A 54,994-nucleotide genomic window follows, 5' to 3' on the forward strand; every position below is an offset into this window, starting at 1 on the left:
TCCTTTCCCCGCCTCTAAATGGGATTTGTTTTGATATAGGGACGGATGCATCAACGGGTGCCATCAATAGCACCAACGCAGCCCTGTGATTTTGTGAATTTATAGCGTTAGACAATATTATCAACTATATATATTTTAATAATGTAAAATTGATATTAAAATCATACCTTAAAGTAACGTATGGTTAGGATCGATAAGAATTCCTCCGAACAATATCAAAAGAAGGCTCGATAGTCTCTTTTGATAATTTGAGAAACGCTTAATACCAGAGTGAAGAACTTACTGATTGTTTGTCCCGAACGCTGAAATCTCTCACATAAAATCTCTATTTGTGTTTTTGTGACCAACCATATATAAAAAAATCCCAACTTGTTCATCAACCTTTACATATCGAGTATCTTCCAGCCAGCCTCTTGCCTTCATTAGATCACATAGGTTAAGAAAACATGTCTCTCTAACCCGAATGTTTCATATCCATCGGAATGTCCATAAACAATTTCCCTACCCATTCGGCTCCCGATAATTTACTATCCCTAATAGGCTCTTTCGTATGCAAAGACATGTCCAAATTAGCAAGAGTTAACCATGCTGTTATTATGTCAATATCAAAGTCATCCAAATACCATTCGTATTCAAATCGGCCGTGACCTCTTCATTAGACACACTATTTGATTCATCTTCCATAGTACCTATGCCATTACACAAATATAAGAAAATCAATATAGATATATGTAAAATTAAAAATAAAAAATAATGGAAACCAATAACGTAAGTAATAGAGTGAAAAGTCAAACCAAATATAAAAATTCAGCACAATCCATCATATCCAAACCACAAACATAGACAAAAAGTCGCAACAAAATAACAACCAAAAACATAAAAACAATCCGATAAAACAATCAACTACGACATTTCCCTAACATCCACTAAAGACGTTGGAGAAGTGTATATCTCAATTCAGTTGGGGTTTTGATAAAAGCCTCCCTCCACGTGGCATTATCGCAGCTCGCCAACCGCTTTCGCTATAGAGATCTGGGGTCCAACATCGGCATGGCAAGTAGGGTATCAATCACCACGATATGGAGAATGGGTCCAGAGGTGGTGATGTCACTTGTGAGTTGACAAATGTAACCACTCATGATTGATTAACCCTACTTTTGATCATCTCTTGCAAGGCTTTTGCAGGTGCTAGCAACGTGAAATGATTGACTCTTCTTTCTCCTCTTAGTATTTGGGGTTTTATCCATCCTATGTTTGTCATGAACTGAGTAGGAGTTTTGTCGACATAACATCTTCCTCATTAACATGCTGTGCAACCAAAGTCCTCTCGGTCCATTGTCCGCATCATCACCACCAATATTAAGTTCATCCGACATCACCATATCTTCGACATTTCCCGATGAATAGTTCCAAGAGCATATGTATCGCCAAATATAATACACAAGTCAGAATATTGAGGCAACCCATCCTTCTTGAATTTCACCCACTCAATATTATCCTGCAATTTTCACAATGATGACATATATCACAATACAATTAAACATATTTGATGTACATATATAGTGCTATGAAAATGGTCAAAGGTTAAATCATACCTTGATATGAGATTCCCATATGCTCGATCATCAACAACAACTTTTTTGTTCACATTGTCCTACCTAAATCCGGATTGTAAAAGAAGCTTCTTGAAACTAGCATATCGTTTTTCAATTTGTTCACCTTATTCTTCAACTGTATGCAAGATATTGAAGTTCTCGCTCGTTTGCTGAATTCCTATCCATGTTATTCCACCCTACTTTTTGTTGAAAGTAGAAGAGGTGCATTTCCTTTTTGACCTCTTCTACTAACAAACTGACGAACAAGTTCGTTAAAGGCTCAAAGTCCACTTTGCGATGAATGCCTCTTTTTGGGATGCCATATAACCTTCACTAGTTGAACATCATATGAGTTCAAGACAATTAAAAGAAAGTGCAACATGCTGCTGTCTTTTCTCATCACCATCTTTTAGACTAAAGAAAGCCACCAATCAAAATGTCTTTATAGCTCTAAACATTGATAGCTATTCAGGCATAAACATTGGGTAGCTATTCAGTGCAATGTTTAAATTCTCAAATGTTTCATTCCATTATTGTATATTTTTTTTCAAGACAATTTGCTCCTCAAAACAAAGAACCAAAGCAAGATTAGTAAACACAAATCAAGCTGAAACTACTGCAGAATTGACAGATTTCAAATGTGTTTTTCAGCAAGCAAACGACATCCATTATGGGCGCTTATTTGACATATCAAATCAAAGCTCTAGAAGTGTATTTTTTATGTCTAGAAGGGCTCGAGATCAAAAAATTCATCTAGCACTTCGTTTCAGCCAAAACAGTAAGTCCATCACAAAGATACGAAATTGCGGAGTAATACAAATCAAACTCAGAGTTTGATCAGAAAATTGCCACAAAAAAAGTTTGATGAAGTACATACCCAAAGCTTCACACAAGCATCAATGACAACTAGAATCGTGCATATAAAATAATAAACCACTTATCCTCATTCTACTCTCCGTTGCAAAGATTTGAGCACTTAATTTTGGTTGAAATCCAAATTAAAATAGGATTTAAGAAGTGTTATGTTTGAATTAGGATTTGAGATGCCTCTAGTCCAAATTATGGTTTTATTTGGGAAAAAACATACACACAACATCATTTGCCTTATTGATGTTGATGGGGGCATGTTCGGGGAGTTAAGTCGATCAGGGAAATTAATTAAATATTACTATATCAAATGTCCAGCATCTTAAATTGGAATTGACAATTAAATGATTGTTTTCTTTTATAAAGTAGCATTTAAGTGATTTATCAAATCGACAACAAAAAGAATAATCTTACGAAAAAATTATTAAATCAAAATAAGGACTGTACGAAAATTATGGGACTTCCTGATGTGTCCTTCCCCCTCCTAACATGCTCAGTATATGCCTAATCATCGAATCCAATCGGTCACTGGCCATTTGCAAATGGACATCGTTAGCCCCCAAGGGGAAAACGTTTAAAATAACAGAGAAAAGGGGCCTCGACAAGGAGCAGTCTTATCAGAGAGAACATTCCATAGACTCCCCACCCAAGTCTGTTCCCACGTGGCGTGTTCCCATTCGGGGTGGCAATTTCTGGTGGACCCCCTCCCCCTCCCTCTCCTTTCACGTGCTCGCGGCCTCTTAACAAAAATTTAAAAAATAAAAAAGAAAAACTGACGTCTGACAAAATATCTCCAGCTGCTTCCCCCGTCCTGAAGCGCCACCTCCACCCCTCACGTCCGCCGTCCGATCAGTCCGACTCCTCGAAAGGTAATCCGAATCGAGGGCCAGCCGTCCCCCCTCCAGATCAATCAACGTGCACCCCAGACGCACCGTAGGACGGGCCCCACTTGTGGCTGAGATTTCTTAGGACTTCCGTTTGGCGCCGTTTCAGAGGACACACTGAACTTCGCACACTCGCTTCTCGAAAAATCGCTTTATTTTCATTTCCATTTTCCTTAAATTCGTCATGAAAATTACTACGTTCCAGAGAGAGAGATATTGCGAATGCGAGAGAGCGAGCTCGACCGACTGATCGGAGATCGTCGCCGCCGCTGGTGATCCCTCCTCCTCCTCCGCCGCCGCCGCCGTCGCCGCCGCCGCCGCCAGGGAAGGACGATGGAGATGGCGCTGCGAGCTCCGAGTCCGGTGAGCAGCGGCCCCGCGCTCGGCGCGGCGGCGCGGCGGCGCCTGAGGATCGAGCCTCGCGTCGCCAGCGCTCCTTCGCGGGTCAGTTGCCTTCGCTTCCCGCCCTGTGTTCCGGTTGATTGTCGGTTCTTCGCGTTGTCTCCGCCGTAACGAGCTTGTCCGTACGAGTCGTTGAGTGAACTTTTGCTCTTGGCCGGAGCGTTCGAACGGCTGCGTTTATCTTGATGCCGTTTTGGATTGGCTCGCTAGAATCCGTTCTGTTCTGTTTGGTGATTCTCATTCTGAGCGTTGGCCTTCGATGAGCTTGTCCGTACGAGATGCTGCTTTGCTTGTAGATTCCGTATCGTGTTCCGTGGAATTCTTCGCTGACCGAAATTTGCTCTTGGCCTGAGTTCGAGGTCGCATCCCGGAGCGTTTGAACGACTTGTTTATCTCGATGCTGTTTGGACTGGCTCACTGAAATTTGTTCTGTGTAGTGATTCTCATTCTGAGCGTTAGTCTTCGACGAGCTTCTCCGTACGAGTTGCTGCTTTGCTTGTAGATTCCGTATTGGGATCCGTGGAGTTCTTCATCGAGTGAAATTTTGCTCTTGGCTTGAGTTCGAGGTTGTGCTCGGAGGATTTGGATACTGATAATAGGATTGCTTCTGTAGGAATCGAATGTGATATGCAAGTAGCTCAATCTTATTGGTTGGCAGAAGAAAAGCTCAGTTTTGGTTTTTTTTTTTTTTTTTTGCATCAATTTCCTTTTAGATTTTTTTTTTTTTTAAATATATGACCTATGATATAATCTTATTGGTTCAAACAACTAGTCTATCTTGATGCTGCTTGGATTAGCTCACTGAAATGGCCAATGTAAACTTGTTTTACATCAGTTTACTCCATGGCAGACTGGAAATCTTTCCTATGGAGTTCCCTTTCGAATCACTGCTGCGAGTGCAGGTGAACTTGATCTTCCAATGCTGCGTCCTACCTCAATAAGTTCTACCCATCCCTACCTATGAATGTTCTAAGATATTTTAATCTTGTAATAGATTTTTCGAGAAGGAGAAACCGGAGAACGTCGAGTGCGAGGCCCAGAGGATCTTCTCCGAAGGGATTCATGCCCAAAGTCCCTGTTGGAACCAGCACACAGAATAAGGATGTGGGAAAAGATGGACAGAAGAAAGGTACTGGTAGTCCAACTTCTGAGCATTCCGCACTCGAGTTAAAATCTGATTTTGATGAGGAGCAAGATCTTGAACTAATCCAGAGAAATGAGATTGATGAAGAAAGAGATTCTGATTTTGTTGATTACCTCGAGGATACAACAACAGCAAGCATTGATTCAGCTGCTTTGACTGACGAACAAGATAGATTTGTGGAGAATGGCAGTATGGTCAGGAATAGCGAGGAGGCAGTGGAATCACCACATAAAGAAGTAGCTTCAATGAGGGATATCAACAATGTGGCTGATGTTGGGGATGAAAAAGGAGATGCTTTAAAGAGCAATGAACAGGATGATGACACAATAAAAGTTAAAAGTTTTGAGTTGGATGAGGAGAGAATCGATGAGGATTCTCTTAAGCTGGAGATGGAGACAAGTCTTCGAAAACAAGAAGCTGAAGCTGCTCTAAAGTTGGAGATGGAGGCAAATCTTCGAAAACGAGAAGCGGAAGCTGCTCTAAAGTTGGAGATGGAGGCAAATCTTCGAAAACAAGAAATTGAGAGGCTTGCCATGGAGAGCTTTGCTAGAGGCAACAAGTTATTTTTTTACCCTCCGGTTGTGAAGCCTGATTTAGATGTGGAAATCTTTCTTAATAGGAGCTTGTCGACCCTAAGTAATGAGCCAGATGTTCTGATTATGGGAGCTTTCAATGACTGGCGATGGAAATCATTTACCGTCAGGCTGAGCAAGACCCATCTCAGTGGTGATTGGTGGTCTTCCCTGATTCATATTCCCAAAGAAGCATATAAGATGGACTTTGTGTTCTTTAATGGGCAAAATGTCTATGACAACAATGATAAGAAAGATTTTAGCATTTCCATGGAAGATGCAATGGATCCCATCGCTTTTGAAGATTTTTTGCTGGAGGAAAAACGTAGGGAACTCGAGAAACTTGCAAAAGAAGAAGCTGAAAGAGAGAGAAAAGTGGAAGAGCAGAGACGAATAGAGGCGGAGAGGGCTGCTAGTGAAGCAGATAGGGCACAGGCAAGAGTGGAGGTAGGAAAAAGACAGGAGGCATTGCAACAGTTGATAAAAAAGACTGCAAAGTCAGTGGATAATGTTTGGTACATAGAGCCTAGCGAGTTTAAAGGAGATGATATGGTGAGATTATATTATAACAGAAGCTCAGGTCCTCTTGCTCATGCTAATGAACTGTGGATCCATGGGGGGCATAACAATTGGAAGGATGGATTGACTATTGCTGAAAGGCTTGACAAATCTGAGAGAAAGGATGGTGATTGGTGGTATGCCAAAGGTATGTGTTTATAGTTGTCATATCTTATTTTTGGAGACTGTTGCCGACATGATAAAAATCACAATTGTAGAACTTTGTGTTCTAGGAGACTTTATTATCTGAATGTTGCCTAAAGCACTTTGCAGATGGTTCTTTGTCAATCTCTCATACTCTTCTTACTTGCATTGAGGATATCCTTTTTCTTCAGAAATATATCAACACATATTTAAATTGGAGACCGAATGTACAAGCTAGTGATGTGGTAATGCGGCATTTCTTTTCCTTTTTCTTCGCCATAGATGAGTCATTGCAAAAGCATGAGTGCTTCAAACAGTTTTTCAGTTAGAATTGGGAGTAGAGAAGTTAATGTGAATGCCCACTTGGTAGGCCGTCAGAGATTGATATTGCTACTAGTCCTTCTTCTTCCTTATTTTTTCCTCTCCTTATCTATTAAGTTATCAATGCCTTACAGTAGTGAATGATATACCACTCTTCAAATATTAGTGTTAGTGCATTTTGATCTGAGAGTTGAAACTACAAAATATTAGCACAGCAGGCAGGCTTTAAAATAGGTCTTTGGTCTCACATTTCATCATATGGGAGATATCAGATGCCTTGTTTGTTTCATAGTCAGAATGCACATGGTGTTTTGCAAAGGACCAGAGGCTTGTCGTGAAGTCTCTGTAGATTTTTAGTCAACATACTGGTCGTTGATTCACTTTTCAAATAGTTTGTGCGTGCCATTTGAAGGGTTAGGCTTTACCACTGGATAATGGAGCATTTGATGTTTCAACACAGAGAAGCTGGAATGTCTCTTTATTAGAAACACGTACTTCTGAGGTTATCACTTGTGCCCTGAGGACTATCACATAAATATAGAAGGCTTCTACAAAACCACACTAATTAAGAGTAACGCTAACGGCAATTCCAACTTTTGTTTTCACATTATGAAATTCATCGACAATTGACAAGTATAGACAATTCCATGCAACCGATTCAATCTAGAAAATTAATATGCTTGGTCAGCAGGCATAAATTGCCGTCTACCTACATGTCACTGCTGAACAATGACGCAATTTCATTTTACTGACCAACTATTCTATTTATTTTTCAGTGGTGGTACCTGATCAAGCGGTAGTGTTGGATTGGGTTTTAACTGATGGGCCGCCACACAATGCTGTTGTGTATGATAATAACAATCGGCAAGATTTTCATGCTATTGTTCCAAATAGTATACCTGAAGAGTTGTACTGGGTTGAGGAGGAACACCAAATATATAGGAAACTTCAGGAAGAAAGGAGGTTGAGAGAGGAAGCTATACGTGCCAAGGTCAGTTTATTTTATTTCTCCAGACAATTTGAAGGTTTCTTTATAGTGGATACCTATATCACCTACTCAATAGTCATTTTAAGAATAGTTTTCCTTTTTATCAAAGGAGCCAGTTAGGGTCTGCATGAGAACGTTTCTGTTTCTCATGATTTCTGTTCTTTTGTTCCCCGGAACAAAAAAAGAACAGAAACCTGTTTGGTAACGCCACATTGTTTTTTTGTTTCTGGGAACAAAAACTTAGCCCAGGAATGGTTTGGGAACAGAAACAAGAAGCAAAAAAAAAAAGTTGTTTTTATTCCCGGGAACAATTTCTAGAAATAAGCTGATTTTTTTTTTAATTTTCTTTTATTTCATTTTCTTGCCGCGACCACCATCAACCGCTCGGAGCCACCGCCCACCGCCGTCGCCTCCCGCCGGCCTCCGGTCTCCGGTCGCCGCCGCCGGTCGCCGCTGCCGGCCCGCCAACCAACATCGCCGCACGACCGCCGGCTACCGACCGTCGTGTGGCGACGTTGGTTGGCGGGCCGGCAGCGGTGGCGGGAGGCGGCGGCGGCAATCCGTCGACAAGATTAAAAATGAATAAATACAAAAAAGAAATTGTTGCGTTACCAAACAGGTTTCTATTCTTTTTCCATTTCAAGAGTAGAAATTTTGTGTCGTTATCAAACGGGTTCTTTTACTCAGAAATTGTTCCCCGGAGCAGAAATAGAAAAGAACCATTTCTGAAAAAGAACTCTTCCCGGGAACAGAAGCGTTGTCATGCGCAGCCTTATCCTTTCCCAAATTTAAGCAAATCTTCACTGTATATGTCATTCTTTTCCCTCAATGATTTTCAATGATAAGGTAGAAGTTATGGACTTCGATAAGGTAGAAATTTTGGAATCTACCGTTTTCCCATTAGTCTACTAATATTCTAGAAGTTTTGGAATATACCGTTTTCCCATTAATCTACTAATATTCTTTCACTTTCACTTCAAAACCCAAGCTGTATGTTACATCGATATTTATTTTTGCACAACCCCGGAGACATATCCAATTTTAGCTCGTTATTTATAGCTCCACTTTCTTGTCACAGGCTGAAAAAACAGCACTTATGAAGGCTGAAACAAAGAAACGAACTTTGAAGACGTTTTTGTTGTCACAAAAGCACATAGTCTACACTGAACCCCTGGATATGAAAGCAGGAGATACCGTGACAGTGTTTTATAACCCTGCCAACACAGTCTTGCATGGAAAGTCAGAAATTTGGTTCAGATGTTCCTTTAACCGCTGGACCCACCGGAAAGGGCCATTGCCACCACAGAGAATGGTACCTGTAGAAAATGGTTCTCATGTAAAAGCCACTGGTGAGTCTTAGAGTCAAAATGGTCTATATGTGGGTGCCTGTACAGCTTCTCTAGAAATAAAGAACTTGTCTGTAATATTCAGCCTGTTTCATTGTTTTTGGATTTATTAATTTTCATTACTTAACTTCTCAAATAAAGCTGAAAGAGAAACAATGAAATATGACAATGTGTAGGAACTCTTAAGATATTGTTTAAGCTCATCGTGACTCCAAGATGCTTATCTCTTGGAGAGAAAATTTTCTCAAGTAATTATATCCTTATGCTGCTTAATAACAAATTGACTGACCTACACTAAGCACTCTTATCATCAAGAGTTAAGATCATTATTACATGCAAGTTAATTAGCATGTTGACTTGCTTTGCAGTGAAAATTCCTTTGGATGCTTACGTGATAGACTTCGTGTTCTCTGAGAGAGAAGATGGAGGGATTTTCGACAACAAATTTGGCATGGACTACCACATACCTGTGTTTGGAGGATTAATAAGGGAACCACCAATGCATATAGTACACATTGCAGTTGAAATGGCCCCAATTGCCAAGGTAATGTCTATGTTGTGATTCCAGGTACTATAGTCTGTCTACTTCACACTCCTTTATTGGGCCGTTTTTTCTTGGGGCTACTGTTGACCATTGGTTACTCCTGGAAAATACTTCCAACAACTTCAATTTCTCATTTTGTTCAGTGTGGACTTGAGATTTAATGCTAAAGAGAGTGTAAAAGTGCAAAGACATCCATGTAACCAACTCCAGTTATATGGAGACGAATAAGTGGTTATTTTTGTTGGTAGTCGTTATCCTGTTCTTGGGGCATGATTATCATATAGTACCTGAGAGTGCCAATGTATCAGACTTGTAATGAACATGGATTTGATGTTTTTGCAAATGTTATTATTCTTATGAAAAAATCGTTAAAAGCTGAAGTAGGTTTTTGCCTACTGTATTGCCCATTTGTCCAGCACCATGGATGTACATTCGCAGAAGTAGAAATATTCCATCAGCATGGCCCATCTAAGAACCCCTCCAAAGTCTGTAATGTGCTGCACCATGGGTATTGGAATGAACTTGAGTGGTTCTTGTTTGGCATTCCTTAATAATCAAGGATGGCATATAATAGTGAGCTTGATGAAATTTGCCATCATGTTGTAAAAGATTGTTTTTGCTCCTTTTTGATAGTTCGCCTAGCTTTTAAGCTAAATTAGAGGTTCAAATATCATCAGTCCAAAACTTTTTATCCTTAAAAAAAGTTCTGGTTAGCACCTCATTGGCCTTCTTCCTTTTGGATCTCCACTCATTTCTTTGTGACCCCACTCCTGTCTTTTTCTCATATTTGCTGCATGTGGAAAGAACAAGCACAAGTTTTGCAGCTCTGACAGAATGTCACCAGCAGTATATACTTCTCCAATATATTGAGGAGTAGTGAAATTGTGGTGATTGAAGTAGTTGGCCATGTTAAATTTCCATCTTTCAACTCCAAGCAATATTGTATGATGAAGAATCATCTTCAATAAGGAAAGATTGGAAGTTGAAACCGAACAAACTTGGTGGTTGTAATTTTTGGATTCTTAAAGCAGATATGATTTCTTCTAGATATAACTAGATATGTAAACCTGCATGTTGAATTGTCATATGATTTGCAGCAGTACTCTGATAATGTGCAGATGCACTTGCATTGCATCTCAAGGACCAGAAGAAAAATCAATTTCCACCCGTTAATTTCCTACTGCTCACATTACCTTTCTTTACCTATATTGTGAAATTCCATTACAACTATGGCCTTCTTTTGGATTCAATAACGTGCTGTTCATTTTGTGACACAATTCCTTTTATAATGTGATGCAGGTGGGAGGCCTTGGTGATGTTGTGACTAGTCTATCCCGTGCTGTTCAAGAATTAAATCACAATGTTGACATTGTTTTTCCAAAGTATGATTGTTTGAACCTTAGCAATGTAAGCTTCAATTCTGATGCTTTTGCCTTTTAATTTATGTTGATTGTGCTGCGAGCCTTAGTGTTAGTCTTTGTGACTATTGCCTTAATTAACCTTTTATAACTTGAATTAGTGATTTGTCCAACTACCCGGCCTAAACAGACCTAGCATTAGCAAGTTGGAATTGGAATTGGAGTGGCATCACATGGTTGATTCTAGACCAAGCATATAAGGCAGTCCATTGTTCTTGTTGCTTGGGAGTATGAAAACTGCTTAGAGTTGGCATTTTAAAATATTAAGTTGTTCTTGATGTGCCTGTACCTCCATAGGTGAAGGAAGACCTATATCTTTACAACGTTCAGGGTTCCTCTATGGTGGATGGTGCTCCATGTAATCTTACTTCATATCGTTATTGGATGCTTTAGCTTACAACTTAGTGTGACAGATGACATAGATGGTCGGCTGATTTGGTTTTTCCTTTTCATTTCTGTGTGGAATCTTGAGGCCTTAAAATACTTTGATCTCGAGGCCTTAAAATGTGTTGTATTATATAAGCTCTCTTGCACACGACCTCTGTTGGCAGTTTGTGTAGTAATCTTGTCTGTTGAATCATTATATAGTAAATTGCACTATTTTTACTGGCTAAAGTTTCATCATCAGTTTGCATATCTTTTGAATTTCTTATGCTTTCTTTAATAATTCTACAGAAGTTTTGGCCCTTTTACTGTACTCTAATTACTTCTTGTATGCATCCTTTGATTAGGTCAAGGACTTCCAGTTTCACAGGAGTTATGGCTGGGGTGGGACTGAAATAAAAGTTTGGCATGGAAAGGTGGAAGGTCTTTCAGTGTACTTTTTGGAGCCACAAAACGGGTAAATATTTTTTCTGTAGTAACTCTTTGCTTCTTATGGGACTTATACTCTCCATTACATGGGTCCATCTGACTGGATGGGTTGTCTATTACAAGCTTACTTTTTGGGGAATGTCTAATCTGAGCTGTGTACTCCTATATGAAACACCGTCTATGAAAGCTCTATGAAGGGACTTTTTTGTGGAAATGGCAGTCTAAATATTGTTTCATATTAGATAAAGCTGAAGGGGACAGAAAATGAATGTGCCAGCTTTAATGTGGCATGTACTGGAAAGTTTACTATCTACTTGGTTTATCTTAAATATTCAGTTCTACCTTGGGTCTGGAAGTTACTTTGTATGGCTAATAAAAGGAGGAATAATTACTTGATTTATGGTAGGGTGGATCATAAATTCTGCTAATATTTATTATTTCAGCATAGGAGTATAGATGGATTGTGCTCTGCGTTCTGGGGGTGCCATGGAACTGATAACCATTAGAACATACATCTTAGAATACATGCATGGTGATGACTACTAGTGACTAAAGAGGAATGAATCATATTTGCTATGGAACTGCTGTTGTTCATTATAGTTTTAAATTTGTGATACTCAGATCTGACAGTCAATACTGATGCTCCTGGATATTGTAAGCTAAAGAGTTCCTTGGACACCTGCGAGTTGTCCTTTTTCCATCCTTGCGTTGTTAGAAAATTATTTCATCTCATGTTTAATGTAAATTGGATATTTTAAGGATATTGAATACACACAAAGACAACCTGCATGGGAACTTCTTTCGGTTTCCTCTGATTTAGTTGAATATTAGACTAAAATTAAATAATCATTTTTCCGTAAATGTTAAAGACGGTTGTTGCTAATCTGGACATAAAAAAATTTCTTGATGAAATTGTTAGTGACAAATATAGCGCAATCATGTTCACAAGGTTTGCTATGTCATTGTTATCTGTGCACTTTTTCTATTGAATTATGTTGTTTATGATAAAATCCATTTGGAAAAGGGCTTGAACCTGCCTTTTCCTTGCAGATTTTTCTCGAGAGGCTGCGTATATGGCTGTAACAATGATGGCGAAAGATTTGGTTTCTTTTGCCATGCTGCGTTAGAGTTTCTACACCAAAGTGGCTTCCATCCTGTAAGAGCAATTGATTGCTATTGATCCTTGGGGTTATAATTTTCAAAGAAATGAGGGATTTCGACATCCAGATTGCTGTATAAGTAATTTTGATTGATAATCATATGAATTGACTTTCTATATATTTCAACATCTACGCACATGAATACTTCAATTTATAGTTGGTGATATTAGGGTTTATGGATATTCCCTTTGGCAGATTCCACTTCTTGTAATGATTAAATTTCCTTGTTGTTTCTTTGTCAGTTGCAAGATGTCTTTTAAGCTTATATTCTTAATGAAAATGTACCCTTTTTCCTCCTCGATATGGATTAATTTTTTCTGTTGCTTGACCTTTGGTAGGATATCATCCACTGCCACGATTGGTCTAGTGCACCTGTCTCATGGTTGTTTAAGGACCACTATAAGCAGTATGGTCTCAGTAAAGCTCGGATTGTCTTCACTATCCACAACCTTGAATTTGGAGCACAGCTCATTGGGAAAGCTATGGCTTATGCGGACAAGGCTACAACTGTTAGTAATTCACATTCATTCAACTTTTCATTTGATCTGATCCATAATTTAGAATATCTCTCATGTTTGGACTTTTAGGGATAATCAGATTTTGGTTTTATTTACCATGATTCCCTTCAAAAAGAGGATCGGCATTTCTCTTGTTGAGGATAAATTCAAGCGGGTTGATAAATTGCTCTTTTCAAAAGATGGATGTAATGTCTAGCTGAAGTTATAGGGATGTGGGCATAGTTCCTTCGGCTTTCTTTCTTGATTTTGTAAGTCTTTTCATCTGTGCGACTTTCTAAATGGATTGGTAACCTCCTGACCTTTCTGAAGATATCCTTTCTTTCGTTATCAAAAAGTGGTTATGCAATTAGTGATGGAGGAAGTGATAATGCTGGTATTATCAGATTGCTAATTGCACAATCTTAGGTTTGCATCGTTCTTTTGGTTGCAGGTCTCAAACACTTATTCAAAAGAGATTTCTGGAAATCCTGTCATCGCTCCTCATCTATTCAAGTTTCATGGCATATTGAATGGAATCGATCCAGATATATGGGACCCATACAATGACAAATTCATTCCTGTAAGTGTTTTATACTTTGTTCTTTCCTTTCTCCTGCTATTTTTTCAGACAATGAATCAAATCATTTAACTCAGCTCAGGCTGCTCTGAGACTTCACTCCCTTGACCATGAAAATTCATATTTTAACATCAGTCAGCAGGGAGGAGCACCATATGATGGTATAGTGTGTATAATAGCATAGATCAATTATTGCACTAAGCAATGCCGATTTTGCTGGATCATCCTAAGCTGTACTTCTCTGTTTGGGACAAGATCCCTCAATGACATTCTTTCTAGACAGAGATCTATTAAAGGATGCTGTTGTATTTTTAATTGAAGAAATTGAAGATTTTTTGTAATTGTGATCTTATATAGCTGGAGTTGTCTTGATATATATATGTCGATACTGAAAAATGACTTTTAAGCTGGTTCACTTATGAACTCCCTCGATTGTAAAGATGTTCCAGATGGGTACTATATGTGATTGTCTTATACTGAGCATGCATGTTTCAGATATCATACACTCCAGAAAATGTTGTTGAGGGAAAAAGAGCTGCTAAGGAAGCTTTACAGCAAAGACTTGGCTTGAAAAAGGCTGATCTTCCTCTTGTTGGAATTATTACACGCCTAACCCATCAGAAAGGAATTCATCTAATCAAGCATGCAATCTGGCATACATTGGAGCGAAATGGACAGGTTGTCATTGCTTCTCTTTGTTGTCCTTGTGTAATAAATATGATACACATGATTTGTTGGTCTCAAATTTCTGTCGTTAGGCTGCTGTTGAAGCAACACATGGAGCATTTATGATTTGATGACCCAAAATGGTCTCTTCTGATTGATTTCTCCTTCAAATCTTTATTCCTCCTCTCCTCTATGTTTAAATCTACTTGCAGTTGTCATGAACTGATTGAGTAGTTAATCTACCTAGAAAAGGGTAAGTTGTATGTTTGAGAAAGGAAATGTGCGGCTGATGACTTTATTATTGTTGAAGTATGCAAGAAGCATACATTAATCAACTTAATGCGTGTTACTATCCTAACTAATTAATTTGACTTTTCGATGCTAATAAGAGAGTAGGAAATGCTATACTCCTCAGATAATTGATCGTGCACATGATTACAGGTCGTACTGCTTGGTTCAGCTCCTGATCCTCGTATACAGAATGACTTTGTGAATTTGGCCAATCAATTGCATTCTTCTCATGGTGATCGTGCTCGCCTTTGTTTGACTTACGATGAACCTCTTTCTCACTTGGTTTGTTGTTCTCACCATCTCAATTCTTTTGCATTTGTCTCCCCTCAAACCAACATAACACTTGCAAGCTGGCTTTGCCATTTTTATAGATATATGCCGGGGCGGATTTCATTTTGGTGCCATCAATTTTTGAGCCATGTGGATTGACTCAACTTACAGCAATGCGTTATGGTTCTATACCTGTGGTTCGCAAAACTGGAGGTATCTTATTGCTTTATTGTATCATTCTTGCACATACCATCTAAAAGAAATTCCATTTTTACAATTTTTGAAACATTTGGACATCAGGAAAGTGTTTCAGCTTTTTATTGTGGAGTGTCTTCTTAGCGTTGCTCATCTAAATATTTTTCCTAATTCTCTGGTGTTTTCTTTTTGACCTGCATTCTATGATGACAAGTGCATTTTGACAAAGATAGGCAGTGCCAGACATAAATAAACTGTTATTATACTTTGGCTAAAAAAAGAAGAGAAAGGGAGTGAGAAAGGGAAGAGGGGGGGAGACTACGTATGGACATAGAGCATTCATATACTACAATTTACCTAGTGTACTTTACATATCAACACAGGCTCTCCAGCAGTAAATCAATTTTAAGTCCCTTTTAGGTTGCATTCGCATATTATTTTAATCATTCTGTCTTGACGTTTATTAATTTATGGTTGCCTCTTGCACTTTCATTTCTGAATTTCCATTTTGCGCTGAAATTTTCTGATTGCATGCTGAGTGTGAGGTTTGCATAGATGGAGATGGGCACATATTGGCCTGGAAAGGGAGTTTCACTTTCAATTTCAGCTGGAGCATTACATTTATGATTTCTTTTTGTAGGGCTTTATGATACAGTATTCGATGTCGATCATGATAAAGATAGAGCACAAGCACAAGGTCTGGAGCCAAATGGATTCAGTTTTGATGGAGCTGATTCTGCTGGGGTCGATTATGCTTTAAATAGGTGAGTAGATTTAAAGCTTACATCGAGTCTATGTTGCCATATTCCACTGCGGTAGTGCGAACAGGCATGGCATGTGTTTTGGGTTGCCTCAAGGCTCACATGATTAAATGCCTGTGTCTGTAACTCCTTGTGTCCGGAAGTATTTCATATAGAATTATCAATTGCTTCTCAGGGCATTATCTGGTTGGTATGATGGTCGGGATTGGTTCAACTCACTGTGTAAGACAGTGATGGAACAAGATTGGTCTTGGAACCGACCAGCCCTCGACTACATGGAGCTTTATCATGCAGCACGCAAGTTAGGATGAAAATTCAGCCGTGGAGATTATTGAATTCAAGTGCCATCACATCACACGTACAGGCGCCGTGCATTGTATATTTGCTTTAGTTTTTTGGCGTGTCAGCTTAGAGCTTGAAATGATGCATCTATCTTTTCTTTTCTTTTTCCTTTCTTTTTGTAGCACTAGCAATACGAGGGTAGATCAGCTTTAATAAAGATCTTTAATTATCATTGTACAGAAGCAATCACTTGACAATTGCTTACTCATGTTACAGAAAAGGCAAATAAGAGAGATGAGTGGTGGAATTAGAAAATCCGATCTTCGAGACCGAAATGATAAGCACACTTACGCCGCGCATTGCGCAGTGGTAGTCCATTTCCTTTGATTCGAGAAAATTCCCGATGTCTGCAACTCGCGAAGGGTCCCCCTTTTGACCCCGAAACTCTCCATTGCTTTGAGTGCATCAGTACTCTTCGGCCACTGAAGTTGGATCTCATTTGGTCCGCGTTGGACTGAACATCGAACACGACCGAAAACGACGGAAAACGATGGCGTACTGACTGATTGGAGCGTTGGGCGGTGGGGCTCCGGACTCAGATTGGATGAGCAAATTCAATGGAGATCGGCTTGTTTCTCGAGACCCCACTCGTCCGCTCGGAATGGATTGGAGAATGACAAAGGTGTGAGGGGCTGCTGGTATTTGCTAAATCTCCGTAGATTCTCTTCGGATGGTGGAGGATGCATTCTTTGCGCACCATGATTTCCATCCTGTGTTCCCACTATGTTCCTCATAGTGATGACATGATTGTACTAAAACAATTTCCCCGTCCCCAACTACGTTCCCATCGCCTAAAGTGACATGAGAAGAGCTTTCGATGTTTCTCCCCTTAATGCATATGGATTCCGCGCGATATTTTTGGTAACTTCTTGTCCCCATATCTATCTTCCTGAAGTTTGGTACGGTCAAAGATGCGCCTTTTTTTTCTCGTTTTCTGATGTTTGGTGCAGTGGAGGGAATAAAAAATTGCTAGGGAAATGAATATATAATTGATTTGCGATGGCTAACTTGAAGTGAATACATGCCTTAAGTGCGCTTGCATTAAAAGGTCAATTTAACCACAATTGGATGCAAAAGTAAGCAGACAATGCCAACGAACGTGAAGCAAAAGATGGGTTGAATTTCAGCCGACTATAGTTTAAATATTTCGATTAGTGATGTACGTGTACGCAAGTGCTTGCATCGTATGGCCGAAAGGAGAGGAAAAAAGGGGGAAGATTGAGAGAAGGTAGGAAAGTGCTTGCTCCACATCTTATGTGCGGATAATGTAAACAAGTAGGTACATATTCCATTATGCCAAAGAAGCTGCCGTTTGTTTTCCCTTTTGCGTTTGTGAAAGGATGTCGATCAAATTAGGTCATGCGGTCGAAATACTTTCACACGGGTGAAGCAGCCTTTAGGAGAGAAAGAAAAGAGAAAGGGGGTAGAAGAACACATGAGATTCTTGGGATTCCAGTTTGCCAAACTCGACATGCTGAGTTGGTTCGGAATATTAAATTATCAAACTTCTATAATGAAGTAAAGATGATGATTTTCCCATGTCATATAAAATCGTGTTGCACGAGAATTGAGCATCGCCCATATTTTAGTGGACACACCACACTGCTGGACTAATAATGACATGTTAAGTCGTACTGGTCTATATAAACAATTTGGTAAATCGATTATACTAGACACTCAATAAATATATGTTACATTATTTATCATATTGATTTAGTAATAAAAATAATACGCAGTACCATTATTCAAAATGAAAAGGGAACATAGGACGTCGCATTGGTCATGACATAAATCATTGCTGAGCCTAATTGAGATGATAGGACACGCAGATGTAGATTTAAACCGAATATAGAAAATACATGAGTAGCCCAGCCGCCTTAGTTTGAAATTTTATGTAGACCCTAGCTTTTTATGGCAATGTTATCTTCTAAAGGTATAATTGATCATTGACCCTCCAAAGAATGTCGATGGCAACGAAAGTGCCAGATGTGCTTACAAAAGTTTTTTTAAGACTTAAATCACAAAATAATGGAGCAAGCTACAATTGCGCATCAAATGAAGCGGGGCCCCTGGATGGGATGATTGACTTCTCTAAAGAAAATAGAAAATTGCCACATCATATAGTAAAAAATTAATAAGATCACTAGGTATATAGGTAGTCAAATTTGTGGCGTTATATGGCCACCTTCAAAATAAAGTAGAAGGGCAGAAAGAGTTACCACTTTCGATGATCCTCTAGGGTGTCATTACTCGAGTTCCACAATTAAAGTCAAAATATACAATTTGAGCCATAACTTCTATTAGTTTGTGACCATCACATCTATACTCTAGACAAATCGTGTTATCCTCGAGATTGACAAATAAATGAGGATTCGAACTCGTGATAATTCATGTGAAAATAAGTGTCTATTCGTGATTGGTTTGGAAAGGATTTTTCTAATAAATTGGCAGCATTATTATCTCTCCTAGAGTTTGCCAACTCAGGCTTAGTGACAGTGTGCAGCCGCATATATCCTCGCACCAGTAAAAGGGTAATCTTCACTCCAGCACCATCTCCTAGGCTTTTTCCCCTTGGCTAGAGGGACAAAAAAAAGAGTTTTCTTCCGTCTCAAACTTCACGACTTTACAAAGCAATGCTGTCATGTCATCACCTCACTCGCCGAAGCATATTCTGCTCTGCTTCTATTCTTTTTTCCCATGCCCCAGCTGAGTTATTGCCGAATGAGCTGTATTATTGCTGCGAGGAGGTTTAGAGGATAAGGGTTACCGAAACCAGTGAAAAAGGAGGGGCTCTTTGATCAGACCAGTCCTTCATCTCCACATGTTCCAGTCACATCTCAGCCTCTTTTCAGATGGCCATAAACTATGTTTGTTTGTGGTGCTATTTTAAGTGAAGGACCGGTCTGCCAAATGCATAAGAAACCTCGGTTCATTAGTATAAAGCACTGACTTAATCATTCTCATCTCATCTCATCTGCCCTTGTGCTCCTCGAGTTACAAGCACACAGCCAGTAGAGATTTTCGTAAGTTGCTGCTCTTTGTTTTTTATCATGGATCGATGTGCTTTGGTTGCTGACACCCATTTTGTTTGTCACTGTATTTGTTGACGGTGATGTGACCATTTTTTCACCTTTTGAGTAATTTCTTGCCATGAAGCAAAGAGCATTGGACTATATGGAGTTACGTTTCTATAATAAGTTCAAAGGGTCTCTGAGATAGGTCACTGAGATATTCATAGAAACCTCATCTCTCTCTCTCTCTCTCTCTCTCCTGCAAGTCCAGCTAGGAGGAAGAAGATGCATTGCATTTGAACATAAGTTAGTTTTTGTCAGTTTTCAGCTTCTTCTATCTCTCCTTCTTTTTGGGGTGTGTAACAGTCCTTATCAACTTTGTCACTGGTGCAGTGGTGCTTTCATGGCCTTGACATATTAGCCTCTGAGTCTTAGTCTGAATTTGATAATTTCTTGGAGGTATTAAGACTAGCGAGAGAGAGAGAGAGAGCAGTTTTTCTTGGTCCCGGTTTGTCAATGCAATTTTACCCTTTTGGGACGCCACTCCAAAAGCTCTGTTCTCTGTTCCATTTGGAGCTTATTGACCCTGAGGCAAGGACGATTCCTGATTTTATTCTCTCACCCTCCTCCTGATTCCCAAGAAAAAATAAAAGCAGAGCCCATTTTTTCTCCCCTTTAAATTCCATTCACTGGAAAACCATGGTCGGATTCTATCTTTTTCCTGGTTTTCCAAACAGTTTCCCTAGCTGATCAAAAGCGAGAACAAATTCCAACTCCTCATTTTAAAACAGGCTTTTGTCATTTTTCATCCTGGCCATGATTGAGCTATAGAAAATCCCCTCTATATATTTGTGCCAAGACCAGCAACTCTCTCCAGCTAAACACACAAGACCTGCTCATTCTCTCTTCTGGGTCACTGGCTTTAGGTACTGAACAAAGCGTCGAGGCGCTTTTCGAGAGATCGAGAGTCCTGGAAAGCAAGCATTTTTGTATCAATGGGCGATTACTGGTCGTGGGCTAAGAACGAGCAGAGAGTGATGATGAGCAACAATGGAGATTTCGAAGAGGGAGACGTGTGGTCGGTCGCGAGCAAGGGGAGGGAAGACTCGACCCCTGCCGCTGCCGCCGCGAGGAACTCCATCCACAAGAGCCTCGCCGGTTCCTCGTCCGCATGGCAGTATTCCACAGCTCCCAAAACGATCCCAAGAAGACCCGCCAGTCAAGAAACCGGGAAGCTGCGCCAGCGGTCGTCAGCCCCGGTCAACATCCCCGACTGGTCGAAGATTTATGGCAACAAGAGGGGCGACGGATTGGATGGCGAGCACGAGCACGGCCATGGCGGGTACAGCAATGATGGCGACGACGGCGGCGACGATGAGGACGACGACGACGATGGCGGCGACGGCGACATGGTCCCGCCGCACGAATGGGTGGCGAAGAGGCTGGCGAGGACCAGGATTTCTCCGTTCTCCGTCTGCGAAGGTGTTGGCAGGACTTTGAAAGGGAGGGAGCTTAGCAGAGTGAGGAATGCGATCCTGACGAAAACTGGCTTCCTGGAGTGAACTGCTCCCTTCCCTTCGTTTTTTCTTTTCCCTCTCCTCGGACTTTTTAATTTTTGTTCGACGTCGGCGGTGGCAAAAGCGCGACCCTTATGTCTTACGATGATATATTAGCCTAGGGACAGATCATCGGACTCTTTCGAACATTTATCGCATGTGATGTCTCCACATCACTCGCGAGAAGATCGCTAATTTTGTCCTAGATTGAATGCAGAATCCTAGTCCTTTTTCTTTTCCCCTCTCTTTTAGCTCTCACTCCAAGTCATCTTTTAGGGAGTCCACAACTTACAAATGTGCCTCCAAAGAACCACTGGCCGTTGCAGCGTGGATGGTAGAGCCTTTACTCTCCCCGATGGAGGCCAAGGTTCGAAGCCCCTGCAAAACAGGGAGACTGAAGCGCTGTATGGTGATTTACGCGTGTCGCCGGGTAGTGATTTCCTTGCTATCGACACCTGGGGGTTTACGTGAACGGCTGCCGGCCACAGTAGCGATTCCTCCAGCATCGAAAAAAAAAAAATGTGCCTCCAAAGAAAGGACACTTAACTTCAATGGGGAAGTCAAGGCTATCCTAAGGATTTGTCTTTACTTTCTCTCTACACAAAAGGTGCAAGAGAATAAAGAAAGGGTTGGCAGAATTTGTGATTTCTTTCGCTGAATTTGATGAAGTTCAATTTGTGATTCAATGAATCTGAGTGTAGTTGCTGTCTAGAAGGTGCAAGAGAATGAACAGAGACTGAGATGCAGTGTTGGTTCATTGGCCCCTCCTCTCTCTCTCTCTCTCTTCTTGCCTTTTCGAGCTGATTTCAGGCGGCTCGTTCATGTCCATATCTGTTATTGTGACCACCGAGGAGAGGATCTGTTGAAGAAAAGTCTTCTTGCAAATAAAATTTAGGAACACGTGGCCCTTTTCCGTATCTTTCACAACGCTTCTTCAAGTTCAACAATCTAGATGACTTTGTCGATTGGTAGAGTGAAATCCACACCTATAAGTTTCATATCACAAGAATATGTGGCCCTCTTCTTGCAAATAAAATTTAGGAATACGTGGCCCTTTTCCATATCTTTCACAACGCTTCTTCAAGGTCAACAATCTAGATGACTTCAAAGGCTTGCAGCCTCCCCATCTTGCCCATCTCTAGTAAGTTTTAATAAAAAATTATCGACTGGCGGAGTGAAATCCACACCTATAACTTTCATATCACTAGATACATGTAAGGATCGTACTCACAAGTCACATGGGCGTGGAATTTTTCTTTTGTGTGAAAATATAATATGTACTTCCATTGTAAATTACTTATGAGAATCGTACTTTGCTTCATATGAATCTTCCTCTTTGAACAATATAAAGAGAATCATAATTTTTTTTTTTTTGGGTCCGTAAGAGAATCTTAATTTATATATATAATAGCATGATATTATATACTTATAAAGAGAGAGATCTATATAACATCTTATCAATTGAAAGAACCTAAAAAGAGACATACCAAATTTGGACAAAAATTTTAGGATCCGAATGGACACTTCTTTCGAAAAGTAGGAGCTCACCCCGATTCCTCAAGATGCTTCCAGGCCATTTGAGCGGGCTTGGGAAATGACCCGCCGAGTCGGTTCGGGCAAAACAATCCTCCCTCCGTAACCCGAACCCCGAAACCAAACCCGAACATTCGGGCCCAAAGATAACGACGCACCTGAAATGCCCAATACCCGCCCCACCTAGCCCAGCCCAGCCCAGCCCAGCCCAGCCCAACTGCCGCCGGCCGGTTCGGCCCGGCCCATCCGTTCGGCTTACGCAGAGCATAGCCGGAAGACTCGAAGCGCACGCTTGGCCTCCGACAGCGATTCACCGAAGCAGAGAGGAAGAGAGAGAAGGAGAGAGAAAAGGTGCGAACTTTACTTGGAAGGGTGGAGAATTCAGTGCAATCCGTGTAAGACGAGACAACCCGATTATATATATATTCATCAATCCCAGGTGGGGTTACGTGTTGGAAAACTTGCGGGTCGCGAAGAAGAAGTGAGTTTCTTTGGCGATCAAAAACATCCCCCTCTTGTCGTGATGTGGAACTTCGCGCTATTTCGATCGTTCTCGCGTCTCTGATTTCGACCCTTTGGTTTTTTTTTCTCTCCCGTCGAAACCCAAGTCGTCGATCAGTCGATTGTTTCTTTGATTCCCCAAAGTCTGAATCTTGCTTTCCTTTTCTCTCGGTTTCGTGTCTGGTAGTGCTACTGCAGTTGCCTTCTTGTACGCTAAGTTCTTGGTTGTTTTGGTCTTTTTTGGGGTTTCGATCTATTCTTGTGCTCTTGATTTTATGTGGGTTATTTGCGGAGGGCACGAGCGTGATGTTTTGGTGCTTGAAACCTGCAGAGTGTAATCGGAGCAGGACGGCCATGGCGAAAAGCTTGTTCAAGCTGGAACACCCTCTCGGTTCGTGTTTCTTTTGGCTGGCCTTATGTGTTTGTCGGTCTTGTTTTGTTTGTCTATATTTTTGTTTAGTGCCAGATGAATTGCCAATGGCGATTGATGTCGTTTTGGTTGCGCTTGAATTGTTTGCTTGGGGCTGAATGTTTTTAGCAGAAGCAGGACGACAATACGGATTTCTGGAGTTAGGTGTTGAGTGTTTATTTTTGGATTCCGGATTATTCTCTAGTTTGTTTTTGAGGGTTGATCGTTGCTTATAATTCAGGCCATGACTGAAGGACTCTACGTTGGTGGCATTGATAATTTGGGATTTCATAGTGGAATGAGTTTTTTGTAATTGAGCTTGAGCTGTAGGTTAAGGCTGGTGGATGAGTTTTATAGGGGATTTTTGAAGCGATTAAAGTTTGGCACTTTCTAGGGCATGCACATTGAACTGGAATTAGAGAGTTTGATCTCTGTTCACCACTCAAGGGTTATCTTTCGATCTTTAAGAAAGACCTTTTGAGTATATATTCATGTTTTAACTGTTAATTTCTTTATGAGGACCAAAAACCTGACTCTATGAATTTCATTCTTACATGTTTAATGTTCCTCTTGGGAGCCTAAGAAGGGTGAAACTTCATGTTCTGAGTCAATGTAAATGTCTAAGTTTAGTAATTTTTCCAGGACTCTGCATATATTATATATTCCATGTTTTGACCTCTTTTACTAGAGTCATGGAACTTTCGCAGAAGCATGAATGGCATTTACAATGCATTGCTTTCATTATGTCGGCATGCTATACAATCAGACAATATCATTGAGATGGTGTCATCTGTCAATATAATTTCTATTCAATCTTGCTCAAATGCCAGTTAAAGGTTGTCTTCAATGATTGCAACATCATAAGTAGGAGGATGGATACTATTGCGGATGATTTCGCTTGCATCGTGCAATTGCCTTTACTACCGGAAAACCTTATTCTTTCTATAGTTATATTGTCAACGTGGTTACATCTGACTCTGGTGGATTGTGTACTCATGACCTTGTGTGGAGTGCACTTGTGCCTATATGTACAAATGTAGATTGTATGATCTGTTTTCTCTGGCTTTGGTCTTAAAATCTGTTCATTGATGACGCTTTGGCATTATTTCTGTTTATCATACCAGAGAAGAGGCAGGCTGAATCTGCACGAATTAGAGAGAAGTATCCTGATAGAATTCCGGTAAGAACTTTCTCATCAACATGCCAAGGTTTGTTTCAATGTTGTGGCATGAAAATTAATCGCATTTGCTGCACAGGTTATCGTGGAGAAAGCTGAAAGAAGTGACATTCCTGACATTGATAAGAAAAAGTAAGTTGCTTCTTGCCGCCTAATCCAGCTGATGTGACTTGTGCTACTGAAGATTGATTGTGTCTTGGAAGATTTTTTATTACGTATTTCGGTTATGCTTGGCCATTTAGCATATGATGTAGGATATTATTTGATAAATTAGTCCAAGCTGAAAGTTTCAAGTATCATTCATGCATGTACTCTTATGAATCTATCAGAATGTAGTTTTTCACATGAGAATGCATTTAATCTGGTGGTTTGTTACCCATTTTTCTTGTAATATGAATGTAGATACCTTGTACCTGCCGACTTGACTGCTGGGCAGTTTGTTTATGTTGTTCGGAAACGGATCAAGCTCAGTGCTGAGAAGGCTATATTTGTCTTTGTGAAGAACACTCTACCTCCTACTGGTGAGTGACGCCGCTTACTGAGCCAGGATGCCAGTTTCTTTTCATTGCTTTTTTTTTTCCTTCCTGCATCTCACTTGAATCATCTTTCCCGTTTTTCAGCTGCACTGATGTCTGCAATTTATGAGGAAAACAAGGATGAGGATGGTTTCCTTTACATGAATTACAGTGGAGAGAACACTTTTGGTTTTGGGAGGCCCCGAGAGCAATAGCCTCACTTTGTAGATAAACCTGAAATGCGTAAATTCTTCCTCTTTCAACTTGGTGACCCTATCTTCATTTATACTTTTCAATGCATAGGTCAGATTCTTCAAAGTGATATTAGGGAAAGCGTTTGGATGATGTCACTCTTTTATTAGTGAATACTTGGTTTCTTGACTGGTCTCTTTTCAATTGTTTCCTTTTCATAACAATGCCGGGTTATAAGCCTCAAATGTTGTGTTGCAAATGGAGGAAATATTCCATAGTGCAGGTGCCTGCAAATGCTTGAGGTTTTTGTAGGGTTAGGGTGAGGGACGGTTTCAATTACAATCACAGATGACTTATCTCCTCGAATCATGCATCACCAGGAAGATTTGTTCCTTCTTTTGGGGGGAAACCCTGTCTGGCTTGATCTTAATATGGTGTGCGTGATTGAACTTTGCGGGGCTCAGTGGAAACAAAAAACCGAGGAAAGTAGAAATTAGAAACTTGAAATTTCGTGTTGTGTATCTTGAACATTCACTAAGGAACCATTGTGGGAGCAGTGAGTTCTCTCCATTCATCATTTGGCAGAGCCCTTTTTCCGGGAAAGATTCTTGAGCCGTTTGATGCTGTTAGATGTTCCGATCTTGATCTTGTGTGAGCCGCCTGTCGCGGCTGTTGCGATTCCACTAAACCCGCCCTTGGAAACAGCTCTGTTGCTACTGTGGTTTCGCATCTTTCTTGCTTCTGCTGTCATCATCTCTACCTCCCGTCGCACCAATCCCACCAGCACCCCCATTGATCTGCCCAGCTTGGTGCCTCACCTGCCATCGGATCTTCTTCTGCTTCTTTTGATCTTGGATTACTGAAAAGGATTATGAGAAAATAGAACAGAACAGGAATCAATGTCTTGACAGCATACTTTAGTTTTTGTCACTTCATTGTTTATGGGAATTTTAGATATAAGAGTGGCACTTGGTGAAGAGAGGACCGCCCATCATTAAAGACTCCATTTATTTTATGATAAATAAATGATATAGAAAATTATTTTTCGAAAAATAATCGCTTGTTTCCTTGAAATAATTAGTAAATTAAAAAATATTTTCATTATTGATAATGATTTATGTCTAAACAATTTCATGAATAAGGAAGATACTTTTCTTTCTTTCATTTTTGGAAGCTATACAAAAATGTTCCTTTTGCATAAACGGACCGTGCTCCATCCTCTGAGCAAGCTGTTCAACTACCTGTAGTACTTACATCCTGAGACCTTGGTCGTGGATCGAACCTGGCAACAACATTGACGACTGAGACCCTTCCTTGCCATTTTCGAAGAACTCTTGCGAAGGCATGTCAAAAAGAAATGTCGGATCTAGATTGATCATACCGAAATTTCACTAACAAGAGTATCTGAAGGAACAAAAAGGACACCAAAACGAATGTTCTCTGGTTCTAACATGATACACGGTGATCAAGTGTTTCACGAAACGTGTTTTTCAAATCAAAAATCGAGTTGAATTTATGTGAAAGACAAGCGTGCTAACTCTTGAGACTAAAGCTTGGAAGAAACTGAAGAGAAAGTATCAGAAGAACGAAAACTTGGACAACCTTCATTGAAATTAAAAGTACATCACGAACAAAAAAACAAATTTCTAAAACTTCAATTGAAATTGAAAGACCTTGTTTCGAAATATTAACTTCGGAGGAAAATTGTGCAATTTTTCAGCATAATTTGAGTGTGTCTTCTCTTTTTTGGGTTCTCTTCTTTTATACTTTTGGTACTTTCTTCGATGGTGACCAAATTCTCATTTGTATTTTCTTCATGTCCCCACGATTTTTTTCCGATGGACAAGTCAGAATGTGTTTGGGTGTGTCAAAAATGTATATGATCCAGATTGACCCATTTTTATGTAATACAATTTTAGTTGCTTGTATTCGACCCTAGTACGTACCCAACCCAACCCACCTCTAATTCTTAGCATTTTTTCCCATGTATATGGAAAATAGTATACTAGGAAAAAAAAAAAAAGCTAACCAATTAAAAAAAAATATAGAAAAGTAAACGAATAACAAAATTGCTATAGAAATTTTACAGATCGAGTGACTAGAACATATCTGCTGTTATTTCTCTTGATCTTAGCAATTTGATCTAATTTAGCAGAGGAGACCATGCCTAGGAATATGTATATATATAAACTCCTATTCTCATAAGTACCAAAATATGTGAAGATACTAAGAAAATTTAAAAATACTCAAACTCGTCAATATTTGTAATATTAAAAGGGGAATAAGGAAATGTATCAAATATTAACCAAGAAAGAACAAGGTCACCTACGAACTCTATGTCAATTGCACTAAGCTTTAGCGACATGCGATCAAAGGGTAGGACTTGTTTTTATGTCCCATTTGTTTGGCAGGAGATTTTGACATTTTCTTAAAAATATTTTCCAAAAAGTCCTTTTCGAGGATTGAAATCTGAAAGTAGACTGGAAATTCGTCGTTTTGAAAAGAAAAGCTTATAAGGGCTACACATACCATGTCATCAAATTTTAAATAAACTCTCATCAACGAAATTTTCAAAACGTAAATACTTTTTTATTAATTGTAAATATCTTATCCATTTCTCTTGTAATTTTTCTATATCAACATTTTCTTTTCATTCTCAACATGGTCGGACCCAAGATAAGCACGTATTCAAAAACTTGAACGTCTTCATCCGCAAGGGTTTCATTCATGGAAATGTGATGAGTGCAATAATACTGGTTTCCGATACATTCACAAAATCCTATGAGTTAATGGTATCGTTAGAAAATTAGAGTTGAATATGCATAATGTTCTTTTCTTTTTGTCCACTGTTCAAATAGACCAAATTGGAAGCCAAATCAACAAATTACATTTACTTAAATCAATGGAAGAATAATGTTGAACATTTTCATGCAGTTTATGGATCAAATTGAACATGTACCAAAATTTGAAGGACCACATTGAACAAATTAAAATTTATAGACAATATTGCACATTGAATCACATTTTCCTCTTTTTCATCGCATTGAATCTCTTGTGTGTCTTTTACATTGATTTCCCAACTTTTCTTTAGATATCATAACTTTTCTGTGAAAGTTATTTTGAAATTTTTCAATAATAAGTTTTCCTCATATGGAAAAATCAAGTTAGTTTTCATCCAAAAAAAAAAAAAAAAAAAGTTATACGGAAAAATTATGCACAATCAATATTTGGATCTTTTCTTTTCTTTTTTTTTTTTTTTTGTAAAGATTGATTAATTTTAACTACACAATAGCTTTCATGGCGATGCCTTTGCTCATGGTGGTGATTGAGATGGTTCTATTTTTTTATAATAAGATTTAAAAAAAGAAGAAGAAGATAACTTTGAATGTTAATATACAAAAAGAGCAAGTCAATATGCAAAATAAGGCAAATGAGGTGGCCAAACATAACAACCATTGGATCACTGTAATAATGCTTACTACGCACGGTTGCATATGATCTTTTTGGCTTATAAGGATTTCAAGGCTTTGTACTTTTTTTTTTTTTTAACATAAAGCTTTGTACTTCAAAATACAAAATATTGATGAAAAGAGAGATATTTGATTAGAAAGCTAAGCGAATTATGTGCGGACATTAAGTGACCCTTGGTAATAGTGATCATTCTTAGATGAGGACAAAACAACACCATGTCGTCGCCTTAGAAGATTTGCAAATAGAGTGTCAACTCCTACTTTTTTTTTTTTTAAAATGAAATGGGTTATATAAAGACTCAAGAAGAGAAAAAATGTCGCATTGAAACACTTCTTTACATTTATTTCCCAATTTTTCTTTAGAAATCATAACTTTTCTCCGAAAGTTAGTTTGAAATTTTTCTATAATAATTTTTTTGTAGATACAAAAATCGAGTTAATTTTTGACCAAAAAAATTATAAGGAAAAATTATGCACAATCAATAGTTGGGCCAAATTTATTTTTTTGTAAAGATTGATTAATTTTGACTGCAAAAAATATTATCTTTCATGGTGGTGCTGGTGGTGTTTTTGTTGATGCGAATGTTCATGATGGTGCTTAAGATGGTTTTATGCTTCCATAATATGATTTAAAAAGAAGAAGAAGAAGATAACTTTGTATCCTTAATATAGAAAATGAATAAGTGAATATACAAAATAAAGCGAATGATGTTAACAACCATCTAGCAGTGTATTAGACGCTTTACAGCACTGTAATGCTTAATATGCACTGTTGCATATGGGTTTTTTTTTTTTTTTTTTTTTTTTTTTTTACTTTTAAGGACTTTTATTGTCGGGATTATATTGCAAATTAAGACTTCATACTTCAATATACAAAATATTAGTGAGAAGCGAGGGAGTTTGATTAGAGAGCTGATCGAACTATGTGGAGGCTTGGACATTGAGTGACCCTCTACAAGAGCAATCATCCTCAAATGAGGACACAACAACATCATATCATCATCCTAGAAGACAGAGTGTCGACTTTCCTTCATTCTTTGTTTTAGATAAAATGGGTGAAATGGAAACTCCATAAGAAAAAAAAAATGTCGCATTAAAAGTTCTTTAAATTTATTTCTCAACTTTTCTTTAGATATCATAACTTTTATCCGAAAGTTATTTTGAAATATTTCCATGATAAGTTTCCGTAGATGCAAAAATCGAGTTAATTTTCGACCCAAAAAAAGTTACAAGGAAAAATTATGCACAATCAATATTTGAGTTAATTTATTTTATAAGACTTGATTAATTTTAACTACAAAAGATATTATTTTCATGGTGGTGCTTTTGTTGATGCAGATGTTCATAATGGTACTTAAGATGGTTTTATCTTTCCATGATAAGATTAAAAAAAGAAGAAGAAGAAATATCTTTGAATTTCACGTGGAATTCCTTCAACGTCGAGGTCGAGGTGTACTGGTTCAAGACGCTGTCGACGATTCCATCGAGTACGAAGCCGATTCAATCCCTATGCTCAGAGGAGGAGGGGATAAGGTCGGTTGCTGGAGGATCGACCATGGAGGGCTTCGCCATGGAATTCAATTCTAAGGTTCCGGCAGAAATTTCAGGTTAGGACTTGTGAGCCAAGCAAGACGAAGGCGAAGAGCAATGCAAGTCATTTGGCCCTTATACAAAAGGAACAAGTGAATATGCAAAACAAGTCAATTGATGTCATGGCCATAAATAACAACTATCATCTCGTAGTATATTGGACTCTTTACAACATCAGCACGGTGATGCTTAATACGCACTGTTGCATATAGTCTTTTTGACTTATAATGACTTTTATGGTTGGGATGATATTGCAAATTAATACTTCATACTTCAAGATAAAAAAATATTGGTGAGAAGCGAGAGTGAGCAATCATCCACACAACAACACCATATCATCATCTAGAAGATTTGCAAATAGAGTGCCAACTCCTTCTTTCTTTGTTTTTGGATGACATGGAGACTCAAGAAGAGAAAAAACGTCCCATTGAAACTCTTATGTGTTCTTTAGATTTATTTTCCAAAGTTTTCTTTAGATTTCATTACTTTTCTTCAAAAGTTATTTTGAATAATTCAAATAATAAGTTTTACGTTGATGCAAAAATCAAGTTAATTAAACGTTGCAAGGGTCAAGAAAAAAAGTTGTAAGGAAAAATTATACACAATCAATATTTTGATCAATTTTTTTCATAACCATTAATTTTAATTTTAACTACAAGAGATGTTGCCATGACACTTTTTATCATCTTTAGAATAAATTCTTTCTTGTATCATAAAATATCAAATCACCCGATGATTCTTCTTAGCACATGTGTCAACCTAAATCAGACAATCACGGATCTTCCCAAAGGACAACTCTTGACATTTTATATATGCAAACATATCATATTGACCCAACATTAGTAGCAGTTGAACTTAATTGTATGAAAAAAACAAGGAAGAGACTATCTTATCGCAATATTGATAAATGGAGAAAATTAATTCATCGAATACTACAAAGAGCATAACCATTTTAGGAGAAGGAGTTGGAACCAACTCGAAAATTTGGAAAGATGAAACCATTTTAAGCATCACCATGAACATTAGCATTAACAAAGAGGAGTCGGAATTGACTCGAAAATTTCGAAAAATAAAAACATCTTAAGCATAACCATAAACATTAGCATCAACAAAAGAGGAGCCGAAACTGACTCAAAAATTTGGAAAGATAAGGATTGAAGTTTTAGAAACCCTAACCTTAGAGCGAATCCCTCCATCGAGTGGAGAGCATATGGTAAAGTGAAACCTTAATTTGAGACCAACAAAGGTGGCCCTTACTGGCCTTGGGCGTGGGCTACCCACACTAGCCTCAAGTGGGAGTTACCCTCACCAAATCCGAAGAGGGGAAAAAGAAAAATAAGAGGAAAGAAATAAAAAAAAATGGTAAAAGATTGATAAAATAAAAAAAAAAAAATTGCAAAAACTATACACATTAGGGTCTTTTAGCAAGAATTGGCAGGAAGAAATAAATTGACAAATCGTCAAAAGTTTTAGGAACAAATTGGTATCATTGAAAGGTTTAGACTAAATTAGCCATCATACAAAGTAGATTTAAAGTGTTTTGAACAATTTTCTCACTCGGGACCTTGTCATGAGCAATGCGAGAAAATTGTTCAAAAAGTCCTAAACCTATCTTTTACCAATTTGATCCTAAATTTTTCAATTTTGTCAATTTTATTCTAAATATTTTCAATTCTTTCCAATTAAATCTATCTGGTGAATTTTGATCGAAATTCATTGACGTGAAATGTCGGCGGTGCCACATAACATAGTTTGTCTGATGCGAGACAATTTTTAATAATATTTTAATATTTTTTTTATTTTTTTATTTTTTCCTCTTTCTTTCTTTTCCACTTTCTTCTTCCTTTTGTTGATGGTCGGCAAGCTGGCCTCGTCCGCCACAAGTGAGGCTTGGCCCAGCGAGGGCAAGCCTCAATGAGGGGAGCCCTCACCCAAGCTAGGCAAGCTTGATCCTTGCCCAAGCCGGGCGGCCTCGCCAAGCATCACCTGCCCAAGCGATGCCAAGCCTAAGGCCGATCCCCGTCACCTTGGTGAGGGTCGGCCTCACCCGAGGCTAGATCCGGCAATGTTAGCCCTCACCTAAGCCAGGGCGGCATTGCCTTCGCCCAGCCAAGTTAAGCCTTGCCGAGGCTCGCCCTCACCTGGGGAAGGTGAGGCTAGTCAGCCACCAGCAAAAGGAAAAAGAAAATGGAAAAGAAAGAAAGAGAAAAAGAAAAGGAAAAGAACTGAAAATAAGAAAAATTCAAAAAAATATTAAATTATTACCAAAAATTGTTTATGTGAAAGCCAATTATGTCACATGGCATAACCATTTTAAGAGGAGTTGGAACCAACTAAAAAATTTGGAAAGATGAAACCATTTTAAGCATCACCATGAACATTAGCATCAACAAAAGAGGAGCCAGAACTGACTCGAAGATTTGGAAAGATAAAAACATCTTAAGCATAACCATAAAAAGCAGCATCAACAAAAGAGGAGCCAAAACTAACTCAAAATTGGAAAGATATGGATTGAAGTTTTAGGGCGCGCATGACAACGTTTCTATTTCTCCAATTCTCTATTTCTCTATACCCTAAAACAATTTTTGAACAGAAATCTGTTTAGTAACGCAATTTCATTTTTCTATTTCTGAAACAAATTTCTATTCCATAAATAGATTTAGAGTAGGAATCAGAAGTTAAAATTTTTAGTTTTTCTATTTTTGGAATATAAATGAGAAATCAAAACTTTCTTCATCGTTCACTCTCGTCATCGTCTATCGCCCACCCACCGCCTATGGGATGCTGAACGGCTGCCACCGGTGGAGAGCATGTTAGAAACCCTAACCTTTGAGCAAATTCCTCCATCAAGTGGAGAGCATGTTAAAGTCAAACCTTAATTTGAGACCAACAACGGTGGCCCACGCTGGCCTCAAGTGTGGGCTACCCTCACCAAATCCAAAGAGGGGAAAAAGAAAAATAGAAGGAAAGAAACGAAAAAAAAAGTAAAAGATTAATAAAATAAAATAAAAATTGCAAAAATTATACACATTAGGGTTTTTAGCCAAAATTGTCAGGAAGAAATAAATTGACAAATCATCAAAATATTTAGGAACAAATTGGTATAATTGAAATGTTTAGACTACATTAGCCATCATACAGTAGATTTAAAGTTTTTTGGACAATTGTCTCACTCGGGACCTTGTCATGAGCAATGCAAGAAAGTTGTTCAAAAAGTCCTAAACCTATCTTTTGCCAATTTCGTCCTAAATTTTTTAATTTTGTCAATTCAATTCTAAACACTTTCATTTCTTTCCAATTAAATCTATCTAGTGAATTTTGATCGAAATTTGTTAACGTGGATCTTTGGCAGTGCCACTTAATACAATCTTATTTGATGTCGACAATTTTTAATAATATTTTAATATTTTATGAAAGTTTCTGTTTTCTATTTCTTTTCCTCTTTCTTTCTTTTCCACTTTCTTCTTCCTTCTATTGATGGTGTCGGCCACCAGCAAAAGGAAAAAGAAAATGGAAAAGAAAGAAAGAGAAAAAAAAAAGAAAATAAATTATTTGTGTTACTCTACATCGTCCCCTCATGTCTAGAGTATCCTATCATCTCGATTAGGCTTAGCAATGATTTATGTGCTGGTTAAATAAGGAGCAATGCAATATCCTACTTTCCCTATTCATTTTGAATAATGGCAATCGGCATGTATTTAACAGTGATTGCTAAATTGGTACGATAAAGCAAGGATCCTGCATTGCCTAAGCAGGGCGCTCTGAACTTGAATATAAGTTTTGGGATCTCCTCCACATTCAGCTACAGTTTTTGGTACGAAGGGGGTTTCGGAGCCCAGCGTTCCTCTTCACCCTCCATCCGTAGAGGGCCCTGGTGAGAAAAGCTTGAATTTAAGCTTCAGGGTACCCTCGTTATCAAATTGTTTATATACCAACGTGTTGAATACTAGCACATTGAATTGGGCAAACTTGCGTCCCAATAATCTTATGTGTTCTTCTATCCCTTTCTCTTTTCTTCTCTCCTGAAGCTACATGGCCAATATGGAAGTATTTCGGTCACATGACCTAATTTGATCAACATCCTTTCACAAAGTGAAAAAGAACATAAATGGCAGCTTCTTTGGCGTGGTTGAATATGCCTCTTACTTGCTTACATTATCCTCACATGAGACGTGGAGCAAGCAAGTTCATCCTCTCTCTCATTTTTTTCTTTTCCCTATGGCCCTACGATTCATCATACTTCACTCTGGGAAATGCTCAACTGAAGTCTTGCTTTGCAGCTAAAAATCAACCTATCTTTTGCTTCACGTTAATCGGCATTGTCTGCTTAATTTTGCATTCAATTGTGGTTAAATTGACCTTTAATGCTAGTGCACTAAAAGCTCCTGAAGCACACGGTTATCCCATCAGCCACATGCAGTTTTTCTAGCACGTATTGACTTAGAGTTAGTCATTGCAAATAACCTAAATGTTCATTTTCCCAGCATTTTTCCCGGAGCACTAAACTACAATGATTTGGAAATGTATTGATTTGAACATGATTCATTAAAAATCAATACTATGAAAAGGTTGAATTGGCAAATCATATACAATGATTTGAAACTAGATCATTAAAATTCTAAAACAATCATGTCCATTTAAATCATTATAGTTAACCAATCTCTTGTATTAATTTCTCGAGATTGCTGACATCTAAATTTGTTGACTGTTCAATGGTTCATTCTTATAAAAATATAAAATAGCTAAAACAAATATATATATATATATATATATATATATATAGATAAACAAAGGGGTAAATAACAAATCAATTAGCAAAAAAAGTTCTTAGAAAAATATTGGACAAATGATGGTGTTAGAGAGAGAAAGGGGGAGGGGTGGGGGGGAGAAGAGGGCTTTTCTGCTTCGTGGCCCAATTTATATAAAATTTCTCCCAAGCCAAAAGCCCCACAAGCCCGTCCTCTCCAGCCCCCCACTGACCCATTCCATATGCCGAAGCCGCAGCCCATTAACTCAAAGCCCATAAGAAGCAAAGCCCAAGAAACAATGAAAAAGGCCCGGCCACGTCACCTTCTTCCCCAAGCGCTCGCTGAAGAATGTGACATGGCCGGAGGGGGAGGCTGGAGACTCCATGGAAATTTATTTTGTGAAGCTCTTCTCTCAATCTGCCATTGATCATTGCTGTCTCACTGCCTTCTTCCATTAACGAGCACACACACCAAAAATCCTTGAGCAGAGAGCCTTAACTTTGCACGTAATCTCTTCGACCAAGCTGCCCACCACATGTTTGATAAAATGTCTGAACCACATAAGCGTGAGCGTAGTATCGGATCTGGCCTCAATCACGTTGCGTTCTCTGTTGATTCGTTGCTCTGATCGTGTAAACTACATAAATCCGTTCATTGTTCGCATTAAAGTTCACTTCCTAGGAAACATACTTCCCCGCGTCTGCGCTTTCCCATGTTGTGATGGTTTTTGTGTTTCATATTCTCATCGTGGTGATGAACGTTGGTTGTGGGTGAGAATATGGATTGGAGTCATGATTTAAGCACTCCACCCGGGTTACTTTTCAATGTCCCTGTTCTCTTCGTCTTTGGGAGTTACGGCCAATAAGGGTATTCGGCCAGTGGCAGTCTGGTGACGGGGAGATGTTGATTGCAGCGGTCGATGGCCGGCGAAGGTGCTCCGGTGACGGTGGCTGGGTAAGAGACGATCGGTCTTGTGTTTTCGAGCGAGCAGCTTGCTTGCTTTTGTATAGGATAGTTGATTAAGTAAAAGAGAAAAGAAAAAAGGGGAACGACATACTGAGAAGGGGAAGAGCACAGACGTCCATGGAAAAGAAATAGATAAAATGAGTTATAAATAAACAAAAGAGAAAAGAGAAAAAAGAGATAATGACCCGTCCATAAAATTTGGCTCAATATGCAATGTGATCCTCAAATTTTTAATTTGCGTAACGTAATTTTTGAACTTTACCTTAATATAAAATACAATTGATTCACTTTTAATTTGTTCAATATAGTTACTAAACTTTTAATACATATTTAATTTTATCCCTGAATTGTATATGGCAAAATCGACATATGATTTTCTATGTACAACTTAATTGCATGATTTTAAAGATTTAGTATTCAATTACTCTCTTTTCAATAAACGTTTGAGATTTTGCACAAATTCAAAGTATGGAAGTCTTAAAATCTTGCAAACTCAAAACATCGCTAATTTGATAGCTTAAAAGTTCTTTTTTTAATCAATTTCTAATCATCTAAAAAGTGGTTTTAATTGCGAAAACAACAGGGGCGCTAGATACTAGTTTCAGTGATCCGGGTTGATGGGATATCTAGGATTTTAGGTAATTTTGCAAAAAGTAACGTTTAAAATAGTTTTATGAAATTATCCATGAGTTTCTAGTGAGAAAAAATTGACTAGTATACCGATTGTTTCGATTGCGGAGTTTATAGAAAAACACAGGCATAATAACAATATATTTTGTTCCAAAATATCTGATCGCTAATCAAGCAGAATTGCAATTATCTTAAATGGATTTTCTAAATCTTATATTAATAAAGCAAGAAACTGGTCCAAAATAATTCAAGTTGAATCTAAAATTTCTTGAAAAATTCTCCGGAAAGGTGAAAACTGACTTGCTTGGATTTCCATAGGGCTGGCTTGGTTTTTAAGCAAAGAGGAGTTGTGTGCACAACGCCGGCCCAATATGCACGTCGGAGCAGCGGCAGAGTTGTCTCGTGGCTCTTCTAAGTTGGTTTACTTTTGCTATTCTTTTTTCACGTTTAAAATTCAGACGAAAATTTGACAGTACGTAAATATCTTGAACGGGGGGAGAATATCTTGTACGGATTGCCAAATCTTCAATCCAAAGAGACAAGAAACATTGGATTACTCGATCTCCATGATTGGGTCACGAGGCGAGGACTAATATCCACCAAGATGTGTCTCTATCATTGGATTGGTTGGACGGTGATTGAATCTATCTATCATTAAATTATAAGGTATAGAGTGGTAGGTGAGATTCGTAGGTGGATAGATCTCTACCATTAGATGAGAGGTGAAATCAATGGTTGTAATTAAAGAAATCATGTTAAGCCCTTCCCTCATTTGTATCTTAACTTTCAAGCAATATAACACATTCTGTCCTCGAGTATAGTCATCTAAACACTTTTTCTCTACATTGATATGTGATTTTAATAGAAAATAAAATTAGAGTGTATATAAATTTATTTATAGAATATTAATATGCTTTAAATAAAAATTTATTATATTATTAATTTAGTAAAAATTAAATTAATAAGTAAAGATAAAGAGTGATCGATTTATTTATTTCTACTATCATTTTTCTTGCGTAATCGTTTTAAAGCTTTATATTTCTATCAATCTCTACTTTTCACTTACATATCAACTCTATCGTTCCATCCACTTCTCAAAATTTTCTGTCATATTCAGCTTTACTCTCTTTCCACGATTTATCGAAATTCTTAGCCTCCCCTCTTGTCTCAAATCTCCTCTTCTGGTCTTTTTGCTCTCTTTCTACAATTTCTCGAAATTATTAGCCTTCCCTCTTAGCTTCAAATTCTCCTCTTCTAATATTTTTGCTTCAAGTTCTTTCAATACTAAAGCCGAGAGTTTTTTTTCAGGCACATTCAACTAGGAGATGATGTTGTTCCGTTGTTCAATCCTAAGCTAGGGCTAAATTAGGAGCACAAAAGCTGGAAAGTGGAGCACGCAACATTAAGTGTTAGAACTGAAACAAATGATTGAAAAGACAGGGCAAATATGATATGCACTGGCTTTTTTTTTCAAGAGCTTTCAAAAATGGCGAGGGGATGTTCTCATCCCATAAGGACAAGTCTTCGACTTGAGCTAGTCCAAAAAAGATTTAAGGGTCCTCTAGATAGGCGGGAGAATCATCCTGTGATGGGAGATCCCGCTTGGCTGTGGCCCGTATTCCCTGTTAATTTGAGAAGAAAAATATCGGATTAGCTGCACAGGGAATCAGGTGCCGTGTTCCCAAGCCCCCAAACAAAAGCGTCGAGAGGAAAAGGCTACTGTTGGAGTTTACCGAACTTCAATTTATTAGGCCCCATTATCATTTCTGAACTTGAGGGCAAAGTTGTGGATGTTGTTGCCAGGTTCCATCCATGACCAATCAAATCACTAGGCCGAAATAAAAAGTTGAACAGGATGCGTATAGGGTTGAACACAGCCATTTATGGAAAACCTGAGTACCCTTTGCAGCATCTTTAATGTTAATAATTGTTGCAAATTAAGCTTGTAAATCTGAAAAACGTGAGTACTCAACATCATCCATTTCCTAGAAATTGGTTCTAAAATTTGTTACTACGAAAATGTTGATTATCGTGGACATTTCTTTGGCATTTTTTTTGTAAACTCTTGAATTTTGTCACTTATCACATATTATTTATACTTGGCCTGTGCTCCGTGGGACGACAAGAAAATATTCAATGATATTTACTACCCGTCATTGCTTACGCAGTTGCCAAGGTGGATCCATTCAACAAGTGGCATGTGTCCACTTGCCACATGATGAGCATTGGAACAAACATTCTCTCGACTTTGTCTTTAATCACACACGCACACATATATATTATAGATAGATGGTACTTGCCCGATTTGATTAAAAAGTAATAAATTAATTTATTTTAGGACAGCGTTATTTCCACCCCTAAATAACTACATTCATCTCCATTCATACTAAAAAAAACAAAACTACCCTTAGTCTTTCAATTGCAGCTTCAAGTGATGGCTTGACATCTTCTTCTTTTTTTTCCTATTTATAATGGTTATCACAATTAAGCATTTTATGTGTTCTATTTTTTAAAGTATCAAAGAGAAGTGCATTCTCAAATATTCGTATAATGTTTTACGAACTCCTTGTAAAATCATTTTTTTAGTAGTAAGAAAAATGGCATTCTCGGATATAATATAAAACTGAAAATGTCTTTTTTTAATCATTGATCTTATAACAACTTATCTAATTTTTTTCCATCTTATCTCCAAAGCTCACTTTTTTGGTGAACTTTTTATTAATTATAGTCTACAATATATATGAAGTCTCTTTATTTACTATATCAAGAAATTTATCTTTTTTCCTTACTATACGAACGAGATACTTTTATACAAAGCATGTAAGACATTAGGGGAATATATAGGAATACACTAAAAGCATTATGCACAATAAGGTGTCTTGATATGTATTTGTAAACAGTTCGTATGATATTATTCTTTTTGTCAATAAAAAAATAATGATTTTTCATTACAATTCCAAAAAAAAAAAAAAAAAATCTTAGTTTATGCAATGTTTGATTTAATTAAAAGTATCCACCTAACAATTTATCCATAAATATAATCAAAAACATGGAAAATAACTAGATTTTTGGAAATTTCTCTTTTCGACAAAACATACTTTTATGGAAGTAATGCTAACAATATATATCACCTTTAATATACATGGAAAATCTACAACAAACAAAAAAAATATATATGAAATTCTTAATTATGGTAAGTAGATCCTACATAGATATAGAAAAATTAAAGAAAGGAAAATAAATAAATTTGAGATCATAAATCTAAATTGTAATTAAATGATAGAGGGCAGTTTTGTCTTTTTAATAAAAATTGGGTGAATTTAGTATAGGGTATGGAAATAGTGCCGCCCTTATTTTTATCTACCCACATAAAAAGTTTTATTAACAGTATATATCTAGTAATGAACTAAATTAGTAATGTACTAAATTACTTTTTTACTTCCTCTATCATATTTCTCTTCTTTGTTTGCTTTTATAAACTTAGAGTCTATTCAATAACATAATTGAGTGCTAAGAATTAAATAGTTTAGCACCTAATAAGAACTAAAATCACTTAATTAGGGAGGCAAAGGGATTACTTAAGTAGGAAACGTAATTGATGACAATTAGAATCTTGTCATCAATTACTTAAGTAGAAAACGTAATCGGTTCGTTCGAACATCATGATCATAACAAATTCGCTCTCTTCTCCGTTGACTGGAGCTCTTAGAAGAAGCAGCTGACTAGGGATATGCGGTCGCAGAAAATTGAATCACTCCCGTCAAAACGTTCTCTTCAATTTTCGGGTAGTTGTAATGGGCTCTTCATCTTCAGAGGACTGTCTTCACGTGCTTGCTGTACTGTCAACCCTATCAGACAAGAGCAACTCACCATCAGTGCGGGTACGGGTATGATTGTTGGCTTCTTTGCTTTGGGAACTCGCCCACAAATAAGTACGAGTTGCTTAACTATGGAAGTACTATCGGTGGTTTCACATTTTAGATAGATAGTTTAAGCCAACTATCGCGTGGTGGGAGAGTGGGTCATTTCCTTAACGTTCTAGAGAACTATTTGCCCCATCTGTTGTAAATGGGTGTTTCATTGGATGGCGATTGGGAAGCAGGGAAAGGAAGACATATTGCCCCTGTGTGCACATTCTATCATGGTGTTTTAACACAGAAAATTACGAATTTCATCCAGGAAAGGTTAGAGAATCATGTCAAGGTCATGAAAAGATGCAGTTGTTGGCAACCAAGGGCCACCTATATGCATATGGTACGTATGCCAAAACCTTGGACATATGGGTTTTGGAGGACTCTGCAAATTGGTATTGGGTTAAAAAGTTCAACATCTATCTTGAATGGGACTTGAAGCAGTACTCAATTGATGACATTTCTATAATGAACCATCGGACAACTTATCAAATGAAGCTTATCGATACATGGAAGGATGAAGTGCTTTTGGTGGTGCTCGAGAAGGGCCCTTTTCGGTACCACATGCGGCTTAAAACTATTACGGAAGCTCAATTTGCATGTCCACCTCCTATCAGTCTTATCGGTGGTAATCAGACGAGTAGACTTTATGAAATGATTGCTATTGAACGTACGATGAGTCTTAAGTCATTGGGAGATTTCTTGGGTTCGTCTCAAGTGGTAAAATAAAGTTTATGTGGACGCCATGATAAGGAAGTGTAGTGATTTTTTTTAAGAGATGTTTGCCAGTGGTCATTTGTGGTGTTTAATTGTGGCTCCATTTCTATCTTTTCCCACTCTCATTTTAACCACCGTTGGAAATATGGCATGATTTTCGTTGATTCATTCTGATTGTATGGTGTTAAAGTCAGATTTGCATACTCAATTTTTAAAGTTTACTTAATTTTATTTTCCCAAGTACCATTGACATCATCGGAAAGCTTATTAATCGAATTCTTCGAAACACAGGGAAACCAATTTAGAGAATGCTTATACAGAAGAGTTAGATATTTTTCTTGTTTACTTAAATCATTGGAAAGTTTGTGCTCGATCTGTATAAATGTACGATTTTGTTGAGCAAATTCATAGATTTTCCAAGCCATCAAAATTGGATTGTGTGGCATGGATGATAATCTTGAGATCTATCTATCCGGATTTTGGTAGAATTAAATATTTTTAAAATGATAACTATAAATGTCAACCAAATTATCCCCTTTGATTGGATTTTTAATTGAGAGAAGTTAAGTCCAATGTCTTTTTTAACTTCCAATATTATTCAATAATAATGACTCTAGAAAATAAATAGTTGAATATGGCAAAAATATTCTTGATTCATTAGAAAGCCTGTGGCTCGATCTCATAATCGTTAATCGCATAATGATAAAGTCAGACTTGCACATTCAACTGTTAAAATTTACTTTATTTATTTTTTCTATGTAAAGTTGACAAAACAATTTGCAGGTGACCTTGCTCTTTCCTTGTTTGAATTTGGTATATTTTCTTATTTTCCCTCTTAACCTTACAAATCTTGATGGGCCAGAATATTTTTCAAATTTTTATTATAAGATCTTAAAAGCAAAGTAACAAGATCCTTCGTACATTATCTGTCATATATCTGACGTACAAAATTTCATAAAATCCCACAAAAAAAGTTTAAAAAATAGAGCGTTCACATGACAAACCTTGAAGTCAAAACTCAAGCAAATATATGAACAGGCTCACTTCAGGCTGAAACATGAAAGCTTAACTTATTACAAAAGACGAGTGAAAACATTCCTTAAACATAGTCACTTCACTTCCTTAACAATTCGTTTGCATGAACTTTAATCTACAACTTGAAACAAATCAAAGAAATCCCCCAAAGCTGTGAGACTCATCGTACAGTCAAGAGAAGTCACTTCACAAAGCTTACACATCAAACTGGAATCTCCAAGACGCAAATGTGCAAATTGAGCTTTCCATATGTCGATAAGCATCATCCGGTAATATGTATGATAGCTCATTGTGGAGATATCATCAACTGAATAATGCTTCAAGTCCCGTTCAAGATGGATGCTGAACTTTTTAACCCAATACCAATTTTGCAGAGTCCTCCAAAACCCATATATCCAACATTTTAGCATTCATACCACATGTCATGTAATCCTTTTGGCCAAATATTCAAATATTAAGTTTAGGACTATAAAGGCAAATCATCAAATGATTTGAGACTAAATTAGTATACATGAAAGGTCTATGATTGAATTAACACAATTGAAAAATTTACAGCTGAATTGGCCGTCATATAGTTGTAGTTGTCTTCGAAAGTAAGGGCAAAACAGAAAACATTTTCTGGATCCAGCTCCACAGTTCGATGCAAATTCTAGCTAGTCTTTACATGCGACATCCTTTATCTTAATATCTAAATATTTATTTGCCGACAGTCCTCTATATGGAATAATATTGGCAGTTAAAGGTGATTTAACTTTAATTTCTCTCTCATTTAAAAACTCATGCAAACGATATAATTTGGTTAATAATATGAAGATCATTTTAAAGATATTGAATTCTCCCAAATTGAATAGATAGACATCAAGACATGACATCTCATGCCACAAATGTTCAATTTTGACGGTGTGGTTGTTGTCGATTCACGTTTTTCTACATTTACTCCACTTGATTTTCAGTATCTTTGTAAACGTCAGCTTGAGATGAGCTTCATTGGTGGCATCACCTTTGCGCAATCACTCACTCTCCAACAGTGTCGCCAAAATGTTGACAAGTTTGCTCCAGAGGTCCCTTGGTCTAGAGTCCCACAGAAGAGGATTTTTTTTTTTTGTCGCTCCTATTCTATCTTCTCATTGATATTCCTACTTTACATTTCAATCTCATTCTCATATTTTTTGAAAACTCATATGCAGAACTCCTGAAGCCTTTGCATGGCTGTGAAAGAGTTCCCCCTATCTTCCTAGAATGGACTTGATCCACTAAACGCCTTTGGTGTCCTTGGGGTCCCTTCTTCTTCCGGTGGACTGCTGCTATGAAAAAGAATCGAGCAATTTTAGTGGGACCCGAATGGTAGGTGGGTAACTTGTTTTAAAGCTTTCCTCCATGGTTCGCTTATTGTAAAGATCACAAGAACAAACAGACGAAACAACATGAATGAATCACTTTGGCCTAGCTACCATCCGCCTAGCAACAGCCTACGAGTTCCATGATTCAATTTCTTGGCTTTCAAATGAAGAACACGTATCTACGGAGCCCGTGATTGATTGGTTAAGCTGCATTTTATTGGTAATGAAAGACCCATTGTTTCACCGAAGAATAAGAACCTTTGGAGCCCCCAATCGAGGTTAACCAATCGGAATGACCCACACAAACTCAATCCCATAGAAAAACCCAGCAAAGCCCCATGCCCCGATCAGCTTATACCCGGCTGTTTGGCTTAGGTTGCGGCTGAACTGCGCCGACGAGAGCGACGGAGATCTAAAAAGACCGCAGATTCCCAATCAAAGCGCAATCGCTTTCCGCGGACGGCGAAGACGGCGATGACGGCGGTGGCTGCGGCGACTGATAATGAGACTGTGAGAATTGACGTGTCACTTGTTTTAAAGCTTTCCTCCATGGTTCGCTAATGAGACTCGATAGGAGTGTCAAAATCCACATGTTTATAAGTCAAAAGATCCCTTAATGAGTGAATTGATGGAGTGTTTACATTGATAGGATCAAAGCTTGACAATCTTGACATAGGAAACTAACTACTATAGAAAAGAGGCCACATATTAGGATGACACGGGCTAATCATGGACCATCGCATATGAGATTGAGATGGGTCGACACCAAGTCCTAAAGAAGGAGTCAAGGAATAACCAAGTCATGACTTAACGAGTCTCGCTTCTAGTTCATAAAGTCAAAACTCTCTAAATAATAAAAAATAGATAATAATAACTTAGAATTTTATCACCTATCACAACTTGTTCTTGCATGGAGCATAAACCTACAATGAATCCCTAATGGGGGCATTTGTTCGTAAATTCCTTCGACTAATATCTGGGAATGGTACTTGTCAATAAATTCATAAAATTGTGTGAAGGAATAATTAGTTTGTTTTTTTCAAAAATATGAAAACGATAAAATTGATTGTCTAGGAGTATCATCATTTATTTCCTCCTAAACTTAACATCTGGTCCACCGAGATGCTCACACCATAAAGTGATTTAACCGGATAATGATTCTTTTTTCCCATTGTTGCGGTGGATCATTAATGACGCTTGACTGAAGTTGCTCCTTTATGATTTCAATTTGGTGTGGCTTTAAATTTGACACTTGTATCGTGATACAGCGTTGCTAGTCCTAGTGTTGGTACTACGACGCTTGTATGGTGATTAAAAAGAAAAAAGAAAAAAAAAGAATAGCACTCTGAATCAAAATTCAAACTGGATCAAACATACCCAAACAAAAATTTTCAAATCTCACTGCACATAACTGGGGTACAAGGTTAGCCTGCCGTTATGTGCAGTGCCGTTAGGTGCGCTAACCTTACAGTGAATATTTCACTCACCCTCACTCACTTTAAGCATGGCTGACACCTCCATGCCAGCTTACCCAACGGTAGCTAAGACTTGTAAACACATCATGATGTGGAGTCTACCTTCCCCACCGTGAAGTCCTCAAATTCCCTATCTATCTTTGTCTTTTTGACAAAAAGGGCATATGGAAGATGGCACGAACACCCCAGGACGGATCTCCCGCTTGTTTCCTCTTTGAGCCTTTTAAGGACATGCTCAAGTCCAAGCATATTGAGTTAATGTCAAGTTTTAATTTTCAAAGCATTGATTACAAGAGATAACGAGTGAAATTATGCATAACTTGACTGCAAATCTTTTGTTAAGTTGCATAACCAACGATTAAATAAACGGCTGTCATAAAATGTTCATGGTTATGGAATTCCAAATATTGAAAGCGGAGAGAAAATTTACCCAAGTAATTTTTTTTTTTTTTTTTTTTTATTATTTCAGCTTGAATAATAAGTAAAATAATGAGCTTATGATAATTCGGTTCGAGTTTGCGTCATAAATCGGAATAAACCCAACACACAAAAACTGGACTTGTTTGCTGACAATTGAAAATTCCATCTGGGCATTCTCTTTTCCCTCCTGCTGTGCATTAGGATAATGCCAGTGTAAGTCAACGTGAAAACAGCACCATAAGATCTTCATAACTAGAATTTAGAACACAATAATGAAAAAGAAAAGACTTACACACTAATTTGAAATCTATTGTTCACGATATGGAATAGTGACGATTCAAAATTCAAATGCTTCGTCTCTATTGCCATCATTGGCTTAATAAGATTACCCTTCACGCGTTGTGTTCTATAACCCCTCATTACATGAGATTATTTATGCATCAAGGGTAGAGGAGAGATTCAAACAACATTTATAGAATTTTAAGCTACGGGCCCTTTCATTATAGGTCGAGCTCTACTTGACCTACACTAGCCAAACTCATATTACACTAATTAAAAAAATTTATATTTTATTTTATTAAACCAAGTCCGTAAAATGATAAATTACAATCCCAATTAATATGATTCGTGTTAGGAAAACTTTTACGGCAATATCTTGGCATGTCGTCCTAAAATTTCCAAAACAAATTGCTGTCATTTTTTCCATTGTTTTTCTTCTAATTTTGAGCCACGTCCTTTTCCAGGTTGGCATTTGTCCACTTCTGGCTCTGAATGATTCTTCAAGATGACGAGAACCGAACATCTCCCGAGTTGAGCTTGCTCCTTGTCTGTGTATTATTTGTATGTATCTGCAGTCTGCTTTTGTGGTGGGGTAAGAAATGAAGAGAACACTTGGCCATTCGTCACTGTTGGTCAGCCGACAGAACAAGGAATGGGCCATGGAGTATATGATTGAATTGCGGCACTGAAGACTGTAGCGAGTACGAGGAAGTCTCAAAACAAGGACGGGAAAGGAGCTTCAAAGACGTCGAATTATAGTCCCACTTTCGCCATACGTTATTTAAGCCAAGTCCAAAGGATGGAGCAGAATTTACATTTGAGTTGCATTGAACATGTGGGAATGTTATGCGACCGTGTATTAACCTTGCCAAAATATGGGTCAAGATAATCAAAGACGGCTACACGAAGAACACCATCCGACCTAAACCCATTTTTTTTGTCGAGTTTGACACGGATCGGGTCGGATTAGGTCACAAAAAAAGCATATATCCTGCATATCCGGATTGAATCGAGTATCAGTGGGGATCCCAACCGGCTTGTTGACAACGCCAAGGATTACAAACCCTTTTAACTTCCTCCATGTTACGGTTTTCTGTGGGTGCGAAAAGCCAATGGCTTTGAGATTCTCTGATTCTTGATGTGTACAATTGTCCAATATCTATTAAAAAATCTATAGTACCTTTCAAACAGCTCATTGATGCCCGTCAATCAAATCCGACACCTATATGATGTGCAAAGATGACGGTTTCAATAGTGATTTTCATTTTATATTTGTAATTTTTTATTCCTTCGCTGTTGTCATCTTTATAAAAAGAATAAGCTCCAATTGAATATTCCACTTGATGTTGTCTACCTAGTAAGCTCCAATAGGATATTCAAAGGCTGAGATTCGTCCATAAGGTGTGTTGTCATGCATGTGCATTAAAATAAAGTCTAAGCCTGACAATTGGTGGAGAAGTAGTATAAGGATCTCGCTTATTCCGCTCATTTTTTGCTAATAAACTTCTTATAACAGTGTTTTGACCATATCATCTTCCGTGGATCCTACTTTCCAGCATCCTCTGTTACTATTCTACCTTATTGTTCCCCTTTAAGCATTCGCCCTCATTCGAAACAATCAAAGACATTCCATTGCTGGGTTTTGCTTTTTAGTTTTCTTCATCAGTGATCGAATTATGACCATGGACAACATGACAACCAACAGTCATTGTCAACCAAATTTTGACCACGAACAACTGGACCACTGACATTGTAGTCTTCCTCCTCAAACACAACTCCGAGCACCTGCCTTCTACACCCGCCACCGCCACTGCTGCTGCCGCTGCCGCCACCACATCTCCTTTGGAGTCCAACCAAGAGGCCACAGCATCGAAGCATAGCAGGTCTGCATTACGACACGTCTAGGAAGGTCCCAAAGTAGAAGCCGCACGCCTTGGAGTGGCCCCAAACGACTTACACAATTGCCAATCCGGCCGGCTTGCGTCAAATGGTGCAGCAGGTGACCTATCACACCACAAACCAGGCGGACATCTTCTGGAACATTTTTTATAGACGGAAGGAAAAACCGATGGAGGATAATATGGTCAAAGCACTAAAACGGGGCGTGGATTAGTCAAGAGGAGTGGAAAGCTCTACCCTTATCATAGGAAGTTGTGAAAGATTCCGATCCACATAGCGTTTACCGCTTATCTCTCTCCTCCCCGCAGTACTTGAAAACAGCCTTTTGTTTGAAGCACCTCAGAAACTACCTAAACAAAATAATCAGAGAGAGAGAGACAGAGAGAGAGAGAGAGAGAGAGATGGAGGTGGAGAGCAAGGAATGGATACTAGCACAGTATGTGGGAGAAGGTGTGCCGACATCTGAACATCTGAAACTCCGAACCTCAAACCTTAAGATCACCAAAGATGTCCTGCCAAACGACCATGTGATGCTCCGCCTCCATTGGCTCTCTGTCGATCCTTACCTCCGAGCCAAAATGAGCTCCCAACAAGATGGTCTCTACCTCTCCCAGTTTCATCTCAATCAGGTCTTCAATCATCTTCAATTTTTTTTGTCTTCCTATTTTTACAATCTCTTCTTCTTTTTATCATTGCCATTTTTATTTGATTTTTTTTGTCTTTTTTGTGCGTTAGGCTGTTACCACATTTGGGGTAGGTGAAGTTATAGAGTCCAAGCACTCAGGTTTGAGTTTTGGAGAGATTGTCATCCACCCATTTGCTCCTGTGGCTGAGTACTGCATTGCACCTGCTTCTTTTCTCAGGAAGATTGACCCTGATTCTGGGGTCTCAGTTCTTGATTATCTCAGCGCTCTTGGTAAGTTTGCAAAAGATTTTTTTCTCTATTTGTTCTTGTAACTTCATGTAGTCAGCCGCTGGAAAAACTGAGCATTGAAATGTGTTTGTCAGATGGCGAGCAGGGACAAACAAAGAATCCCTTGTCAAAATGAAAATTGCTTGATCAATCCGGTTATGATTTGTTTTCTGCACGATGGTTGAACTAAGTATCTTGAAAAGCATGCTTGGTGTTGAAAATGGTTTTTGGGTTTTCCCACGAACAGCCTGGGAATGTCTGACAGATTAAGTTTCGCCAGATCTTGATTGGAAGGCCCAACCTCTAATACAAACTGGACTACTCACCTTTTTGTATTTCAAATGTTCAAAATATTCTGTATTTAATGTGTATTGTTAGACAAAATAAATATACAAAATCATTAGATCGGTGTAGGGTTAAGGGCTTTGCTGTGATCGATGCAGGGATTCCAGGTTTTGCGGCGTGGGTAGGAATAGTGGTGCTTGGAGATCCGAAGCCGGGGGAGAATGTCTTCATCTCCGCCGCAGCCGGAGGAGTAGGTGTTTTCGCTGGGCAACTGGCTAAATTGAAAGGTTGCAGAGTGGTTGGCAGTGTTGGTTCTGATGTCAAGGTAAGGGCAATCGGTTGACATTGTTGTTCTTTCCATTTTGATTGGGCTTCGAGTATTTGTTTGTTTGAACTGACACATAATTAGTGGTAAGAAAGTCTCAAAGCAGTTGAATTGGCAATTTCGAGAGCAAATGCTTATTTAATATAAAACCATTTCAATATGATTAAGGCACTTGTTGGATTTTTGCAGAAGCGTGTATGTGTGAAAGTGTGTGTGTGAAATATGGCGGCAAGGAATATGGGAAAAACATTTATTATGATAGTTGGTATTACAAAGAAAGGAACATTTCTAGTGTTCTGCTACATAGAACAAACATCCGCTAACCTCTATTTATAGGCGTGAATCACCGCCTTTCTCTACCGACTTTGAGTATAAAAACTAATATAAAATTTTATCTTGTTGCGGCTAGTCAAAGTCCAAGTTGGACTTTGCTTTCCTTTTCTTCTTTCTTCCATATCTTCTCGATGCTTCTCCCTTATTGCGGCTCCCCACAACTTTGTTGACTTTTGTTTACTTTTCTTTTGCCTGAAGTAAATTGTTGCTGCCTACTTGTTCCTTTCTCCATTAAGCATGAATAGTCTAGTGTGTTCTAGTACTTTCCAAAAATGGATCACATTTTAACAGCACTCTGTATGCAATAAACACAAGATTGAAATCTTTACTGTTGAATTGAAAATGTAGATTGACCTCCATAATGTTCTTTTTTCAATTTGTGTTGACCCTTTTGATGCGGTCAAACCATTTCTGACTTATGTTTTTCGTCATTAACAGCTTCTTATAGCGGTGACTAGGACCTGCTCTAGTTCCGCTTTCACTTAATTCAGCATAGCCAAACACGCTTCTTTGGTTCATAGAATTTTCGGGTTTATGAATCTTTAAAAGCAAAGAAATCACCCTGTTGTCAGTCATGATACTATGATGACATTCGACAGCAACTTGAAGCTTTACATGGTTCATTATCTGATATATGATAGACTACAACCGGTTTATGTGGTTCTGTTGATAACCGAAGCATAAGTGCCAACCAGTGCTGACAGAAGAAAACCTACCAATTTATAGTTTAAATAATCTCTGTACTGTGATCCGTGTTTCAATATGTTTGATGATGCAGAGAAATGGTTATGTCGCTCATATGTGATTTGTTGACTTAAGATAGGCCTGTTCCAATCTTGTGCAGGTCAAGTTTTTGAAAGAGGAGATTGGATTTGATGAAGCATTCAACTACAATGTCGAGACAGACTATGATGCCGCTTTGAGCAAGTAAGTCTGTTATACTTTATCTCAATTGAACACTCACGAAGAGCAGCCCACCATGATGTTTGTGTGCATTAACGAACGAATGGATTTTTTATCATGCGATCCATATGGACAAATAGTTAGTGCTTTTTACAGCTCTCTTTTGAGACAATATTTTCTTTTTATACTAGTACTAGTCATCTGCTCAGCACCCTAAGTGACTATTCTCTGCCTCGTCCTGATCATCTTCTGATATATTAATAAGAATTATGAAACTTGCGCTGATACAAGACTGTTATAGGTACTTCCCTAATGGTATCGATATTTACCTCGACAATGTCGGAGGTAGGATGCTCGAAGCCGTCCTTAACCATGTGAATTCCCATGCACGTATCCCTCTCTGTGGCATGATCTCCCAATACAACAAGGTAAATGAAGTATCTTGAATACCAAGTTTCTTGGATGGTGGAACTGCAACATATCCAGTAGAAGCCAGTAATGCTTCGAACCGCAAGTTGATTATTATTTCCTTATTCGTGTGCGTTAGGTTTGGACTGAGAGAGAAGGCGTGCGAAATCTATTGAACATGGTGGGGAAGGAAGTGAGGATGGAAGGCTTCATGTTGGCTTCATACATGAACCGATTCGGAGAGTTTCTGGAGGAAATGATCGGCTACATCAAACAACGGAAGATTGTTTCCGAGCACAAGATCTACGATGGCATCGAGAGCTTCTTAGAAAGCTTCGGATCACTATTCACTAGCTCGAACGTGGGGAAAGTCATAGTTCAAGTGAACAAAGACGCAAAAGCTTAACTATACCTCGCAAACGACATCATGACAATAGTGGTAATGAGGCGAGACATCTTTCATAACCTGCAGAAAATACCTAGAAGAGGTGAGGTCTGGTTTCCTCAAAATGTACTGCTGAATATTCTGGTGTCCTGTTTGGATTACAAATGGCCTTGGATGGTCTCTCAGGGACCAATCCTTCGGTCACAATCCGTCCTATTCGCCCGTATTTTGCTGCACTTCCTATTGAAAGTTTCGCAACATGCAAAAACTTAGAAAATCTACTATCAATGGCTGTGAACTTCTGATAATTATGATTGAACGGCTATCGACCTCTCTCAAGAAACAGTCTCTCGAGGGGTTTCAGAAGCACCGTGGATTCCAGTGCTTGGTTTAGTTTTGGAGTCATTCCTTGATCAATAGGAGTAATTCAACCAGACGGTAAGAGTCTCGTGTACTATCAATCCATACCACACGGTGGATTTCGCCCTGGGGGGTGTGAATTGACCGATTTTAGACACAAACGGAATCCGGCGTCACGGGTTACCGGCACGTCATACCTTACCTTGCATCCTCTGAATATGACATTTATGTGTTTCACCTGATAGACTCATCAATCTCAGGCATTTTTTCTGAATCAGTGTGTTCAACTAACGATAATCAGCAGCAGCGAGCGATCAATATGTGGTAGGCAAGCATTGATATGCTGATCGTTTCATAACCTGAGCTTGCGACATCTGCAACTCCAAGCGAACGCGACACTGGCATTTTCCATTCCAAGAAAGATATAATGACATCATTTCTCAAGATACTACGCCGAGATCGTTTATGTCGCCATGCTCATAGTTTGCAATGATCATGAATGGCCAGGGGTTAAAAAAAAAAAACAACCAAAGGTCATGATCCTCATACTTAGATACTGCAGACTTTTATTCCAAAATAAAATTTCAAAATTAATCTCTAGAAAAATCTCTCCCGAAACTATAGCTTAAAACTAGCGAAAATTACCAAAAAAAGTCCTAAACCTATTACAATTGTGCCAATTCAGTCCTAAACTTATTTTTTTGACCAATTGAGTCCTAAACCTTTATAATTGTTCCCGATCAGTCCATCCAGCCAAAATTGGCCGGCCGGCGTTGCGTGGCAGCCGGCTGGCGCCAGACATTTTTAATAATTTTTAATAATTTTTTAATTTTTTTAATTTTTTAATTTTTTCCCTCCTCCCTTTGGCTCGCGACCGCCAGCTGGCGGCGGTCGCCGGATTGAGGCGATCCGGGCGAGCCCCCACCGGGCCGAGGCAATCCAGCCCGGGAGGCCTCGCCGACGCGACGGCGAGCCCCCTCGCCGGATGCCAGCGGCGACCGCGAGGCGAGCCCTCGCCGAGATCCGGCGAGGGGGCTCGCCGCCGGATCGCCTCGCCGAGATCCGGCGAGGTTCGGGCGAGCCCCTTGGCGGTTAGGGCTCTTTCCGGGCGTTTTGCCGGCGGGGCGGTCCGGTCCAACGGCGGTGGGTGGGTTGGCTTTTTTGCTTAGGGTTTTGGGGGGTTGATGTTCCCGAGTGATCCGCCCCACGAGGGCTCATCGGCCCCGACGACTTCCAGCGGCGGCGGCGGCGGGGCCGGGGCACGGGGGACCGTGCCTCGTGCCGACCTCCGTTCCCAAGCCGCGGCTCCGGGCGACCGATCTCCACGAGCGCTTGGTTGACGCCGTCACCCGAGCTCGGCGGAGCGAGAAAGTGAGTCCCGCCGTGCGGCGAGCCCTCGCTAGATCCGGCGAGGGGGGCTCGCCATCGCGTCTGTCGAGGCCTCCTCGCGGGCGACCGTGAGGCGAGCCCTCGCCGGATCGCCTCAGTCCGGCGGGGCTCGCCCGCCGGAGCCAAAGAAAGGAGGAAGGAGGAGGGAGGAAGAGGGAGGAGGGAAAAAAAAAAAAGAGGAAAAAGGAAAAAAAATAATAAAATAATAAAAATATTTTTAAAAAATGAAATATTATTAAAAAATACTTGCCAATGTCGACCGGCGGTCACGTCGCGCCGGCCAGCCAATTTTGGCCGGATGGGCGATCGGGAACAATTATAAAAAGGTTTAGGACTTAATTTGTCAAAAAAATAAGTTTATGACTGAATTGGCACAATTGCAATAAGTATAGGACTTTTTAGTAATTTTCCCTAAAACTAAAGTACCTAATAACATGCTTTATTTATTAGCAATTAAAATTTTACAATTTTTGTGTAGAATTATTTCATTAGTGAAATTTCTCGGAAACACATGAGCTTATTGAATTTGAATATTACTATTTCTGATAAGCAAATAAAGTTTTGTAATGATTTGATAGTGAAATCATTTTCATTAGGCGAAATTTTTTAAATGTATAAAATTCACTTAATTGAAATATTACAATTAGACTAAACTAAACGATTAAAAAAAAAAATAGTTGTATCCAAAAAGATAACTTACCTTCCTGATATGGAAAAGGGGGACACAGAAATAAATGAGAGTTTCTTTAAAAGAATCATAATAAGATAGCTTAATTTGTATTTAACTTACAGAAGTAAATAAAGTCGGTCCATTTAATTTGATTGAAGTTAACAAAAAAATTGTAGATAACCACATAATGTTATGGTGAAACGAAAACATTGAACAAAACAAGATGGGGTTAAATTATTTCATGTTGACATGCTTTATCCTTTAACTTTTTTGACAAGATTATCAAAATCCGTTATGTTATACTTGTCTATATTATGCTATGAAATCATAACCCATGTTGCTTCTTTCATTTCTTTTCCAATTAGTAGAATAAATTTTGTTAAAATGTTCAGTATACTAACTCATATTAACAATTGACAATATGAGACATGATAAATATGGTGAGCATTTTTGTTTATGAGGATGACTTTTTATTATGGTGATCAGGTCTCAGGTGGGTCCTTCCTGATTTCTCATGTTACCAAAAGATTAGAATCAAAAATCAAACGGGTCGGTTCTGGAACGCCAGTACCTAAACGGGCTAGTTTCAAATTTTAAGATTAAAAAGATCAAATTCTTATAATAAAATTTCAAATTTGCCCCATTTTACTATAAAGACATATATTGGTCAAGTGATTATATTGTTATTTCTTCATGTTGAAGACATAAAACGAGGCTTCAAAATTGATTTAAAAACAAATTCAACTCAAGAATTGGTTTGAATTGGCTTGAATCAGCTCCTGAGTAGAACCAACGGCCAGATTGATATGTGGCATCCGGGTTTTCGCTTGACGGAATGGAGAGTCTCGAGTGCTTAACGGTCAACGCCACGCCATCAAGCTCGTCACGGGACCACACCATTCACACCACCACACGAACTTGCCACCTCAGCTGTCCCCGTCACCAACCGCAACACCTCAATCAAGCCACCTAATTCTGCCAAGTTAGCATCGCTGTGACACATCACCCCAGCCATCGCTGATTGCTCCACCTCAGCCTGATGACACCACACTAGAATGCCAAGTCAGCACCGTCACTGCTACCACGTCACCATCCGGGACACCTCGCCACTCCGCCACCGTTTCCCGACGTCCGTAGCCACATCTCCCTCCAACTGTCACGGACCAGCGCTGCTGAGTCAACGAAGGGCGACCGCAAGAGCAGGAACAGCCGCAATACGAAGAAGACCCGCCGCTCCTCCTCCTTCTCATCACACGCGACCCTCCAAATCAACGACACTTCACCACTCAGCCGT

General features: G+C 38.7%; 4 protein-coding genes across 8 annotated transcripts; all 4 read left to right on the forward strand.

Annotated features, from left to right (window-relative positions):
* Positions 1-3,529: 3,529 nt before the first annotated feature.
* LOC104441404 (starch synthase 3, chloroplastic/amyloplastic) lies at positions 3,530-16,610 on the forward strand. Of its 2 annotated transcripts, none has more exons than XM_010054541.3 (16): positions 3,530-3,790; positions 4,584-4,650; positions 4,743-6,170; positions 7,264-7,478; positions 8,554-8,824; positions 9,190-9,365; positions 10,665-10,772; positions 11,515-11,624; positions 12,647-12,752; positions 13,095-13,265; positions 13,705-13,833; positions 14,326-14,508; positions 14,938-15,069; positions 15,159-15,270; positions 15,893-16,016; positions 16,189-16,610. In XM_010054541.3, the coding sequence occupies exons 1-16, from the start codon at positions 3,680-3,682 to the stop codon at positions 16,322-16,324; spliced, it is 3,579 nt and encodes a 1,192-aa protein (XP_010052843.2). In that variant the 5' UTR covers positions 3,530-3,679; the 3' UTR covers positions 16,325-16,610. The 2 variants fall into 2 exon arrangements, with proteins under 2 accessions (XP_010052843.2, XP_010052844.2); XM_010054542.3 differs by having other exon boundaries at positions 4,599-4,650.
* Positions 16,611-19,176: 2,566 nt separating this feature from the next.
* Positions 19,177-21,679, forward strand: LOC104441405 (ATPase family AAA domain-containing protein At1g05910). Its single transcript, XM_010054547.3, has 2 exons — positions 19,177-19,378; positions 20,293-21,679. Exon 2 carries the CDS (start codon positions 20,362-20,364, stop codon positions 20,926-20,928), a length of 567 nt encoding a protein of 188 aa, XP_010052849.1. The 5' UTR covers positions 19,177-19,378; positions 20,293-20,361; the 3' UTR covers positions 20,929-21,679.
* A 1,080-nt stretch (positions 21,680-22,759) lies between these two features.
* On the forward strand, positions 22,760-25,494 carry LOC104441406 (autophagy-related protein 8C). Of its 4 annotated transcripts, none has more exons than XM_010054550.3 (6): positions 22,760-22,936; positions 23,288-23,347; positions 24,490-24,545; positions 24,622-24,674; positions 24,945-25,063; positions 25,163-25,494. In XM_010054550.3, the coding sequence occupies exons 2-6, from the start codon at positions 23,311-23,313 to the stop codon at positions 25,270-25,272; spliced, it is 375 nt and encodes a 124-aa protein (XP_010052852.1). In that variant the 5' UTR covers positions 22,760-22,936; positions 23,288-23,310; the 3' UTR covers positions 25,273-25,494. The 4 variants fall into 4 exon arrangements, with proteins under 4 accessions (XP_010052852.1, XP_039166514.1, XP_010052851.1 ...); XM_010054549.3 differs by having other exon boundaries at positions 22,933-23,164; XM_010054551.3 differs by lacking the exon at positions 22,760-22,936 and adding an exon at positions 22,969-23,139.
* Positions 25,495-47,959: 22,465 nt separating this feature from the next.
* On the forward strand, positions 47,960-51,589 carry LOC104441407 (2-alkenal reductase (NADP(+)-dependent)). The gene is made up of 6 exons (XM_010054552.3): positions 47,960-48,358; positions 48,465-48,645; positions 49,086-49,252; positions 50,430-50,512; positions 50,790-50,916; positions 51,036-51,589. Exons 1-6 carry the CDS (start codon positions 48,131-48,133, stop codon positions 51,300-51,302), a joined length of 1,053 nt encoding a protein of 350 aa, XP_010052854.2. The 5' UTR covers positions 47,960-48,130; the 3' UTR covers positions 51,303-51,589.
* The last annotated feature ends 3,405 nt before the right edge of the window (positions 51,590-54,994 follow it).

Source organism: Eucalyptus grandis, chromosome 4 (genome assembly GCF_016545825.1).
Source record: "Eucalyptus grandis isolate ANBG69807.140 chromosome 4, ASM1654582v1, whole genome shotgun sequence".
NCBI classification, from domain to species: domain Eukaryota; kingdom Viridiplantae; phylum Streptophyta; class Magnoliopsida; order Myrtales; family Myrtaceae; genus Eucalyptus; species Eucalyptus grandis.

What these genes read in the sequence shown, in the direction of transcription:
- LOC104441404 (XM_010054541.3), top strand. Translation starts at nt 3,680, where the DNA reads ATGGAGATGGCGCTGCGAGCTCCGAGTCCGGTGAGCAGCGGCCCCGCG. An exon ending in ATTGTTTGAACCTTAGCAAT is followed by an intron (nt 10,773 to 11,514) that starts GTAAGCTTCAAT and finishes TCCTTTGATTAG; the next exon opens with GTCAAGGACTTCCAGTTTCA. An exon ending in GTCGATTATGCTTTAAATAG is followed by an intron (nt 16,017 to 16,188) that starts GTGAGTAGATTT and finishes ATTGCTTCTCAG; the next exon opens with GGCATTATCTGGTTGGTATG.
- LOC104441405 (XM_010054547.3), top strand. Translation starts at nt 20,362, where the DNA reads ATGGGCGATTACTGGTCGTGGGCTAAGAACGAGCAGAGAGTGATGATG.
- LOC104441406 (XM_010054550.3), top strand. Translation starts at nt 23,311, where the DNA reads ATGGCGAAAAGCTTGTTCAAGCTGGAACACCCTCTCG. An exon ending in CAAGCTGGAACACCCTCTCG is followed by an intron (nt 23,348 to 24,489) that starts GTTCGTGTTTCT and finishes TTATCATACCAG; the next exon opens with AGAAGAGGCAGGCTGAATCT. An exon ending in AGTATCCTGATAGAATTCCG is followed by an intron (nt 24,546 to 24,621) that starts GTAAGAACTTTC and finishes TTTGCTGCACAG; the next exon opens with GTTATCGTGGAGAAAGCTGA.
- LOC104441407 (XM_010054552.3), top strand. Translation starts at nt 48,131, where the DNA reads ATGGAGGTGGAGAGCAAGGAATGGATACTAGCACAGTATGTGGGAGAA. An exon ending in CCCAGTTTCATCTCAATCAG is followed by an intron (nt 48,359 to 48,464) that starts GTCTTCAATCAT and finishes TTTGTGCGTTAG; the next exon opens with GCTGTTACCACATTTGGGGT. An exon ending in TATGATGCCGCTTTGAGCAA is followed by an intron (nt 50,513 to 50,789) that starts GTAAGTCTGTTA and finishes AGACTGTTATAG; the next exon opens with GTACTTCCCTAATGGTATCG.